The 72089-nt window shown below is 39.7% G+C and overlaps 1 long non-coding RNA gene across 1 annotated transcript; it reads right to left on the minus strand.

The window, feature by feature from the left end:
• Positions 1-20572: 20572 nt before the first annotated feature.
• On the minus strand, positions 20573-29747 carry LOC123386170. The gene is made up of 3 exons (XR_006599888.1): positions 29159-29747; positions 22865-23012; positions 20573-22310 (listed from the first exon to the last, which is right to left on the minus strand). It is a non-coding gene; the product is annotated as an uncharacterized LOC123386170 (long non-coding RNA).
• Between the last annotated feature and the right edge of the window lie 42342 nt (positions 29748-72089).

Raw genomic sequence — 72089 nt, forward strand, 5'->3', positions numbered from 1 at the left:
GAGATCACATATTCTGTGACTAAGTCGGTTCAGAAAGTTGTTTTGGAGACGGCATGCAACCAAAGCTGAGTGCAGTGTTTACTGTAGAGACTACAGGTCTGGTATGCCTGGTACGAAAGCCCTCTTTAAATGAGATAAACAACTCAGAAGAAGAAGGAAGTAAAAACTGGTGAACAGTATCTTTTCCCAAAACTCTCTCTCTCCAAGTCCTCTTCCTCAACATGGGTAGAACTCCCATAGAGCCACGGCACCCTAGGGAGAAAGGATCCTATTGTCAATATGGGGGTGTCTTCATAAATCTCTAAGTATATCCCCAAAGTGGAAAACCTGCCCACTCTACTGACATTTGACCACAGTGCCTTCACACAGGCAATTTTGACAGCTCTCAGGAACCTCCCAAATTTGGTAAATGGTCTGAACGTGCTTCTATACCAAAGGAATTCAAGTCAGCCATCCGGTCTTGATTCTGTTGGACCAACCACTCTGGTCTTCAGATTCATATTTTGTTGCCCCAGGAACAAAAGTCTGAGATAGGCGCTACACTATCTAAGAAAGGGTCTGGTCACATTTGAGACTCCAACATAATGGCAGTGTAAATGTGATAGAAGTTTATTACCTTTTTTTTTTTCTCATAGAAAAGTTTACAAGTGGGAAGTCTGGGTCTGGTGTAGGGTCTCACCAGGTGTCTGGGAATCAGGATGGTTGAAGCTTTCTCTTTAACCATCCCTAAAGCGTGACCTTCAAGGGCATGAGCCAAGATGGAGCTACCATCCTCCCATTCCTGTTTCAGGAAGAAGACAGGGAAATGAGGAACAAGGGATGAATGTCGGGTACACTACAAGGAGGCCTCTCAGAAGCTGACTGATCACAGAGGAAGGGAGGCAGGGAGATATTTTCACTGTTCTAGAAGGTCATGTGCTTTGGCAAAGGAAGTTCTCTCAAAGGAAGAGAAAAAGAGAGGGATGATACCAGGAGAGACCTATAATAGCAGTCTTTCTTCTTGCCACTTAATCTCGCTTATTTCCAGCATTACGAAATTGTCCTGGGAAGATCTAAGCTCTGTTCTCAGTTCTACGATGTACTTAATGAACATGCGCCCTTGGTTAAATCACTTAACCTCTTGGAGATGTAGTTTTCGCATCTCTAAAATGAGGCTAATAATTTCTCCTCTGTCATTCTCAAAGGATTTAATTAGATAAATGTATGTAAAAGGACCCCATGAACTATAAATGACCACCCCCTACAAATATGGGATGATGTTACCGTCATCATCTTTCTATTTGTCCCTGTTATAATAGTCTATCCTCTATTCCTTTCAAAATCCACATATAAATCTACAAGTGATACTTTTTTCCAAGTATATATTTCCTTAACCCCAAAGTACTATCATATTAATAACAGATTTTCAGAAATCATAAAGAAGTAGTAAGAGCATTAAATATTCACATCACTTCTTAAGCTTACCCTAATTTAAGAAATCATGAGGTGGTTAATGGGCATCACTGTTTTAAAATCAAAAATCGGAGATACCTGATAGGAGGTAGAGGGTAGGTTTACTGACTAAAAGCAAACAAATAAATAAGAGCTGAAATGTAATAGTTGGAACATATTGTATTGATGGAGCTTCGGAATTAGATAGGCATGGGTTCCAATCTCAGCTCCTCCATGAATTATCTGTGAAAGCTTGACCAATTTTGTAGACCTAGACTGAACTTCCCTATTTTTGTTAGTGTATCGTGCTAAGTATTCTTATAAAAATCAAGTGAGGTAACCCCTAACACGGTTATCTTGCACATATTAGGCACCAAAAAATGAGTCTAACCAGTGCCCTCCTTTGTTCCCAATAGTAGAAACAAAGAGCATATCATGGGGATCTGAAACTCGCAAGATGATAGCTTATTTACAGTGTTTTGGGCCTTTGCTATGTATTTCACTGTATTCAATCAATTGTGTGAGTTACTTCATTGACCCACACAACTTTATGTAAGGATACTTTCCTCATTTCTATTTTATGGATGTGAAGACTGAAGGTCAGGAAGGTTTACTTGCCAAGGTTATGCAACTGGCAAGTGGTAAAGAGAGAACAGAACCCAGAAGTCAATGTCAAATCCAAATTCTTGGATCTTCATCAATTCGTCAAAACCTAATTCACTGAAAGCCAATTTGGCAAATATAAACTCAACGTATGATCAACTGGCCAACAACTCTCAAACGAAGCAGGTATATATTTAGGGACACAGCTTTGGGGCAGGGTGTAAATCTGCAAGAGAGGGGACAGCCTTAGTTAGCTCATCCATCCCCAAGTAAAATGATGGGCGTCGCGAAAGGCAACCAGGCTAGTCTGAGAAAAGCCTTGGCAGCAGCAAAACTCCAGTGAAATCAAACATCAGGGAACATCTCTAATTTGGTTAATCGGTCACTTTATAAGCTGATCGTTTTCTGAATTAAATTTTAGCTAACTGGCCAGTATCCCAACCTGTCAGCCACCCTGCTGTACTGCCAGTTAACTTCTCTTTAAATGGTGAATGGCAGTCTAATTCCCCCCAACTCAAATACTTATGTGTCTGCTGTTAATGTTCCAAGCATGTTTTTTACCCAGAAGACCTATCAGGGCAAAGGAGTGGAATCAAGAATTGATTCGCTGACAGCCGAGGACCAACACAGGTAAGGGGATATCCTGACACAGGGTCAGGGTTTGGACTAAATAATCGAGGAGCCAGGGCACTCGAGGAAATGGGCAGAAGAAAGGAATGAACAAGTCGTGCCTTCCTTCACTGTACATGAAATAACACCTGTTTGATCTTCCCAACAACTATTGTCATAAGGGCATTTTTGTTCCCATTTTATAATTGCTAAAAGCAAAGCACGCGTGATGTGACCTTCTTTTCTTCAGTGTGATTATCTGGTTTCCTAGGTAAACTCCTCTACCTTTATAAATAGCCTCTCCCTTTATAAGTAGGCAATTTCTAGTTACATAACTATGTAAGTTGCTCAAAGGGAGTAAGAAGAGCGATGCCCACCACTGCTCAATGTTCCATAGCTGTGTGAGCTGGGATTTATGCCCCACACGCTAACTCCACAGTGCATGCTTGTTACTGGTCAATCCACTACTTTCTGTGGCAAAAATGGATTCTTTAGGTGGCCACAGCACGCTTCCTAACGAGACAATTGGCATTTCCTGTTTTGTTTTGGGTTTTTTTTTTGAAATATTTTTACATCACTTTCTCGTCTTCATAAGCCTGAACCTATATTCAAAGTTCTTACTAATGACTGGGAATGATTGTTATTAACACGTATTATTTTTTATGTTTTCATACGGTGATAAACCATGACAATTTTGACATACGCAGGTCTACTTTACCAAGTCTGTAGTTGACCTTTTAGATTTGTCTTTGTTCTGCCTCTTTTGGACTAAGGGAATCACAATTTTCACTTCTCCCTGCTGGTAATACATTGAATGATGGTAATGTTTGCGCCTTTACGCAAAAAAAAAAAAAAAAAAAAAAAAAAAAAAAGTCTTTATAAATGATCTCTTACATCCGCCAAAGTACATGGACATTTGTTGATAAAATTCATGGTCTTTCCAGTAATTATATCCCACAATGTTGAATTTGCTTTAATTCATTTTTTTCAGGTGCCAGATTAGCTTTGAGGGTTTGAGAGGTAGGGAGTCATAAAGGCCAGTTATGGGAAGAGTTGAGTTTTCAAAAGCTAACTTTGTTTTCGGCAATTCTCTTGAGTAAAGTCTTTTTATTAGCTTTAAACAACTAAATCTTAGTGTTAGTAATTGCCAGCCCCCACCCTGTGCCCCGCTCCCAAATCGGCCAATGTTCTCTCTTACACTTTGTCCTCAACTCAAGCGACATCTTTTTCAAGCACGTGTGCAGTCACAGTGTCCGTGTCAGAAACGCTTATTTTACACTGGCGTTCTGCAGCTGAACTTCAGAAGAGCAACTTTCCATGCCAAGCATAATCACCGCATTAGTAAGATCAAGGCCAGGTACATTCAACAAGGTCACTACCAGCTCCGGTGGCTCCCCCAGGACAAGGCTGGCATTAGTGATTAGAGAACAGATGGATCCCCAGTGGGAATAGGAGAATTGGACCAGCTGCTGTAAGAGGCCTTTTATGCAATGGGCAGGCTGATCTTGTGAGTAGAGTCTTGTCACCAGGTTTGCACGCACCTGCCCTTGGGGGAAAGCTGTCGGAATGCTGCAGAGACTCAGGAGAGCACAGCGATTTTGTGAAGAGTCCTGGGTGGCATTATGTGGCTTTCTTTCCGAAGTGTTCTTCAGCAAGTGCTCTTAGCGTGTTTGCACTTATTAAACCTGCTAACAATGATTCGGGCTGCAAATCAAATTCAGCTCCTGTCTTATCTTTGCCAATTTCCTCTGCTCCTGAGTCCTTAATGGGCCAGGTACAAATATGTAAATACCATCCCTTGTGTTGGTAATTAATTTCCTTAAGGTCAAGACTGAGTGATAAGAATGCTACCTTCACTTGATGAATAATTCATTTCTGCAGAAGATCTTTATTCATTCAGACTTCATGGAAGTATAGTCTTAAGTACATGTATCTGTGACTGCATCCCAGTTTGTCCCTAGAAGCTGAGAGACTGGATAATTAACTTAATCTTTCTGAGCTTCTTCTATCTCTCTATCTAAAAGATGGGCCTAATAATGTATATCTCACAAGCTCATAACTTATTAGGAGTGTAAATAAATAAGTACTTATAAAATACTTACAAAAGGTAAGTGTCCAATTCACGTCATTTCTTTCCTCCTTCCCAGCCTTGAGCATGACAGAAAGCTCAGCTAAACCAGGATGTTTCAATCTAACCAGCATGTTGCTTTACAAAAGTGATGGGGAGGGGCACCTGGGTGGTTCAGTCGGTTAAGCTTCCGACTTCGGCTCAGGTCATGATCTCGAGGTTTGTGGGTTCGGGCCCCGCATCAGGCTCTGTGCTGACAGCTCAGAGCCTGGAGCTGTTTCAGATTCTGTGTCTCCCTCTCTCTCTCTGACCCTCCCCTGTTCATGCTCTGTCTCTCTCTGTCTCAAAAATCAATAAACGTTAAAAAAAAAAAAGTGATGGGGAACTCAAATAACCTTGACCTGTAAACAAAGTAAGCAAGTGAGCAAAACCAATGGAACACATAATAGTATGTTTGAGATTTTAGGAATTTGGCATTGATCATGTACTTCACACAGTAAGAAATGCTTTATAGGCATTATCTTGTCTGAGCCTTATCACACTCCAATAAAGTAGACTAATGCCTCTATTATCTCCATTGGACAGTTGGGAAAACTTTCCAGGTTAAGTTGCTTGACCAAAATCATCCAGGTAGTTAAGGGTCAGGTGCAGGTGCATTTACCATGAAGCCAGTAAAGGTTAGGATCCCCCTCTTTCACAACACTCTCACAAAAGTTGGATGAGGCACCAGCAAAGTGATCACATGAAGATACACTATGGTAAAATGTTCAAAAGTATCATATAAACTTTAGGCAACATAAAATATGTGTCTCCTTCTAATCAAATAGCTTCTCAGAATCGTCCCCGAGCTTCCCTAAAATTTCAACCTACCTGTCCTTTCCTGTTTTTCTCCTTAGCGCTTAACACAGTCAAATATATTATATAATTTATTCATTTATCTTGTTTTTGCTAAATCCTTCATTGAAATGGTAAGTACGTAGGGCATTTTTTTTTTTTTTGGTCTTTTTCTATTATATACCATTACCTAGAACAGGGCCTAGAATATAGTAGCAACTCAATAAATATTTGTTAAATAAATGAGTAAATGAGCGAATTGGAATTTCTTTGACTCCAGAGCCTATGCCCTTTACCATAGCACTGTACTGCCTCTCTGAAGAGGACCCTTCATCGTAAACAACTCCCTTCCGCCAGGACTATGCGAACAAAAATCCAACTTGCAGGGCTTTAGATTGCCTCTGCGATAATGATGAATGGGTTACCATTTAATCAGTACCCAAGAATTATGGGACAACATTTGAGACCTGACAGGTATACAGCAATAGACAAAGCCCAATTAAAGGGAAACATGTCTGTGAAAAAGAGGCTAGTAATGGTAAAGTAAAAACTAGAAGTGACACAGTTCTGCAGGCTGAGTGCGTTCCCCAGACTCATGAGAATTCAACTACGTGAACGAATCCATGGAAGACAAACATTCCCTCTGACGTATGCTTCACTGTACCCTGTTCCTTCCATGAAAGAGGTACAGATCATTTAACATAGAAGACCCTTCCTGTAAGTGACTTCCCTGGTTTGTATTTGCAATAAATGCATATCTAACAATACCAAAAGGTAAAAACAATCACTTTCGTGAAGATGAACTATCTCATGCCTGAAGTCGTCTTCGGTAAGGACGTATTATGTTAAGTCACAGGGAGATCGATTTCTGTCTATGCATCAATATCCACCCAACGGTGCATAATTGCAGTGTAATCACTCTAAAAATTAACAATTTTAATTAATTAACTGAATCAGAATATTCTGGTGAACTGAATATTCCATTACATAATTGTTTTCCAGAGCAAAGGAAACAGCTGTATTCCTACTGTTTTCAACTGTTCTCAACGCTTTAGTGCTTTTTTTCTGCCTTACTACATATCGAAGTTGTGAAAACATCTCATTAATAATGAGCTGGAAGGTATTCAGGACTAAAGATAAATGTCTAATCCTGCAGAGACTTGAATGGATATTGCCCCCAGATCCACCCTGGGACTTGTGTTTTGTGGGGAATAAAGCCAAAATTCAAAGTGTTTCACTGTTGGTGTATGCAATCATACAGACTTAGACTTGAATCATTCTGAGATGACTCTGAGACACAGAGAGAGTAAATACTTTTCTCAACATCCCACAGGCAGTTCGGGGCTGAAATAATCTTCAAACTCAGTGTCAAACACAAACCAGGCACACCTCCTCCTCAGAGCCCCTTTGCCCTGGCTACTTTCTGGACTTACTCGCCACTTCTCTGCCTGGATGGGTCTTCTAGCCTTGTCGCGAGAGTGCGATAGCCTCCTATTGGCTTGTGTTGTATGGCCGAGACTCAGTCAACACCATATATCTGATCCCTTCCCATCACCTCTAGACCTAAAAGAAAGCTTAATTATAGATTGTATGTCTGGCATCCGAGGGAGCCAGATGGCAGTGTGGGGCATTGACTCCCCATGGGGCATACTTTGATCCATAAGATAAAGGAGATAGGACAGATCTGGGCAAACAAATCCCCCCTTTTCTCTCTCCGATACACTACATCATGGTTTGTGCATGCAGTCTTGTTGGAGAAGTTCCATCTGCCCAGCAAATGTACCTGCTGAGAGACCTGCTATATATCGCTTCATGGCTTGTCATGACGTGGGAGACAACTTGATAACACATCGCTTTGCGTCACTGGACATTTTCCTTTTGCTCCCCCTTCTTCTCCTTTTAAACCTCACTGTCCTGATTTTACATTTCCCTAATAAGGCGTTGTCCCACTAATTCTTGCCTCGTGTTCTGTTTTCTAGAGACTTTGTGTTAAGGTCACTGCTCATTATACATCACGATATATTTCGAGCAATTTTTTAAGTCCAGAAGTTCTTCAAAAGATGAAAGTCATTAAATCCTTGATCATTTCAAGCAACCTGCTACAAACCTGTTAATAAGGAGAGATCTATGAGATTCTTTCTGTATAGAATACAAGTTTGCAGGGAATGGTTGGCCCCAGTTGTCTGATGGGTCGGTTGGTTCTCTGTCGGCATTGCCAGAACATAGAGGATGAGGTCAAGCTAAGAATGTCATTCTGGGATTGCCAGGATGAAGGACATATTTGGTAAGAAGGTGTAGCTTGTTTTTTGCCTTTAAAAACACATGCATAACTGGCACAAAACTCAAATAATTATTGAACTGTATGGGGACCTGGATGTCTTGATTCTGCTACAAACAAGTTATTTGAAACTGGCAAAGGTATTTAGTATTCCCGGTTTCATTTATGTCATTAAACCCTGTTTTTCTTAAGAGACCCACTTGAGAATACACATTTTTAGAACTGTTCCTTTCTATAGGAGTATGCACCACCCCAAATCTTATTTTAAAAATGCAATAAATTACAAGGATTTTTCTGACTCCTTACAACTTACTCACACATTCCAAGTTACAAACTCCTCATCTAGGTGATGGTGATTATAAATTGGTAGCAAAAAGGCAGAAAGCTGTTACTCAGAAAAGCTCAGACTGAGACAACACATACAAGCTTTGAAGAGTTTCAGCCCCCACTTAATAGAGATGATGCTTTTGGTGAGGAGATGTAAGGCAGGTTAAGTTTTTTAAGGCAACAAATAAACCAGCTACACGAAAGGAGTCTCATAAGGAGAGTGACTTCTAATGTCAAGGATGATTTCCCAGGGCTGGACCTAGTGCTTCTTTTCCCAAGGTTGTGATTGCTTCCTCCCGTCTGCAGGGGGTTACATCTTGTTGACAAGAAAATTGGAAATCAACAGAGGGGAAGATATTAAGGGGCCTTATATGCTTCAATATTTAGTGGCCAAATTTTGTGTTTTTGTGGGGGTTTTTTGTTGTTGTTTTTTTTTTGTATGTTTTATTTTGCCATGAACCATCCACTTTCCTGCTTTGATTTCTATTACAGAGCGTTCTCTCCCATCGCACGTAAGCATGGGAGATGACAATTCCACGTTCAGAAGCTGACTAGTTCAGAACCATTCGCTCTTCTTCCTAGTACAGGTTGGGAGTGGAAATGTGACCTCATCTTGGCTAAGCAGGCAGTTTTCTGAGGGCATTTGAATCCGCACTTCCTGATAAAAAGCACAATGTTCAGAGTCATACACAGGGCAGCAGAGGTAGGAGTGACTGTGGCACCGACCAGCATATTTTAGCTACAAGACGTTGCAATGCTTTCTCATTCCCAGTTCTTTACGTTTTGAGAGTCACTGGATGCTTTCCAGTCCTAAGTCTGGTCTGTCAGGTCCATGAACGCTCAGTAACCTTTCAGTAAATAGCCTTGTTATCTAAGATAGAGTTGGTGGATGAGTGGAACCAAGAGCCCTTAGTAACCCTTTATTTATGAAGTGTGAGGATGTTTATGTCACAAAGATTTGAGTTTCCTCCAGGAAAGTAGAGTTTTATAGACGGGGAAGACCAAAGTGAGACTCATATTTTCAGCCTATCAAGTGCACACACAACAAAGAGTGAAGGACCCAATAATAATTCCTCTTACTCCACCTCTGTATAGATAAATATAGACAATTTCTTCCCAAACCCCATGGATGGCTTCAAGGATAGGATACAATGAGACTTCAATGTATGTCTTACAGTTTGTGATCTCTTTAGAGAACTAGGAAATAATATGATCTTTTAGGTGAGTAAAAGGTAGAGATTTTCAAAGAGTGACATACCTGAGTTTATTTTTGGTGATATTTCTAGATGAAGCAATCATTACCACTAACACTACTAACCATGGTATGTAGGTGAGAAAGTTTCCAGATAAAATATGGGATACCCAGTTAAATTTGAATTTCAAATAAATAACAAATAAAATTTTTAAATATTTCACAGATAATGCAGGGAAGATGCACTAAAAAATTATTCATTATTAATCTGAAATTCAAATTCAACTAAGCATCCTCTATTTTTATTTTCTAAATCTGTCAACTGTAATTTGAGAGTCCATGGGTCCAAGGAAGAAAGTGCAGTTAAGTTAGGGGGAAACTACATTATTGCCTCAGGTAGACAAAAGGGCCTGAAGGGATCATTCATTTTGCAAAATTCTGGAATAATCTGTAAGGTTTCCCCTCTTTGATAAAAATGGAGAAAGGTATATTATAATTGGTTCACAATTAAGCCCAATTGGTTCATTTATAGGAATTATAGAGACACAGGGGAGACCATAATCAAAGGGTAATTAAATAGCATGGTTTTGAAGGAGAATAGAGATAATTGAGTCAGACAAACTTATACATTTTTTATGATAAGAATAAATCAATATATATTCATGAATATTATTTTTAAAATAGATATTTTTTTTAAATTTTTTTAACATTTATTTATTTTTGAGAGACAGATCATGAGTGGAAGAGGGACAGAGAGAGAAGGAGACACAGAATCCGAAGTAGGCTCCAGAGCCCAAGGCGGGGCTCAAACCCATGAACCATGAGATCATGACCTGAGCCTAAGTCAGACACTTAACCAACTGAGCCACCCCGGCACCCCTTAATATAGATATTCTTAAAGGTAAGATTGTTGGATGAAATAGCTTACATTTTTTAATTCTAATAGAGATTACTATGTTGCCAATCTAAATATTTATATATTTATCTGCACTCTACAAGAATGCTTCTATTTTGCTAAAAAATATATGAAAGAAGTCATATTTATTGTATCTTTGATTTGCATTTAGAACATCAGGAATGTGGAAAAGTGAGTTCTTTTGCGCCTGGTCTGATATCTTGAAAAAGGTAGTCAGAACTCAAGGGTCTATGTAACCTCCAGTGGTTGTCCCTACTCTGTGCCTCACTTTTCCCAGGTGGTAGATGTTAGTAATCAGAACACCCGACATTTGTTATGAAGACTAAATAAGCACGTATTTCAAAGCGCGACATAAGTATTGTGTTTGGAACATAAAATGTCTTGTATGAATATATATCTTTCCTTCTCCTCTTCTTCCTTTTACTTCTTCTCTGTTCTGCTTGTGATATACTTCTATTCTAGGAGGTATCTGTTTTTGGCAGTTACTTTACAGACAACTAGGTGTTACATTTTTATAGTTTATAAGGATTTTCATTACCATGAATATCATTAATTATCTTGTGAGATAATATTAACAGTAATCCTCCTCCTCCTCCTCCTCCTCCTCCTCCTCATTGTCATCATTATTTTAAAGATGAAAAATAGGGAGGGGCACCTGGATGGCTCCGTCGGTTAAGCGTCCAACTTCACCGCAGGTCATGATCTCACAGATCGTGAGTTCGAGCCCAATGTCGGGCTCTGTGCTGACAGCTCAGAGCCTGGATAGAGCCCACTTCAGATTCTGTGTCTCCCTCTCTTTCTGTCTCTCCCTCACTCACGCTCTGTCTCTCTCTCCTTCAAAATAAGTAAACATTAAAAAAAAAAATTTTAAGTAAAGATGAAAAATAGAGGCTAGGAGGATTTTGAGTATAGAAATCCAAAAAAGTATACCTCATGCCAAGAATAATAATATATAGGAAATAGAACCTTCTTCCATTGCTTAGTGGCTCCAGTCACACCTTATAACATAAGTTAAGTAGGGTGGACAGTGGAAGCAAGGTAATTTTTAATCATGTATTAAGATTTTCTCAAACTAATCAGTAGGGATTTGGGGCTCTGATCATAAAACTTCCTGAGAAACCACTTTTAGACTTTTGCCAATAATTCCACGAGAAATTATTTCTAAGAGAAAGTGACTGGAATCATTCATTACAGCTTTGAAAAATAAGGTCTTAAATAAAAATTAAAAAAATAAGCAAGCCCTAAATGTAGTGTTGTTAGTAAATAAGAAAAACAAAGACGTTAGTAATTATCACAAGCGAAACACTTGATGAATGCTAGGATTCTACAGGAAGCACTTTACAGGGATTATTGCACATAACCCTCCCAATATCCTGGCAAGGTATGGGTTATTATCATTCCTTTTTTTCTTTTTTTTGACAAAGGAGGCCTCATGGCTAAGGTTGCACAGGTAAGAACCCCAAGAGCTGAAATTTACAATAGCTCTGTCTGTATGCTATCTACATAGAGAAGCATCAAGATAAAATAATTATTTCTTGGAGTATTTCCAGAAACTTGAATGAACACATAAACACTTATGGGATGCTTATTGGATGTCAAGTTGTCAAAACCCCAAGAATGAAGGATGGTGATTTTTTTTTGCCTTTGATTTTACCTGGGAAGAAACTGATGTTCAGCGGCATTTCTAAAAAGCACACAAGCAGCGTGAGGCCAACCCAAATGCACATTTCCACTCTGGTTCTGATATCTTCACATGCCCCACCTGAATATAATTCACATGAGTTCATTCAGTGCTCCCAGTTTCAATGGAAGCCCAAGGCAAAAATCTACAAGAAATATTATTTACATTAAAGCAGCCATATTCTCAAACTGTGTTTTGATCCTTTTATTTCATGAACCTGGAAAGGAGACTGAGTTGTTTTTCTTTTTGTTTTTATGTGGAAAGGAGTTTATATTTGTAAGGACAGTGGTAGGGAAAAGTCTTTGATCAATGAGGGTGGGATGGAGGAGGGCTTGACTTGTAAACTCAGCACTTTTGAGAGTTGTATTCAAACAAGACTCTAAAAATGAGCCTGACTCATGCTGCAAGCAGTCATTCACTTCATCTACGTTGATCATTTCGGTTTTCTTTCTGTCTCTGACTCTAAGTATGTGACCTTAGTCTGGTCACTTCATCTGATGGACTATCAGTCCTTTCATCATTTGAAAGAAAATTCTGTGCTGGTTCTCTAGGGCTCCTTTCTATTTGGAAGGAAAAAATTCTTCTCCTATGATTTTGGTGGATATTCTACTGATGTCTTAACTTATTCCTCAAAATAATCTTTTTCGTGGAAAAATTATATAAATTCAAACAAGAAAAGAATTTGGCTATAATCCCACCGCACAGTATCTTTCTCAAAATATGACTTGTTATAGCCAGCCAACTGAGAAATAAAAAGGAAATAATTTGAAAATAGAGACTACTTGGCTTTAAAGAAATGACCATGAACAGTAAAACCAGCAAAACTGGGAGTTAATCTTTGGACTAGACTTCCTTTTAAAGGGGCAATGTGCAAGTGTTATGGGGGTGAGTTGTGTCCCTCAAGGAAGATATGCTGAAGTCCTAACCGCCAGGGTCTCAGAATGCAGCTTTATTTGGAATAATGGTTTTTAGGAAAGTAATCGAGTGGAAATGAGATTATTAGAGTGGACCCTAATCCAATCTGATTGCTGTTGTTATAAAAAGGCAAGTTGGGACAGAGAGACAGTCACACAGTGGGAAGGCGATGTGAAGACACACAGGGAGAAGATGGCCATGTGGCTGGAATGATGCATGTCCAAGCCAAGAAATACTAAGGCTTGCCAGCAAATGCTCAAAGCTGGAAGAGGCAAGCAAAGATTATCTCCTAGTAACTCTGCTGCTTTGTTACAGCAGCAATAGCAAACTAACACAGCAAATATGCCCCAGTATCGTAACTGCAATATACACTGACAACCCCCGCTTCTCACGGTCAAGGGTATTCATGCTTTCACACACACACACACACACACACACACACACACACACTTTTACTAAATACAAGCAAGTTAAATGATGTTGCTGAATGAACCAGCTTCCTACTTCATTCCGCTCCTCTTGAAATGACTTCTTGTGAGCTCTCCTCTCTTCTGCGTGTTCATCTGTTTGCTACACAGAAATAACAGCTATAAGGTCCACTAAAGATTTCTATAAAACAGCTAACAAAAGCTTCAACTTAAATTCATTCCAGAAAACTGAACACACATAACACATCATAGCAGGCAAAAGGAAAGCACGTTATCGCACATTTCAAGTTGTATTGTTTGTGCAGACTTTGATATAGAAATCTGTTGGGGGACTGATGGAGATGATACAGAGGAAAGAGCATCGTTATAAGGAAGAACCGGTTCTAGGGTCACAGGTCCCTCTGTGATGACCCTCCCATACCGCTGACTTGGTCACTCCTTGATGACACTCCCATTCTGCTTCTCTGGTGGTCCTGCCCTCCCCTTTTGGCTTCACAGAGCATCTAACTTCCTCACTGTCAATATTGTGGATGTGAAAAAGAGCACTGTCTACTGAAGGCAGAATATTCTATGCACCAGACACCGATGGATACAGGGAACGAATGGAAGAAGAGCGAAGGCACTGGTAACCACAATACACAAATATACTCACCAATAAAATATCTGGATGTTCTGGTGAGTGACAACATGTAAAATGACATAATAAACGCACCTATGAACACCTACTTCTTGAATGATCCATAAAGTGTTCCCATCCTTGGTCTTTCTTTCCCTTGACTTCCCAGCTTTCCTATTCCATTTGGATGAAACCCCTTGGAACCCTGCCAAATTCTGCACGCTAGACTGGTAAAAATTAGTGGAAATTTTTTACAGCTGACTATTCAATATTTTGAAGATCAATGTTTATTCCCCTCTATTAACTGATACACACTTTGAGGGCAAAGACTATGAATTGTTCATATTTGTATAACTCCACCCACTCATCCCAGAACATATCAAATTTTATGCTTCACAGTGACTGCCAAGTAAGCGTTTGTGATAGGAACCATCAAGGGGAAAAAATAGGACAAATTAGGCTCATCTCTGTTCTTTGTATTTAGTTGGAGGGTAGACGGGGAACTCACGTCTTAACTATGAAATCATTCCAATCCACAATTCTCTATCAAGTTACTTCTGAGGTGTTTTTCTACTGGAAAAATGGTAGGAACATCGAGGGAATGAAACATTCTGATAACCGTCTCAGTACTAGGCGCATAGACCTCCTCATAAATGTTTGCTTATTAAATAATTGGCCTTCGTTGTAAAAGAAGGGTCTGTGTTGTTTTTCTCCTAAGATCAAGTGGGAAACCTTTCTCTCCACCCCCACTGATTTTTTTTTTCAGTTGACACACAATGTTACATTAGCTTCACGTGTACCACTTAGTGATTCAACAAGTTTCTACATTATGCTGTGCTCACCACAAGGGTAGCTACCATCTGTCAGCATACAACACTATTACAATATCTTTGGCTATATTCTTCATGCCGTGCCTTTCATCACTGTGACTTATTCATTCTATAACTGGAAGCCTTATCTCCTGCCCCCTCTTCACCCACTCCCCACTAATCATTAATTTTGAAAGAGACTTTCAGTATTCAAACATTATCCTCAGTAAATATGGCCTGTGTCTGCTTTCTTTTTAACACTTTAGTGACAAAAATTATTATATATTTCAGCCTCCAGTCTTTAATTCTTTCACCATTTTAAAATCGGAGCACCCTAATTTTCTTAGGGACCATTAACCCAAATTGTCAGTTGGTTTCAAACACCACAATGGGGTTAAACATTTGGAAGCCATGATAGATCCTTGACAGGTGGACATTAGATGGATGGGAAGATGGAAACTTCCATCTTCCAACACAAAACCATCATTAATAATGAGCATATGCAGGAAGGATCTCTCACAGCACATCGTGTTGGAATGATAAATGTGGAATATTAATTTAGGAAATAGCAATGTAGGGTCATTTTTAAACCGAAAACCAAGGTTAGAATCAACTGTGCCATGCCTCTGAAAAGTTGAAAAGGAAGGGGAGAGACTTTGGATATTCTAGTCATGGGCTAACCAGATCACCTGGTTATAGTCTTACCTAAAGCCACCCTCTGCCCAAACACAGTGACGGTATGCAGATATCAATACATTGGTAACCTTGCTAGTCCAAAGAGGGTCAGAAGTTCAAGTAAATAGTCATACAGCTTGCTGAAGGCTCTATTATTGAATTCAATGTAGGGAGACAAATGGGTCTAAATAGGTGTTAGACAAGAGTATGGCTTATGGATGGCTCCCTTGAAGGGAAGAAGGAAGTCAATCACATATGTGTATAGCTGGTTCCTTTCTCCTTGACTAAAAGCGTTAAAGAAGGAACCCTTCCTTAAGATATATCAATCGTCATTTTTTAGGTCAAAATATTTCAGACTTACTAGCTGATTATAGAAATGTAAAATAATAATCTTTCTTAATGACCACATATTTTAATTAATTTCTTTTCGCGGTAGGTAAATTTATTTTTCTGTTCTTATAAAAAACCAGGCATGTCTGATGTATTTGATAAACTTGAGACTGGTCGAATTTCAAGTTGTGCTGGAGCGTGTGCTGTTGCTTACATGGTATATAAATATCCAACATAATGGCTGGTTTTACAAACAAAAATATATTTTTTTCTGTTAAGAAATGACTTACTTAAATACCTCAAAGCTGTTGATTAATCAAAAGTAAGTTAATAGGTTTGTTGCAATAAGGAAAAACACCAACTCGATAAGGTCAAGGGGGGAAAGTATGAGAAGATTTTATGAAAGACCAGACTGGATGATTTTAAGGCAAAACAGAATTTATGACAATAGTTTTGGATTGGTGGACACAGGATTGTGAGTTTTTGAAACAAGTTTTGATAAGTAAAGTATTAGTCTTGATAAGGAAAGTGTTTTAGTTGGTTGGTAGTATTATCTTCCAAGAGCAAATATCTCCCAGGAACTGAGTTATTCTTGCTTGCTGTCAGTACTCAATAATATTTAGAACCAAAAAAAAATATGCCCCATCACAATGTTATCTTGCATAGGAACAGGAAATTATATTTCAGTCCTTTTTTCTCTTTTCTTCTTTCCTTCCTGTTTTCTTTTCCTCCTTCCTTCTGTCCTTCCTTCTCCTCTTTCTTTGTTTCTTTCTTTCTTTCTTTCTTTCTTTCTTTCTTTCTTTCTTCTCCTTCCTTTCATACATCCCCCCTTCCCTTCTTTTCTTCCTTCTCTCCTCATTCATTTTCAAAAACAGATCAAGACTGCCTACATGAAAGTTATCATAGCAAAACTAAACACCATCTGGTGAAATATAAAAGGCACAAAGTAAAAAGAGAAAAGAGGAATTTTATTAAGACGGTCATGGCTGAGAAAGGCTATAGGAATTAGTGTCAGATTTATCCATAAGCAGCCTGAAAGTCCAAGCAAAGAAGTAAATAAGATATCGACAGAGCAAAGAAATATCTATATAAAGACACATATTTACTTCATTAGTAGAAAGAAACAAGTTCTTGGTCCCTAGCTTTGTGAAGCAAAACATGCTAGAGAGAAAGGAGTTTAAATAAACACATACATGTGGAAGACTTCAGCGCGCACTGATATCCTGAAATTTCAGGTAGCCCCGAGGACTCAATTAAAAATAGAAAGTGGAAGGGTGTAAATGTACTATAATAAGACTATTTTTATACGACAATAGAGTAGACCTTTAAGTGGTGACCTAATTCCTTACCCCCCTCCATTCACTGGCCTAAAACTTTATAGAAAACTACGGGTCTCTGGTTTGGAGCTTTTCTGACCAGGGAGTTGGCTCATGCTCCTCGCCTGCAGACCCACCAATGCAGGTATGTCTGTGTGACAGACTGCATTACTGGTCCCAGGCTTTCACCTACTCGTTTATCCATCCTTTTGTAGTTCGCGCATATCTTTACCGTGGCAGAATGTGCTTTCCTTGGCTCCTGACTTTGGATTGGCCATGTGAACTGTTTCAGATAATGAGCTGTCAGTAACACTAAAATGGAGAGAGGTTTGAAATGTATGTGCCAGATTGGGTTTATTTCCTTGCCCTTTTCTGCTTTTGCCGAGGGATCAACTCCCCGTGTCACCAATTAGTTACTGAAACACAGGAGAAACTGACCTTAATCTGCAGCCTGGAGTCCACGCTCAGTGGAACTAAGACCAGATCAGCCAAACCCCAGCTGACTGGTTCAGAGATGCCGAAGTCAAAACTAAATTTTGCTATGTTAACCCATCCCGTTGGAGAGTTTGGTGGGGAGTGGCCACACAGCAGACCACATCGCTAACATGTTCTACGGTCTCCTGAGACATTTCAGAGCTCATTCCCTCATTTGTGTCTCGTGACTGTTCTCCTGTTTCTGGTTTGGTGATAAACAAGTCAGAGCTGTCATATATAACCATCTGAAAACATGGTTCACTCTTGTGATCCGGCCCGGATCAATGAGTTAGTTGTCTCTCTCCTAACTCATATAGTATTCTTGAATATATTCGCCAGAGGCCCATCAAATCTCCACTGAAGTCTACAACACAGGAAAAAGTGAGGGGAAGAATTACCCAAACCTAGCCCTGGAGTTTAGAATATCTGTATATATTCAATATCACACACACACACACACACACACACACACACATATCGTGGCACCATTTTTCTTCTGTCTTAAATAACACTGCTCCAGGATCTGCTTATCTTTCCCTGCATTGGGGTGGAAAAGGCTAAATGCCTCACATACAATAAATACACAGTCAAAGTGGAGGAGAGGAAGAGCGGAGGTGAGATCAGTATGTGGCTGTTTGGGCAGTCACTGACTGAGGGAGACAGCCCCCAGGAGAGAAGATACTTTGCTGTACTTGCTGCTTCTGGATGAAAAAGGAGGTGCCCTTTTCCAGGAGGCACATATCCATCTGTCCCAAATAGCGTCATTGCAAGTGAATTAAGATTGCCCCTCCCTTTCCATAATCACCATCAGGAGTCATGTCTGGTTTTCCCATCATCACCAGCCCCTGAAAGTGACGATTATTTAAATCAATTCCTCCCTGAAATACAAATAATCCCCAGGGAGAAGGTAGTCAAGTGTGTTCCAAGAGATGTGTTGCTGGGTTCTGTCCTCCTCTAGAGACATCCCAGGTAATACTGTCTTCCCCTTGTGCCAAATGTAATACGCAATGAAACAATCAGCTTATTATCTTCCACCTCTGGCAACATTTATTCTAGTTTATTTATCTGGATAAGCTTGACTTTAATTCATTACTAATAGTCTTGGTTTGTATTTTGATTAATGTTTAAGCTCCTTCAAATCTCTTTGGAAAAAGCTGAGAGCTGAAACTTGAATAAACAATGGGATATTCTCAGACTTCAAAGAAACATTACCTTAAGGACTAGCCAGGCTGTGGAATGCTGGGCTTCTTTCTGCCTGGTCCTAATTAGCTTTGGGGTCTGGCAAACCTGTGCAATCCAAATGCATTCAGCAGAGGCCTCTGGCACGCTTTCCCAACTACCCTCACATCTGGGTTCACCACATCCTTGGATCGTCATCTGAAGAAAATATTTCCTTCTGTTCGTGTCCTGCCTGTGGAATATCGGTCCTTCTCCCCCTCCTCCTTACCTATCCTTTGAGTTGTGACAAAAATCAGTTAGCCAGCTAAATCTCTTTCGGCCCAAGTATAAGGCCTTGAGGCTAATGATTGTGACCTTTAAGGGAAGTAAAAGAGAACACCATCAAAACCCTGGGGAAGAGGGAGCTTTGGTTTCCATTCTCTCCACTGGCAGTTCCTCTACAGACCTTCAACAGGGAAAACAGTCCCCAGTTCAAACGAAAGGCATGGAAAATGACTCTCCAGTGCCTCCCCCTGGGCACCACAAGACCTACGGGACTGAAGCTGAACTCCCCACAGTTGGAGAAAAGCAAGACTGCGAAGGAAAAAAAAAGAAAAGTCTGCTAGTGCCTTCATCTTCCTCACCAAGACTTCACTTCTGCTCTGCCCAGGGGTACCGACCATTCCAAGCCTTTGCTGGTGCCTGGCTAAGGCTGCGGTGCCTGGGGTCAGCAGACTATAGCCCAGGGGCCGAATCCCACCCTCGATGTGTTTTTGTAAATGAAGTCTACTGGAACACAGCCACGCCCATTTGTTTATGTCTCATCTATGGCTGCTGTCAAACCAAGTGGCAGGGTTCAGTAGTGGAAACAGACTGGGTAGTCGGAAAAGACTAAAATACCTATTATCTGGATCTTTACAGGAAAAGTTTGCCAATGGAAGAAAGAAAAAGACAAAAGAAAACCAAAGATAAATGTGATGTCAGACGGCGATATAATTTCAGCTCCCATTCATCTGGCCAGAATCCATTTTTTCCCCAGATTTTCAGACATGGAGGAAAATACTCTCAAGAATTATACTCAGAAATCAACAAGGGTCCGACCAATGACAGATATTCCAAACAAGACATGCATTTTCTAAGAAAATTTCTCCACGGAAATTATGTTGCAACACACAGGAGGGCCAAGATACATTATCATGTCCATCACGGTTAAACCCGCATTCTTTTGTTCTTTTTGTTCTTTGTGCAGGTTTCCAGACTAAAATGAAGTCTTCGGCTACTTGGCTGCAAAGGACTCCCGAAAACATCTTACATGAGATTGCGCTCAATGATGTGGGGGTTCTTCTAAACCCTTGCAGAGAAAACACAACTACAAAATGGCCTTGGCAAGTAAGGAAGAAGAAAATCAATCCAGATCCCCCTATGAGATGTGTGTTCTTCAGACAGAATTAAAAATCTGTTGGGTTGCTTGTCCTTACTGCCCGCTTGTAAAGCATATTCAATTATTCATTTTATTCACCTGACTGACCACCTAAAAACTAGGTAGTCAGTGCTTCGGCAATAATTTCATTTCTAAGTGTTCCGCCTGGTTATTTTTCTGTGTGTGCACACTATTAATTAATGACTATGGAGAAGTCCATAAATTTCAGCATTCTGTATCAGTGGTGCCTGAATCTATTACCCATGAAAGCCAGAGTCTACAGTCACTGAGTAGGCACAAAGAGATAAGTATTGATTTTATTTTTGAGTTTTAATTTCTTCTCATTGAGTCTGGAGGAGCGGATTGCACTTGAACAACCCTCACAGAGCAGCGAAGTGCTACGCGAGATGCACACAGCTGTCTCCCCGCGGGGTGAGCTCAGCCTACCAGCTCACGTTTGGGACTCTTTATGTGTGTCACCGATGGGGAATCAATGAGAAGACATTTGGGGCTCTTAAAAAATGCAGCCAAATCCTCTCTGAGCCTCCGCGTCTTATTAAATTGGGACAAGGGTGTTAAAGACCTCCTGGGTTCCAAACTTTTGATGTGGTTGCATCTGGTTGATTCAGACTCCCAGTGTATCACGAAGCGGGCATTAATGAGACAGCAGAAAGTCTCCAACCGGTGAGTGGGGACATCCAGGTGCCAGTGCAGCCTTGGTTTGACTGACGCAACGTGATGGGATGAGGGGAGTATTTGTTGTACTTTTGTGTTCCGTCTGTTTCACAAAGATGAGAAACGCCAGGTCACAAACCTGTCTGGACCCAGATCCATAGAGAGAGGTAGAGAGAACATTCCTCTTCCTTTTGAGAACAACTGAAGACCTTAGCTACTAACTCTACATCCTTGGTGTCAGGTACAGCGAAAACGTTTTTAAGTGAAATGCACAGAAAGCTAACTTGTGTCACGACAGTTGAGGCTTAAGCGATCTGGCATCTTTTCATTTAACAGATATTCCTGTAGTACTTGCAGTATGCTGAGTAGTGTTATATTTTATAAAGAATTAAACCTCATAACTATAATGGGATCCAGGTACTATTATTGCCCGCAGCCTGTTACGGATGAAGAAGTGGGAGTACAGGCTTTTGAGCGCGCAAAGCCATGCAGCCCACAGGTGGCTCCTAGCTCTCTGTATCTAGGCCTCTAACCCTAATGCAGGCCTGTTTCTTGCTTCTTGAGCTGCCTCTCGTGGAACAGAGTCCAGAGCCCTGTTTCCTACTGGAGGACCCCAACTTAAGGGCCCCGTGGGAAAGTGCTGGGTCTGGTCACAGTTTTTAAACTAATCAGCTATGTTGCTTGTGTGGGGAATACGGTTCCCCACACGGGAACTTGCAGAATCACCTAGAGAGTGTTTTTTGTTTCATTTCGTGTGTTTTCAAAATCGATTCCAAAGACATCACCCCAGACCCACTAATTCAAACTCTCTAGGAGTTAAACACGTGGAAATCTGCATTTTCCAGGCTCCCCAGGAGAGTCCGAGGTACCAAGCGTGGCTCTCCCAGAGAGTTGCTGCGTATCTTGTTCCCACCTTCAAATGAATCGGGTTACTGTTGTTCGCCCCCAATCATGGCCTTCTAACTGTATAAAACCTTGACTTTGTCATCTCTAAGGCAAGAGGCTTTTGTCACCTTGTGGCCACGTTTCCTAGAAGGATCAGAAAGACTGGGTTTTGCCCTAGGTGTGGGTTTTAAGGAATGGGTCAATGGTGAGATGACAAGGCATAGAGGGGAGACCACTCTGACGATTCAGGCTCCTGCTCCCAAATCTGAACTGTTAAAAATAAATCAATAGGTGCATCTGTGCCACTCACACTTACGGATAGGAATGAGCCTGGTGGGGGCTCCATTCTGTCAGCCAGCTTGTTTAACCGATTTGTTCACCGAGGGAACCAGAAGGTTGACAGAAAATATCAGCGGGGGTCTATTCTGCCTATACTTCTATCCACAAAAATAACTGAAAGAGTTCTTTGAGACAAAACTTTCTAAAAGCAATGAAATGTTTGCGAGAGCATGGTTACATTTATTACAAATGAGATACCACTGGTACAATTGAGATCATGATGGATGCACAGGAAGGACCACCTGATGGAGTGAATGGAGGTTTGGGGGTCTCCTACTCAGGAAGACTAGCAGGCATCTCTGATCCTTTGTTTTCTTCATCTGCAGACTACCTTAAAACGATAGAAGGAGGTTAATATGCATCGTTCCTTATTTTATTTTAAGAACAGAACCCACCACCTTTTAACTGGGATGATCATGGTCCTCCGTATTCTACATCCCATTCCTGCCTGCTGTCATGGCCCGTCTTGTAAAAATGTGCTCATTTATTCCTTTCAGAATCATTTTTAGGCCAAATAATTGTCCAAGCTTCCTATCGATATTTGTTTATAGTATCCTTTGTATGCTGAAAAAATTATGCCAACAAGGAGGCCATGTGTGATTTTATATATTGATTTTTGGGGTTTCTTTGATTCCCCAGTCAGATAAAGTGGTCATCTGTGTCCTTCTCGCTATCGCCCAGTGCTTTTGCTTTCTTTATTCACACATTGATTCATCTAATACCAATTTTGTTACATCATGGAAGGCCAGGCTATGTCTTTGTTTTATTGGTGTTGATCCTGAAAATTTCAATACACATATACGTGCATATATATATATATATATGTATATATATATGCACACACACACACATGCACACACTACACAGATACACGCAGCTACTTACATGCATGTATATCAGCCAGCTTTGCCTCGGAGAGTCTTTGACCAGCCCAGAGTTGAATCTATCTCAGAGTATCTTATAATTTATTCTTTGAAATTCGTTGTTCATAAAGGTCTTAAACCGTTTGCTCCTTTTTGTGCCCACGAGATAGCTGCGGGCAGAGGGGAATCTTAAAGAATATTGTCTGGTTGTTATTGGCAGAGGCATGACTGAAGGTGACGTTTAGAAAGAAAGAAACAAGATAGAAGTTGAAGTAAGAAATGAGAGAGTGTTGCCCTCCAAGAACATGCCCTTAATGTGATGAGAAAGAACCCCAAATTCAAGAGAGGAGGCACAGAAGGGAAACTTCAAACAGGGGTGCAGCTTGAGTGAGCCTGTCTGATAAATAGAGTCTACATTAATGCCTCAACAGTGGCCTGTGCTTGTGCTGAGGTATGAAGAGTAGATTTAAAAAATTCATATAAGATGCTATTTTTCTAATTATTTATTTTTTTATTTTTTTTTAAGTTTATTTATTTATTTTTAGAGAGAGCAGGGGAGAGGCAGAAAGAGGGAGGGAGAGAGAGAATCCCAAGCAGGCTCTGCACTGATAGCCCCATGTAGGGCTCAAACTCACAAACTGCAAGATCATGACCTGAACCAAAATCAAGAGTCAGCTGCTTAACCAACTGAGCCACCCAGGTGCTGCGAATTTTTTATTTTTTTTAAGATGCTATTTAAAAACTTAGATAGGTATATGCTCTAACTAGAGGTGGAGCAGTGTCATACGAAGAGACGATAAAATCAAGCCTTTCACTGCATATGCTAATAGAACTTATATTCCAATTAAATAGGGCTGGAAATGCATTGTTTGCATGTTTAGGACAATCTTTATTTCTGCTAGACATTTCTGTTGCATTTTCATTGGCCTGGACTACCCTTTAGGAGGCATTTTCAGTTATGAGATTTGAAATAATTAGAACATGGTGCTACAACCCTTACTAGTACATTTGGAATAATAGTGGGTAAACCTCTTCAATTTTTCTTCCTTTGAAGATATGTCAGAACTTATGTCCTGAGATATAGTGGCTTGATTTCAGTAAGATAACATGTATTGTTGGCAGGTGGACTAAAGCATATATATTTTTGTACTAATTATGTTGCTAACCCTCTCCTCTTTACCATGGGAGAATGCAAAGGACTAAGATAGACTCATGAATGTCTGCAAGCATGGAGCCTACTAAAAGGGACAAGCTAGAGGAGCCAAGGGGGGGGGGGACAAGGACAAATTTGAGTACGTCTAGGTTAATGATATATAACCCATGTGGTGTAGACTGAAGGTTGCACGGAAGTTTAGAATTGAGGACTGGAGTGCACTATTTCCACAACAGCTTAAGATGTGAAAATCACCAAGCTGATGTTAGTATCAATCAGGACAATGTCTGTAAAAACATTTCAAACACTGTGAGGCATGATTCACATGGAACACAGAAATAGCTTCTTATCCCCCAGGACACAAGGAATCAGAAGACCTTTATTCAAGACCTGTCTCTGTCTTTTCTCCACTGCACAAACTGATATGAATCTTATTTCTTCTGAAGATCTGTTTCGTTTCCTTCAATATTGGCTTATGACCACTACCGATTAAAGCTCATTGAAAAACCAATGTACATCATATTCTTTTTTTAGTTGCGAGAAAAGAACCTGTTACAGATATTAATGGTATCATCTACGTCATGAGGATATTGGGAGAATTAATGTGAAAAATGGGATAAATAAAATACACCAGAGTCCTTCATGAAATGGAAAGTACTCTTTATCTGTAAAATGGAAATTGACCTCGTTTTTTCCTATTCTTTTCTTTTGATCTTCCTTCTTTCCTCCTTTCCCTTTCTTTCTTTCTTTCTTTCTTTCTTTCTTTCTTTCTTTCTTTCTTTCTCTCTCTTCCTCTCTCTCTCTCTCTCTTTCTTTCTTTCTTCTTCTTCTTCTCCTTCTTTGTTCTTTCATTTGCCAAAATGCTACAAAAAAAAAAAATGTTATTGCTTTTGAGCTTTCCACTGGCCTTTGTTCATTGAGTACAAGGATGCTTAAGGTCTGGGAAATTAGAAGATGCACACATTGTGCAACTGTGAGTTTTATTGTGATGGTTATTTGAGAAGGTCTGAAGATCACCTAAGTATTCCCTTATTAAGCATATATCTCCAATCAGACCTGAAGCACAAGCCAGAATTAAGAAACGGAAATAATTTAGGCTCGAAATGGGCACTCTGGTATTCACACATCTCTCCCAGAACCACTCAGCGTGAACGCATTTCCATTTGAGAGTCAGAGGCTGCCTTCGATTTTAGTCCACTCTCCCATGCCACTCTAAATGAGAAATTGAAATAAACACTATGCCACTTTCACAATTCTGGAAATAGTAGCATTTGGGCAGCAAGTTTCATGTCATTTTCCTATTAATGCCAATTTCCAAGGTAAATCAACCTATAATATTTTTGACAGGTCAGTGGCTAGAGTAATAGAGAAATTTCAATATATCAGTTTTCATTTTATATTTGGGGGGAGAAAAAGCTGAATGTCATTCCAGCAGTTCAAATTTTCTAACAAAACCTACTGATACATGAAACTCTCATGTATTGGGTCTCCGTTCTCAGGGGGAAAATACATTTTAATGTTTTAATTCCATTTATTTATCATTATAATTTCATGTCCTGAGGAATTCTGCTCGATGAACTTTAATTTTTTTTTTCCCTCCATATTTCGTATAACTAGTTTTCAGTTACGGGCTATGCGGTACTGTGCAGGTGTTAAGACAACCACTTAATTGCAGAGTCCCGTGGAGTTGAATTTACATATATTCTTCGTATCAAAGTGAGGAAAATCTTGGTAGAAGAAATTCACCAACAGTCTGGGACAAGCCCTTTTCCAGGTCCTCAGACTAATACGAACTTGGACTTGCAAACTTGGTTCCCCCTCTTGAAAATAAAATACAAATGACTGATACCGCATGACCCCAGAAATCAAACTGAGCAAGAGGAAAAGAAATCTCATAAGAATTAAATGCAAGTTACACGTTTCCTCTCTAGTTCTCTTGGAAAATTATTTTCGGAAAGATGGAGAGAAACAACTAGCAGGAAGGAGACGAAAAATCTTTGGAAGTATTTTTCATACAGAAGAAAGCGAAATACAAATAAACAACAAATAAACAAAGGAAACCCATTCCAGATACACTTTGCACCTCCAAGATTAAGCTACTTTGTATAGAGCAATGTTTCCAGTCTGGGCTTGGAGACAAAGAGGTGTGAAGTCAAATTCCAATTCTGCTACTTACAAGTAACTGGGACATCATCCTTCATCCCACTTACTTCAGGCTCCTAAAAACCGTAAAGTAGGCATAATAGTTGCCACAGGGCTGATATCCACCGCCTGTGAGATTCTGAAGCACTTGAACCATAAATAACATGCATACAGAGTCTATCACAGATCCTGACTCCTGTAAGCGCTTGGGAACTTGTATATCTGTGGGATGTACTGTTGCCTTTTCCCTTGCTGGTAACACAATCTCTCTTCTTTTAGGGATGCCATGTCTCCTCAGTGACCCAGTGGGTCAGCTAAGGATGACATCACCTCCCGGGCATCATGAGTGGAAGTTTGAAGCACGCCTAGCCCATGAGGCGATTCCTAAGTCTATTGTTTGAATAATCAGTAAAGAAGCCCTCTCTTCTTCTGGATCCCAAAGGCCATTAAGCCTAACATTTACACAGGCTACGTGGCTACATCATGGAGAAAGCCTCCCAACCCACCCTCCCAGAGCAAAGAAGAGTAGAGAGGCTGTGCTGAGGAAACCAGTGACCTCACGGGTCCAGCTTTACTGGAAGCCAATCCCACATTTTGAGCTTCCTGGGAACTTGAAACCATAAATTCTCTGCTTGGCTCAAGCTAGCCTGCAGGAGGTCTCTTGTCACTAGTGGTCCATACTGAGTCCTTATCATTTTTTACCCGTAGCCTCGTAGCAAGAAATTCATGTCGGTAGGAATTTCAGAAGGGAAATAATGAGTCCAATCTCTGAGTTACTACTCATCGATGAGAGTAGCCTGGGAGGAGTCTGGCTGGAAGGTCACTTGGATCTGTATACTAGAAATCCTACACTGAAAATGGGCTGCTTCGTGTGCTGCAACCCAGGAAGGAATTTAGTTTAAGAAGGAAACTGAGCAAGTAGAAAGATGGTCATAGTTAGAATAGCTCTAGTCTATGTCCTTATGATCCTAGACTTGAACGCTCCAAAGTGAGACCTACCAAACTGTGTCTCATTTCAGTTCTCTAATTGCCCCTTACAGAACAGTAAGAACACAGACACCTTGTCTAGGAGATTCGTTGTGCTTTTTTCTTCCTTCTTTACACATTATATTATTTTTCAAGGATTCTCCATGAATTATCAACTGTCTCTAAAGGCTCTAAGGTCAGATGATTCTCCCTATATATGACAAATTTGGACCGATTATATATTTTTCACAGAATAGGACATTTTTTCTATCTACTCCCATTTAGTCCTTCAAAAAATTTCATTGTGTTCCTGGTTTAACCTACATCACAAGGTCCCAAGGGTTACTTAATCATGAAAGGAGGTTTTCCCCATGCTCTTAAACTAGATGATTATGTTTACCAGGATAGCCTTTAAAAAGTATTGAAAGTTAGGGGTGCCCGGGAGGGCTCAGTCAGTTAAGTGTCCCACATCGGCTCAGGTCATGATCCCAGTTCGTGGGTTCGAGCCCCACATCAGGCTATATGCTGACAGCTCAGACCCTGAATCCTGCTTCGGATTCTATGTCTCCCTCTCTCTCTGCCCCTTCCCTGCTCATGCTCTGTCTCTGTCTCTCTCTCTCTCAAAAATAAAATAAACATTTTAAAAAAAAGCATTGAAAGTTATAAGTCCATGAAAATCAACCTTTTTAAGAACAATGTATTATTTCCATACCATAATGCTTAATTTTTTATGTAGGCTAACAACTGGGTGAAATGTGACCATACGCAGGGGTGAGCAGATTGTTTTTACCTTAAAAGGAATAAAGAACAGTCAGATGTTGGAATATAAAAGAAGTAACACGTGCAGCATCTTGCAATTTGTGAAATGACTAGTGGCAAAACATTTTGTTGGAATCATTTGAATTTGACATTTACTAATTCTTTACTCTGAAACTGCAGGAGTTAGGGTGGGTAACTCTAACTGCTGTGCTAAACAACCTCAAATCTCAGTGATTTAACTCCCAAAAAAAAGGGAGGGGGGGATTTTCTCAGAAAGGAAGGCTAAGTTTAACCTAAAGCCATTAGTTATCATTTCTCCCAAATCTTTGCAAATGATAAAATTAATTTTGTTAAAAAGAAGACCGTGGGCCTTAAATGGACTCATGTAACGTTAAGGACCCACACCAGCAAACCAAGACTTAATACCTAACCTAACTTCGGTTTCAACCACCTCCCCAACCACAGCACCCCCAAGGAATTTCATCTGAAAGATTAAGTCAAATGGCAGTTCTTGATCAGCACTAGGAAATTCACTGATACACCCCCTCCCTTCCCCTTGGAAAGGTGACCTTGTCTCAAACAATGAATGCTCTGCTAGTAATTTTTTTCTCACTCCCTCTCGGCCTGTAAAACCCTTTCCTTTTCTCCAGCTCGATGCAGCTCCTTACTATTTGCTCGATGGGATGCTGCCAGCTTCATGAATCATTTCATAAAGCCAATTAGACCTTAAATTTTCTCCATTGATTTTTTGTTTTGTCATTTAACCCTCCCCAGCACCAACTATTAGACGAGTGTCTAATTGTTATCATCAGTATTTCCAAAACACAAGATTAAAAAGGGGAGTTTTCCTACGACTTCTTTTATGCTTCAGGGGTGGTAGTGAGGGAATAACGACAGTAACGACACTATTTTGTTCACGCTCTGCCTTTTCAACGGTCGTGGTTTTGACAACAACAACAAACTCTGAAATGTGAACACCTTCCAAACCCGCAGGCTCTTCAAAAGCCTGTGAGCTCAGTTTTGAAGGTTCCATGGCCCTACCTGGAGCGACGATACCTGAAACATTGTACCGACTCTTCCAAGTAGTAACAGAGTTTTTTCTGTATTTGCGTGCTATCCATATTAAAGACAGAGTTCGGCATTCATTGTGTATCTGCCGTTTTTGAAACAGGGTGGAGGGAATGTTTGAAGCTTAGGGATCTGCCTGTCTTGGTTTAACCTAGGTTTAACACCAAGAACGGAGCTGCAAATGGCCCAGGGGGTGAAAGACACAAGGCCTAATTAACTGCCCGATACCTTTCTTGCCCAGGCAAGCTATTTTCATCAATATTGGCAGTCAAGGGCATGGGTCCTGGAGGAAGAACCGGAGATAAAGTCCACCTTTGCTACGTGCTAGTGATGTGATCCCGGCAAAAGAGTGAACTTCTTACTTCTTTTCTTGTCAGTTACAGGAGAATGTTGAAGTCACGTGAGGCGATTATTAGGGGATCGCATAAGGAAAAGCATAAAATGGGTAGCAAAAATAATTGATGACGACTGTGGTTAACCTTACCCCCTTCATGAGGTCCCTTCCCATTGGTAAAATAGGCCTAAACTGCAAGTCCGATTTTTGGAAATCTGCTTTGAGGGTTTGCTTATCCTGGTAGTTATCAGCAAAAGCCACGCCCACATTTGGTATGCGTCTCTTCAGGGCTTGTTATCTCAGGTGTAACTGTAAGAAACCTTCCAGAAGTCCTACTGCCCTCTCCACTCCTTTTTTTTCACATTGACAGAAAGGACTCCAAAGTGCCCGCTATGAGATAGGCAGAAATCAACAAATGAACAAACCAGCAAAACTGTGTTTCAGATTTCCAAGATAATAGTAACTGCAAACCTCCTGGGCCAAAAAGTTCTAAGCAGAAACAAACTGCCAGGCTAAGATCCCTAGGGGCGGTCTGATGCCATTCTATTGTGCAGTTTAGAAGAGCACTAATCTAATAAGTTTATAATTTTGAGTTTTTAAAATTAATTTTTATCATCTGTAAAGATTTGGGAGAAATGATAACTAATGGCTTTAGGTTAAACTTGGCTTTCCTTTCTGGGAAAATTCCCCCTTTCTCTCTCTCTCTTTGGAGTTAAATCCCTGAGATTTGAGGCTGTTTAGCACAGCAGCAGGAGTTACCCACCCTAACTCCTGCAGTTTCAGAGTAAAGGATTAGTAAACGTCAAGTTCAAATGCCTCCAACAGAATGTTTTGCCACTGGTCAACTCAAAGGCTGGCTTTACGAACAATCAAGTCGCTGGTTTCTAGGACACCTTCAGATTGCCTATTTTATGCTGGTGACATAAAGAGCAAAGTGAGCTGTGTTCAAGTTAAGGGAACAGTTGCAGAGCAGCTAACCCTCCCCCCTAACCCCGGTCAGTCAGCATGAGTCGTCAGTGTGAGGCTGCAGTTGTGGACTTGTGCAAAGACCCGCGCTGAAGAAGACGCTATCATCTCAAACACGCGGCTTCCCAGAACCTCCTGGTGTCTGCAACTCATCAGCTGACTCCTTGTTACTTTCCTCAGCCCAGAAGGGACACACATCACTTTCATTCACCGTCCGCTGGCATGAACCAGTCCTGTGGCCCCACCTTGCCTGAACGAGGGGCTGGAAAATATAGTGTCTGTCTCGCAACAACTCCACACGGTGTAAGGGAGCATAAATTTTTATGAGATAGCTAGCTTTTTCTGCCACAGACTGGTAATGCGTTTGGAATGTACAGGAGAAAGTAAGTTTCAAGTGATCGTGAAATTGGCCTGCTTTAATTCTACTGCTGGCTAAAGAGGGAGCAGCAGGTGGCCAGGACCTGCTGTGTGCACACTCGAGGGGGTCAGCTAAAGCTACTAAAGCAGATGCGAGCCTTTCCATTTCTGCTGAAGGTCAATGGGATCTGCTGTCCTCCAGGTGACCGCCAGGGGGTGCTGCATCACAGGCCAGTTTCCTGCTGGGTTTATTCCAGACCGGTGGGTTTCATGTAACTCATAAAAAGGGCCTAGGAACAAAGATTGGGCAACAAGATCTCTTACCAGAGGTTTACACAGCAGTGAACAGGCCATGAACAGAAACTTCCAGGATGACTACAGACAAAAACTATTACTTCCAGAAACTGTTTTCCAGAAACTAGAAGAAAAAACGGCGACGTTTCATATCTCAGGGATACTCACAATCACGTGGGATTGCTTCAAATTGTCCCATAGTTCTTCCTAGAAATGTACTAGAACTGACCATTAAGGTTCTCTATGCTTTGCTTCCCTTCCTAGATAGTGTCATATTATTTTCTCATGTTTTAAATTGTTAATTTTTCTTCTTGATCGGGCAGCCCCAAACATAACCTGTTAGTGGGAAAATAATTGAAGTTAATTAGGTCCATGCATTTATAAATCCAATCATTCATGTGTCATGTGTTTATTGGGTACCAAAAGCCAGGTACTGAGCCAAGCCAGATGGAAGCAACCCCTTCATCACACGCTTCCAAGCTCGAAGTGAAAGAGGGAAAACACAGGTCATGTGAATTGTACACTGTCTCTGAAAGCTTCTGCGTGGAAGTGACACGTCAGATCTCATTCATGTCATTTGCTGTGTCAAGTCACATGGCCCTGCCTGAGTTCTGCAGGCTGAGCAAGTGTAATTTTCCCAGCAGAAGAAGAAGCCCAAGATTGGGCAGATAATAACACAGCTTTTCACAATTGCTGTCTTCCAGCAATTATAGCAAGGTTCCTACCTCTTCTGGTTCCTCTTCCAGAACCTGGCTCCCAGGTGGTTTATTACAGTAACAACAAGTTTTCGACCAAATTCTGCCAAATAACATTTACTAGAGAATAGACCCCCCCACCTGTCAAAATATTTTTCATCCTAAGTTTGAGAAATTCCCGTTCTCTGGCTTCAGACGTTCTGATAAGCAAGTGCCTGGAATGAAACTTTAACTCCAGGACAGAGGCTATGATGTCCTACTAGAGAAAATAGTCAAAAGACCCTCTGTTGTTGGGCCAGGCTATATGGGAAGCCATCGGAACCATGGGGATCTGGATGACCGTGCTGCTCTGAAGGGATGTAGCACTGGGCCACCCGAATCCCTACATTTCGTTTTGATGCGGGGATGATGAACTGCAACAATTATTCTAGTCAAAGCCATGTCTTTTACATCTCTTATCCATCATGAATAAAATTATTTTTTAACAACCCATTAGTAAGCCTCCCTCTGTAGATTTCTCTAACAATATTTGTGGATCCCACAGAAATGAAGATTCATGATGAGGATACTTTAAATGCTAACCAAGCACCTCCAAGGAGAATCAAGGTAACTGAAACACCCACATACATTCTACCTTTTTACGGAAGTGTAAAATCCTATACAGAAATATTTCACCTTTAAATATTCATACATATCTCAGATAAGACAATATCTTCTTATAGAGCTAATAAAATAGTATCCTAACATAATTAGTAACTCCCTAATATATTTCAATACCCAATCAATAGTCAGATTTTTCTAACTGTCCCAAGAATGTCTTTTGTCTCTATTCTGTGCAAATGAAGATACAAGTCAAAACTCTATGTTACATCTCATGTTCCTTCTAATGTTCAACAGTCCCTGTTTTTGTTGTAAACTTGGGGCTCTCTTCTAGCACTGAATTGTTGAAAATGCCAACCAGATCCTAAAGCTGTGGTTAACCTGTTCTTCCTGATACCAGGCGAGTGTTTGGGGGTGATTTCATTTTTGTCCATCCCTTCCGCTGAATTTTCAACTCACCGATTGAGAATTCGAAGAGGAAATTGTTTGAAGTTCTTTTTTCTGAATGAAATTTTTCTGCGGTTATGGTTTATGTACCAAGAAAGCTATAACTTAGGGTTTGGTTGTGTTTCTGGTTTTGGTTTTGGTTTTTGGTTTTGTTTTGTTTTCTTTTCTTTTTTAGTTTTATATTTTTCTGGAATGATTCGTTAATTTTTCTAAGTTCGCCAAAGTTTGCAGCTTTTACCTCAATAGAACAGGAATATTTTAAATCCCGTAACTGGTGCAGTATCGTTTTAAAAAGTCTTTCTTTTTTCCTCATTATTAGGGTGTTAATGTATTAGGAAGAAACAACAAAATCCTGTAAAGGTTTTTTCTAAGAAGTTTAATATTCTTTGTCCAAATTTTAGATTCTCGGAATAAATGCTTTTTACAGATGCAAAACAAAACGAAAACAAAACAAAAACAAAAACAAAAAACAAAAAACAAAACAAAACAAACACTTGGCTTTGATGAAGAGTGCATAATTGTTTTGTGTGTTTTGTATAATGCCCCACCTTCCAAATTGGCCTAAATGCTTCCTCATGGTGTTATTTGGTTTATGTGATAGTTATATATTGCTGCATGACAAATTATCCCAAAACTTAGCATCTGAGACAAGAAACACTTATTACCTTAAGGGTTTGTTTTGTTTTGTTTTGTTTTGTTTTTGCTTGCGATTCAGAGTTATCAGGGTAATCAGTCAAATTATCACCTAAGACTTCAATCATGTCAAGGCTTGGCTGGGCGGGGGGAAGATCCCCTTCCAAGTTCAATCCCATGTTGGGCTCAGGTACTGGGTAACCGACTATTGGCAAGAGATATCCCTCAGTTCCTTGTGTAGGCTTCTTTCCAGGGCAACTCACCACATGGCAGCCTGTTCCATCAGAGCGAGAGGGTGAAAGAACAAACAGTAGCGGGCAAGCAATATGGAAGCTAGATTGTTTTTTGTAGCCTAGACTCAGAGGTGAGAACCCATCACCTTTGTTGATTTCTATTCATTAGAAGTGAGTCACTAAGTCCAGGCCACACTCAAGGGGAGGTGAAACAAGATATAAATACCAAGGAAGTGGGGATATTGGGATCTTGCTTCTGTATCCTCTGTAATTCCTACAAATGATAGAAAAATACAGAAACTTACTTAGATTGGTGATAAATATCTTTGATACAAACACACGAGGGTGATGTTTTATATTTTAGGTTGTATGACACTTGGGATACATATATAATCATCCCACTAGTACCAAAGCTAAGACTAATAGCCAGATAAGGTAATGGTAGCCTGATTCTTCTATGGTAAAATTATGCTTCCCCCCTTCCACCAGAATGTGATTGGTCGATTTTATTTTGGTACCACATAACTGTCCATTCACAAAATAGTTTTAGGATTGTATGTTGGTAACCACAAAGCATATTTTTGTTTTTTTTTAATTCTGTTATTCATTCCGTGTTTCTATCTGGACTTCTATGCAGTAGAGCTTTCCCTCTTGATAAAGGCTATTCAGTTACCCTGAAATATAGCACCTATAAGAAAGGCAAGAAAACTGTCCAGTTCATTTTTAAAAGATTAACTCCAAACTTAGTTTTCAGTACTCAGTTTCCTGAAGTCTGACTGCGCATGTCCAATCAACCCTGCCTCGTGTAAAATCCTCACTGGGTCTGTTTTGTGATAACTGTCTGAGAAAACAATTATGTTTGATCACTTCTCTTATTTGTCTCATGTTGTTATTGAAATTCCCCTAATATCTGTATTCCCTGGTCACTTTTCTTACCAAATCCCATGCAGCCCAGTGTAAGAATGTACTCAGTTTATTAAATGCCACTTTTCTGCCATGGTATCTCCAAGTTGTGTCTTCAACCTTTCAATTATATCATTTATTGGATATTGGATTGATTCTCACATATTTATAACAGCCTAATCCTAGTATTCATTTTCAACTTGCTCTGTTCCCACAGTGTCTCCCGTGAACATATGGACTGACCGACTCATGCTCTTCTGTATGACCTCAAAAGTAATTTAGACACCAATATTCATTAAAGTATGAGTACCAGTGAGACAGAACACCTGCCAAGAAATCATCCCCATAAAACTGCAGGCTGATCTGTTATAACATTGCCCCCAAAGTGGCAATTGCTCCGTTTGTTTTATGAGCTCTTGTCATTTTATTGTTGTTGAAAACCTAAATTATATGCTGCCCCCTCTTTTTTTTTTTTTAAATTTTTTTTCAACATTTATTTATTTATTTTTGGGACAGAGAGAGACAGAGCATGAACGGGGGAGGGGCAGAGAGAGAGGGAGACACAGAATCGGAAACAGGCTCCGGGCTCTGAGCCATCAGCCCAGAGCCCGACGCGGGGCTCGAACTCACGGACCGCGAGATCGTGACCTGGCTGAAGTCGGATGCTTAACCAACTGCGCCACCCAGGCGCCCCTATGCTGCCCCCTCTTAAACCAACATGACATTTGAGACAAACTGTGGTAGACAGGCAGCATCTGAGTGTGATAAAATTATCACAGATTCTCTCCAAGTTGGTGAATCTCTATTATTGATGCCCTGGATAATAAGGACAGAAATTCCAGAGGACTGGGATTTCCAGGGGATCCCTACCACATCACACTCCACTCCACTGTGCACATAGCACAGTTCCGTTAAACAGCGTAGCTAAAACGTGGATTAGCTATCTCATTAAGTCTTTGATTGTTAGGAGACTCAGAGACCTGCCAATAAAATGAAAAAGCCAATACCTTGTTTTTGCACTAAAATTCTATAGCTCTGCGAATCCTGGCTGAAGCAGTCCTACCCACATACGTGTTTTCATGCAGCATGTGGCCATTATGCTTAGTCAGTCCTGAAGGTCGTATATCCTCGACATAGTCCAGTGAAATTCTGCCTGGTGAATAAACAAGTATGCCTATGGTTTCATACTTCCGTCCATATTCCAGAATGGCTTTCATTTCTGCCTTGAGTGACACCAGAATGGTAGTGTTTTACATTTGTCTTAATTTTCCCTCGTTGCAGGTGGCCCTGCCAAAGTGGAGAATGGGGTTATGAGGGACTATTGTCTTTCAGTGATTCTAACCCACTGATTTTCAGCTACCCAAACTACCATCAAAGGCATCACCTTCAATATTCCCTGGAAGAATTTTATACTTCTTCCCATTATACGTGTTCGGATCACATCCCTATGATCCATTTACTGATCAGGAAATCTCTAGATGAGACATTTCTGCATCTGATTCTGATATTTAAAACAACAACAACAACTTTATCTTCTTCATATCCTTGCTCAGTTTTCTCCCCAAGGAGGCCTTTTCGGACCACTATATCGCAAATCTCCATCCCCAACCCATCATCGCTAACACTTAACACTTAAGGACCATGCCTTTCACATGAATCTATGTGTGGGTATTGTCTGTCTTTCTTAGTAGAAAGTAACTTCCATGGGGGTAAGGGACTCTTGTCTTCCTCTGCCCCTGCATTGTGCCTGACCAGTTCAGCAGGGATCATTTGTTAGATAAATAAAAAAGGATTGAACCAATAAACACGGATGTATGATATTACATTTTTACCAAAATGGGCTAGGGTTTTAACATATCTGCTTCCAAAATTTCCTTAAAACAAACATAGTGTGGTTTCCATTTTATTTCCTCTAGCATTTCTCTTTCTTTTCTTTTTAATTTTTTTAATGTTTACTTATTTTTGAGGGAGAGAGAGAGAGAGAGACAGAGTGCAAGCGGAGGAGAGGCAGAAAGAGGGAGACACAGAATCCAAACGAAGCAGGCTCCAGGCTCTGAGCTGTCAGCACAGAGCCCGGTGCAGGACTAGAACCCAGGAACCTTGAGAACATGACCTGAGTTGAAGTTGGATGTTTAACCTACTGAGCCGCCCAGGTGCCCCAGTAATTTTTACTTTTGATTTGTTAATGGTCCTGGTCATTCCATTTATAATACAAAAGCGACCTCTTGATTGTTTGATTGTCTTGAAGCAGGGCTAACATCCCAAACAGAGCAAACCTTACGATTACAAAATGTATGAAATTTAGCTGCCAAATTAATATCAGAAGCATGTGGTACTTTGCTCCCTGACTGAAAAGTACCAAATGATTACTTGGGTTTATGGGATGAGACTTGTTTTTCACAAGGAACTAATTGGTAGGGTGACACCTTGCAGAGCACAGGCTCTTAGGTTCCTCTCTAACATGCAGGGGTTTTTCTCTGGGATAAACACACAACGATACTGGCTCTTGTGCTTGTACAAACACCTGGGTTATTAATGCTGTGTGTGGTTTGTCTGTGATGGAGATGGAAGGAATTAGGCGACCAATGTCACTAACGTGGATCTGGGTCACTACAGCACCCAGGAGATGTTTATGTACGCAGCTTAAAGCCTGCTACATGAGCAGCCACAGGAAAAGCAACCAGCCCGAAGTACCCACACACACGGGAATAGATCCGCACATATGTTTTGCTTAGACCCATTCATCACACATAACGGAGAATTTCCCAACGGGTCACAGAGCTGGTCAATAAGCACTATTAGTATCACAACTATTCTCTAAGTCAGTAGTATCTAAATTATTCCAAGAAGACCGAGTCAGTTTCATCCATTCAATAATAACACCCATTTATCCTTGGCTTGTTTATCTTCCCTATGTGAAAATTGCCTGGTCTCAGTTGTACATATTATCCCTACTTCTGCCTCCGACCATATTTCAGTTTCCTTGGCAAACCATTTTGTGCGTGTGTGTGTATGTGCGTGCGTGTGTGTGTATGAATTTGCACACCATGTGCCAACAGAGTTAGAGTTCCTCGGGGGGTTCTTGCTGCAAGGGACAGTATTTAAGATAACAAAAATCACCTTCCTACTTTCCTGGGCCAGTTAATTTTTTTAATTCTTCAGAATTAAAATTAATCAGAAGATTAATTCTTCAAAATACCTTATCTGTGGCTGGGAAACATTCCATTGGAGTACACCAGCTGGAGACAAAATCACTTTTTTTGGCAACTTTATAGGTCTTTTGGCCATGAGCGAAATCTTCATTCTATACATGTCGGGTGAGTGTTCTTTTGACCCACTGCTATGGGTCATTATTTGCAGCAGCATATGGTACCCCTTTGATGGCTTCTTATTTGAATCTCTAACATGGAATTGAAGCATGTTGCCCATTTCCTGTTAAATTCTGGGCCCAGGTGTTTTCTTAACTCTCTTTTAATAGTCTAGCCTACCTTTCCAACATCAGACCTACTTCGCACGGAACGTGAAAAACCCACTGACTGTCCCTGTTACTCAACCATTCCAGTCTAATTTTTGTCCTATGGTAAGTTCCCATGCTGAATTTCAATGTTGGATGTTCCATATCTGGTACACAATTTTTCCAACTGTTCTGATTTGTATTTTGATCAACCACAGTCAAGGAACAAGCACAGCTCCCTTCTCTCAGCATGAGTCAGTGACCCTGTGAAAACAAATTTTGCTGCTTTTGATAGAGGTCCTATATAATCTGCCCACCCCTATTGCCCAAGAATCAAGCGTCTAGGAACTTGGCCTTCAGATTTATTCAGTTGGCACACTGGACTCTTCATAATTGCAACTTTAAAAGTTCATGTTCAGGGGCACCTGGGTGGCTCAGTTGGTTAAGCATCTGACTTGGGCTCAGGTCACGATCTCACAGTTCATGGTCCCGAGCCCCAGGTCAGGCTCTGTGCTGACAGCTCAGAGCCTGGAGCCTGCTTCGCATTCTGTGTCTCCCTCTCTCTCTGCTCCTCCCCCCAATATCTCTCTCTCTCAAAAATAAATAAACATTAAAAAACTAAAAATAATAATAATAATAACAATGCCTGAAAGACCACATGTATCCCATCTTCTTCTTCACACATGTGTGAAAGGGTCTTATGATGCACTGTCTTCAATTATTCCAGGCAATTTTAAATAGGTTTTTTATGCCTCCAGCAAGTGTACCCTCTCCATTTGTTCTTTTCGAAGTTCTTCCTTCACAATTTTGATAGACCACATGCTCCAACTGGTATTGAAGAATTACTCAGTGCCTTAGTTCTTGCTCCAAAACTGTGTTCCCATCACTTACAAACTTTTTCTGAATACTTGACTATATAGACAGTCTGTTAGCCACCATCCAAAATCTGGAAAACTAGGAACTCTTGAGAAATGAATATCTGTGGTTGTTACCACCATCCAAAGTGCCTGGAATCCAAGGATATTGTACTAACTGGCCTAGTTCTTTCTTTACTTATGACTTTCTAGTAGTAGGGTAAAAGCAGGGGCCCCTTAATTAAGCTCCTTACTGCTGGAAGGATGCCGCATTCTGTAAGCTGGAGTTTTTGTGTTGTCTTTGTAAAATATCCCAGGGATGGCTGAATTAATAAGCAACGTTCTTCAAAGCTTTACTTTACGGCATAAAGTACACTGCTTAAATAGGAGAGGGCCCTGCAGGTTTCTTGGTTGCCTCTTAGTACAATGTTGACCACGGCTTAGTTTGACTCCTTCTTGGAGGTACAATTCCATTTCAGTTGATTGAGAAAACGCCTGAGCAACTTTTTTAAATAGCCCAGAGTTTTAACAAACCCATATGGCTACTAGAAGTTCTATTCATGTGGCCATAGGCACATGTTCTATTAGGTCTTGATTTCGGTGATGCTCAGTTATTTGGGAAACAGTCATTTACATAGTAGTGTTTAATTGGCTCGTTTCACCTGGAATCTATATCTAAATCCCATTGATGGCCATACTGGATCATGTAGAGACCACTTGTAAACCCAAAGGCAAAGTCTCTAATGACTAACACCTCTAAAGTGAATTCAAGATCTGAGAAACTGATAACCAAGGGCACGGTCTCTTACATCATTATTTTTATTTAGTTGGACTCACTTCCCTGCCTAAATAAAATAACTTACGAATTTTTTTTATATTACCTTGTAAATTGGTGCAAGTGATATCCCCAAACAGGGAATGTGTTTCTTCCTATAGCTGAATACTCCTGACTACGATTATTTTTGGTTTCCTTTCTCCTCCCCTTCTTCCTTATGTTCCTGTTTCTCCTTCTCACATCAAAACTTAGTGGCTCAGAAGAACAACAGTCATTTATTTTTCCTCTCTGTCGCTGTGCATCAGGAACTCAGGAATGGCTTGACTGGGAGGTTCTGGCTTGCTGCCACTAATCACATGTTGGCTGCACTCATTTGAAGACTTTACCGGGACTGGAGGACTCCCTTCCAATGTGCTCCCTCACGTGGCTGGAACATTGATATCCGCAAGCCGGGCCATTTTTTATACACCCCTTCCTCAGTGCTCCTTGAGTGTCTTCTTAACGTGGTAGCTGGCTTCTCTTGGAGCAAGGAATCTCAGAGATCAATGCCTTTATGACCTGTCCTTGGGAGCCACACCCCTGTTCTCCTATTGCACTGTATTGGTCACACAGGCAAGAACTGATTCAATATGGAAGGGGAGCAGACAGGAACCTAAGCACAAATAGGTTGTCAAGGGTCATTTTGGAGGCTAGCTATCACACCTTTTTGTAACTTTTCACTTAAAAAAAGAATGTGATCAGTATAAAAGGTTTCATAAATGTCCAGGAAGATCGCAATGAGCCTTACATTTTATCGATGTAATCGGACTGTGGATGTAACCCAGAGTATTCAGGCAAAAGTGTATTGTGTTTCTTGTCAAGCAAAAGCACATTACCTCTGAAATTCCTTAGCAGTATTCTGGTGAAAAACATTATGAAAATGGAGTTCTTCCCCTGGAGATAGTAGTTGATGTAAGCTTGACCAATCTATCTAATGAGAACAAGTAGAAAACCTGGAGATAAATAAAAATAAAATATAAAACCAATAAATATGCAAGCATGTATGCTATCTAAGTGCACGCACATTTATATACACATATGCATCAAGCCTCAAATTATAGCATTTTATATAAAATATTTTACAATCAAAATAGCCAGACATAAAAGATCAAAGAATGTAACCAAAACAACAACAACAACAAAAGGAACAGTAGAAAATATAAACAGAAATACTGCTGAAAAAGATAATGATGTTTCAGTCATGAACCTTATATTTACATCTATTTATTTTTATGCTGAATATTTAAGTTACTAATTTGTATCACTCTACATAAATGATATTTTCAAAGTAACATTACTATCATTATTACTAACACAATGATTACTGAAGACATTTTAGGTTTTCTTTTCAGCTCTGTTTTCCTTATATCATATCCCACTAGGTATATAAAATCCTCTATAAAGTCACTTGCAACAGCTCTCTCTCTGCCATACCTACTGGGAGAACAAAAACAATTCTTGAACAAGTCTAAATGGACATACAGTTATTGTGATGGTCCCTAGAAAACCTGTGGAGCGAATTCAATCATCAATGAAGAGCTAAGTCGCTTTGGACATAAAAAGATGAAGCTCTAGGTTGACAAATGTTAAGGGAAATATAAAGAACTATCTACAGTTTGCATGATCTGTAGTCACGTATAAAACGTGATCAAGGATATTATACTGGGCTTCTATTACAAGATGAAGTAAGAGTGCTATCAGTTTCCCATTAATGTCACTATTCTGGAGAGAAAGAAACACTTTAAAAGTCAAAGTATCTTATGTGGAAAATATATCTACAGAGTTCAGACAAAGCCAGATGTTGCTTTTTCATTATCTCAATCCCAGAAAATTAGTTAATTCTTAAAGGACACAACAATAAATGTGTATCAAATTCATCTTCCTTGATTCAGCCAGACATGACAAAAATCCACTCATGACTCTTTAAAAACTCTTTAAAATTGTTCCAGCTGCTAAAACAGTAAGATGCTGGATGATACTCAATACCAATTTGTGATTTTTTAAAAATTAGAATAAACTGCATCTGCTCATGGAAAGAATTCTCAGTTTCTGGTTGAACAACCAATTCTATACATAATTAGATTCACTTTTTTACTTTGCATTCAATTTTTAGAGGAAGATTTTTCTTCAACTTGGGTTTCACTTATTTTACAGTTATGTAAAACATTTATATTGTACTGGTTGGCCTCATCTTTTCCTTACTTAGGGCTTTTCAATCTTACAGCTAAAAGTGGGACCCTCCCAATTAAGCTCCTTACCAGTGGTAAAGACACTGCCTTTTGTAAGCCAGAGTTTATGCGTCCCCTTTGCAAATATACTCACATACATTCACGCATACCCATACTCATAAACAAGTACATACACACACACATAAATAATCTTCATAATCCTCCAAAATTTTTGGCAACTCAATTTTTTTAGTTAATGTCAGATATCTTGGAAATATTTTCGTACCATAAATTGAGATCATCATCATTCTTTTTTTTTCCTTTTCCAGTCAAATTTATTGGGGCCTCGTTTTTTTTTTAAAAGATAAAATACTTAGGAATAAATTGAATAACAAGTCTAAGACTACATCTAAAACTATAAACCATTGTTAAAATGATTAAAGATCTAAATGAATGGAAAGACATCTCAGATTCATAAATTGGAAGACTTAATATGTTAAAATGGCAATACTCTCCAAACTGATCTACAGATTCAGCATGACCTCTATGAAACCTACCGGCCATAGTTTACATAGAGTACAATTCACCCGTCTTAAGTGCGAAGTTTGATGAAATTTGACAATTAAACCCTGCAACAATTAAACCTTAGTACATTTTCATCAACTCCAAAACTACCTCGTTTCCCTTTGCCGTTAATTCATATGCTCCCAGTCATCTGATTTGTGACAATATAGATTAGTTTTATCTATCCTAAGGTTTCATGTAAATGACATCAAACAGTATGAACTAGTTTATTTTTTGCTCAGCCGTATGTTTTTCAGGTTCATCTCTTCTGTTGCTTGTATCAGTAATGCATTTCCAGTTTAGTGGTGGTTAGCATTCCATTGGATGGATATATCCAATTTGTTTATCCGTTCACCTGCTGAGGGACAGTCAGATCATTTCTAGTTTGGGTATAGTTTGTATGCTGTAGAAATTCATGTTCAAGTATTTGTGTAATTGTGCACTTTCATTTCTCTAATGTAAATACCTGGAAATGGAATTGCTGAGTTGTACGAGAGGTGTATGTTCAAATTGGTAAGAAACTTCCAAAATGTTTTCCAAAGAGGTTTTATTATTTTACGTTCCCACCAGCAACGATGTTCCAATTGTGCCACACATCCCTGGCAACACTCGGTATTGCTTGTCTTTTTACTTTTGGCTGTGATAATTTTTTTTTTAATTTCAGTTCCATGATGATTGATAATGTCAAATCTATTTTCATGTGCTTTTGGGGAATTCTTCTATCTCCTTTTACACAGCGCTTACTCAAATATTTTGCCCATTTCTAAAATTGTTGCTTTAAGATAAATCTTCAAATTAGATAGGATAAGCTATTAAATTTTGTAGATCTTTAAAAAAAATTATCTTGCTGATGTAGGTTCTTTGCATTCTATATACTCCACATAAAATAATGAATCAATTTTTAAATCTCTACTAAAAAGAAAAAAAAAGTCTGCTGGAATTTCGACTTAGTTATGGATCAGTTGGAGAAAAATTGACATCTTAACCATATTTACTCCTCCAGTTCATATACCTGGTATGTGTCTCCATTTATTTAGACCTTTAATTACTCACAGCAAATTGTATAGTTTGCATTGTACACGTTTTGCACACACTTTTGTAAACTTGTTATTTCTCTTCCTCTTTATGTTTTTGAAGATTTCTACTTCTTCTCTACTTATGAACCATAGGATGTGAGTTACAGGCTTTGAAGAAAGCAGTAAACAGCCTCTTTAGCCTGTTGCAAAATCATATCCATAATCAATTTGTTTTTTATCCAACTCAAAAATATCCCCCCAAATATTCACTTGACTATATGCATGCAGATTATGGGATGCCACTTCAAATTCTAATGAACTACCTAGTTCTTTCCAACTTAACCTTAGTTCTCACTGTACTTCATTTTGACTGTTTATGTTACCGTTTTACCAAAACATCTGATTTTATTTTTCCACATCATTATACAACTTTAAAGAACTTTGTATTTACCAAAAAAATCATCCTGTGAGTCCCAATATCATTAAATACTATTTCTGACAGCCAATATTTTGAATCTCGGTGCATGATTCGAATTTTCTATGGTCAATTTTCTGGGTATGTCCTAACTAGTTTGAAGGGCTTCAGCTACCTAAGTAGAATTCAGCAAATCAGTATATTCCAGGAGCTTGATTTATCCTGGGATATCTGGTGCTAATCATGGCTCCATTTCTCTGATTTGATGTGTGTATGGGGGGGGGGTGGTTAATGGGGTTATGTAATAATACTGTTATCTTCTGAGGTGTCCTGTTCAAGAAATTTTCTCTCTGAATCTAGGATTACTTTCTGTCCTTTATGTATTTTTCAATACCTTGTTTTCCACTAATTCTTCATGACTTTTCCTTTTTTTTAATGCTTATTAATTTTTAAAAGACAGAGACAGAGACAGAGTTGGGGAGGGGCAGGGAGAGAGAGGGACAAGGAATCCGAAGCAGGCTTCAGGCTCTGAGCTGTCAGCACAGAGCCCGACGCGGGGCTCAAACCCAGGAGCCATGAGATCATGACCTGAGCCGAAGTCAGAGGCTTCACCAACTGAGCCACCCAGGCGCCCCCTTCCTGACTTTTCCTGAGTCAACCTATACCCCTATTTCTTTTGTTGAATGACTCAAGCTAACCTGGTTTCCCTAAGCAATCTAATTGCCTGTCTTGTCTTGCAATCTGGATTGCATCTGTACCCCTTAATATGTTCATTAGGCTCTCATCTCAAACTGAGACACTGCCAGAAACAATGTGGGTTTAATTCCACCCCCACAGGAGTGATTTTTCCCAAATATTCTCCCATTATTCAAGTTCTAAGAAGAGTTTCTTCCTCTTGACCCACCCCTGCGATCCTGGCTTGCTTCTTTAGCATTTTCCTGACTTTTGCAAGATTTCTCTACCCCTTGGCTATTGAAGCGCTTGTTGAACTGTGGGAAAGCCCTTTCAATCTGGTCTGCAAGTATCCACTTCATTAGTGGGGTTTCTAGTTTGCTAGTGAGCTCTATAAATAACCTGTCTGGTCTCATCCTTCTCTCTCATCCTGGAGACTGGATAATGTATTCATTTACCATCATCTTTCTTGTGTATCCTGAGCAAGGAATGCTTTTCCTTTCCTTTTTGTCCCCAGACTATATTCTTGCCCTGTGGCTTAGAACTCAAGTCTGGCCTGAGACTTTTCTTCCTCACTCTACAGTGTCACTTCTCTGTATCATGTGGTATCGCCTGACTAATTTCTGTATTCTCCGTGGACAGTGTTCTCTTGGACAGTTGACATGGTCAAAAACCCAGGGCAATGGGTCTTCTGGCTGGGGATTAAAAGGATATTATCCTTCTAACAGCTTATCACCGGCATTTTTAGAGAAGCTATTTTCTCCTCATATATTTTCCTCCCTTTCTATATTTGAAAACATGGCAGCACTTTTTTTCTATCTTTTTTTCTCACAGTTAAGCAAAGGTGTACTTTTAGCAGTCAAGGCGATTAATACCCCCTAAATGTCAGACCAGCTGGCTGCTTCCCACTATTCTTTTAGCTTGTCTACCTTGAAATACAATGGATCTGGTTTCAAACATCCCAGCATTTCCTCTTAGGCAGCACACACATTTAGGCAGAGATGTAATGAGACGCACATTGTCCCAACCTCCATATCCAGTATTTCTTCCCCAGAGACTCAGAGTTAACTATTCTGGAAGACACCTACCCATTTGTATGTTTCAAAAGTCCCATACAGAGGTAGGGCCGCCTAGGTGGTTCACTAGGTTGAGCATCCAACTCTTGATTTCGGCCGAGGTCATGATCTCAGAGTTGTGGGATCAAGTTTCACACTGAGCATGGACCCTGTTTAAGATTCTCTCTATCTATCTCTCTCTTTCTCTTAAAAAAAAAAGCCATAAATGTAGTTATACTTGGAAGTCTGAATGGAGGACTTTGAAACCTTCAGAGTTCAGTGAATGGTAGGTCTTGCATGGACGCATATCTCTGCCATGAGCCCAGCACCGTTTCTAGCCAACTACACATGTACATACTTCTCATCTCTCATAATTCGTACACTGATATACAAACACTTTGGTGGAGATTTTGATGACCAATATTTAAACAGTTTGATTATTCTTGGTGGCATGGATTTTGTGCACTGTTCTCCAAACGCTAATGACTTAAGGCACCAAGTGTCTATGCCATATATTCATGGCACTGTTTATCTCCAAGTATTTTTATTTACGTATTTTTAAATGTTTATTTGTTTATTTTTGAGAAAGAGAGAGACTGTGAGTCGGGGAGGGGCACAGAGAGAATCCCAAGCATGCTCCGCACTCTCAGCACGGAGGCTGACACAGGGCTCCACCCCACGAACCATGAGATCATGACCCGAGCTGAAATCAGGAGTCCCATGCTTACCTGACTGAGCCACCCAGGCATCCTTCTCCAAGTATTTTTAAAGTAAAGGACTCTCCATATGATATGACAAGAGAAAGATGGTGAACACCACCACCACTCCATCCTGGAGAAGAGCAAAGAAGGTGCCTACAATATTCCTGTAATTGTTTATCTTTCATCCGTAATGACGGAGAATAGGAGACCTCCGTGTCTACTCTCTGCTGCAATCTATTCCTGCTGTAACTTTCACACACTGCAGAACTGCATAGTTGATTGAACATAATTTTTGTCAAGGCTGCTCTTTTCATGTACCCTTATCTCCGCTTTCATACTAATGTGCTGTTTTTAAATATTTGTACCTGTGTCCTTTCTTTAAAATACATTTCTATAATTGAATTTAACATACACACATCAGAGATTCCTAGTCTGCAAAGGCTTTTACTGAGAGGTCACTTTAGGTGACGGAGTTTTTAAAGAAAAAAACCACAGGTACCAGAAATAATGTATAACTTCATACAAAATGTCATTTAGAATGATATAACCTCTGCCCCTTATCCAACGCAATGCATTTAAAAATATATTTAACTTCCAGGATAAGTTTTAAAATAGTTTAATATTTTATACTTCTGATCTAAGGGTGTAGTGACACTTAAATTATATCTAATAGCAGAAAACTAGGGTGATTCTTTAGAATTCTTTAGAAGAATGCATGCCTTCAAATGTGTTGTAATTGTCCATAAATTTCAAAGATTTTTGAAGAAATGATAACCCCCTGTGCCCTGTAGAAACCACTGACTCAGATCCCTCACTGATTATAAGATATTTTAGGGAAAAAGGAAAACCTGGGGCAATTGAAATACTGAGTTCTAGTATCAGATAGACATAAGCAAGACACATATTAGTGGTCACACCCACCAGCCAGGGACCACCACGAGGAGACAATCTGTGTCACACAAACTTGGTTTTATGACTTGTAACAAAAGAGTCTAAATAATCAGGGAAACCTTGGGGTATGGCATTAGAAATAAGAGGGGTTTGTTGAGAATTTTGGTCCAGGTAGCTTTGGGGGAAGGTGAGGAGGTTCAAGGAAGAACTGTTTGGCTCAATTTGGGTCAGATGTACAAGTTTAGTAGAACATGGGGTAGGCTGACCAATGCCCCCTCCCCAAAGACATCTAGGCACTGATCCCTGGAACCTGTGAATGTGCTCATATATTTAAAAATAAATAAATAAACAAAGGTCTTTGCAGATGTGATTAAGTTAAGGACCTTGAGATGGAAACAATATCCTGCATTATCCAGCTGGGGCCTGATGCGATCATGAGCGTAGCAGGAAGGGTGAAGCGGAGGGAGATTGGACCACAAATGTGAGAAAAGAAGGCAGTGTGAATAGGGGGGCAGAGATTGGAGTAATTCAGCCACCAGCCAGGGAAGAGACAGAAGCTGGAAGAGACAAGGAAGAGTTCTTCTTTAGGGCTTTCAGAAATACCATGGCCCTGCCAACACCTTGATTTCAAATTTCTGGCCTTGAAAAATAAGAGAGAATAAATTTCTGTTGTCTTTTTCAGCCACCCAGTTTGTGGCGCTTTGTTACCAACCCGCCATAGGATGCTCACGATACAGGTGTCTTGATCATTAACATCTAGGATGCAGTAGCCGTGTGACTAAAGCTGCAATGTGTAAGCACAGCAGTGACCCCTGCTAGCTAGGACAGGAGGTGTTTGGACACTTGTGTGCGTTGCGTAAGGTTTATGTTTGGTCTCTGCTTAGACGTGATTATGGAGGGGTTTGGTTTTTGTCTCTCTCCACCATGGTCTCACACTGGCCTTGTCTAAGAGGAGTTCTGCGAAATTGTTTATATTCAACAGAACGCCAGGACTTAGCGGCTGATGCAGGTGAGTTCCCACTGACAGCTGTCAAGACTGTGTTTCTCTTGCTCATTATTAATTTGATGAGTGATGTTGGTCATGCTATTTAGCCCCTCTGGACAGCGCTATTCACTTCAATCATTCATTCAGCAAATGTTTATTGAACGTATGTAGCAGGAATTCTTCAAGATTCTGGGGATAAGTCTTTAAGCCAAACTGATGAAAATCCTAACCCTCATTGAAGTCGCAAAGAGGCAAACAAATAAATAAAATATATAACTATATTAATGGGTGCTAAGTGTTATAGAAAAAAAGTAAAGTGATTAAGGGGTAAGAATGTGTTGGAAGGATTACTATTTTAGCTAAGGCAGTGAGAGAAAGGCTCGTTGATAGGTGATATTTGAAAAGGAACCCAAAATAATTGTTGAAGGAGGCTGGGGGAAACCATTCCAGATAGAGGGAATGCAAAGGCTTTGGGAGATGCTTATTATTTTCCAGGAAGAAGACTGGAGTAGAGAGAGGGCAAGGGAGTGGTAGCAGGAGATGAAATCATGAACTTGGTTATGTGGGGAGGAGAATGGGATAGGGTGTTGGCAGGAGAAAAGTCACAGGGGGAGAGGTTGAACAGAACAGTGACATTTATCCCACCTTTGAAAAAGATCATTCTGCCTTACAGGAGAAGGAGATAGTATTTGAGAAAGAATAATAGAATCTCACCATTTATAACCCCTAATAACCCAAGTCGTCAGTGTGTACAAACCCCCTAGGTGAAAGGCTGATATGGAGCCGGACGTACGTGCCATGTCAAAGTATCATTCCTTCCTCATCACAAAGGGGCAAACTCAGTTTTCCTGTGGATGGATCTGGCCGCCATCACCATAACCCAGGGACCAAGAGCAGTGCTGATCACCATGGAGAAGCCAGACCTGTGCCCATAGATACGATGTGATGGGATGTAAAAACAAAACAAAACAAAACACCAACTTTGAGGTGTTCTTGCCCAAAACATTAGACCCAAACACCGGTAAACCAATAGTCCTAGATGCTAGTTTATAGAAAATTCAGGGAAACTATGTAAATGACATCACAAACAACGAATTAGACAAATTTAAAAGATATAAGACAATTGTTGTGTAAGATAACTTATTCTGATCATTTCAATAGATCAATGCCATTTATAAAAACATAGGAACTGCTATAGATTACCAAGGTCCTGACACATTAAAAAAAAAGCACAAAGGATCCCTCTGGATGTAGGTATACAGTTTAGAATAGTGGTTCTCCTATTTTAATGAATATCAGAATCACTGAGAGGACTTGTTAAAAATGTCAAGTTTCAAGTTATCGTCATAGATACTCTGATTCAGTAACGACCCATGGAGTTGATATTTAAAGAGTGTGTCTTTGGTTTCCACTTTGAGAAACACTGGAAGGTATATTTGTATTTAGAACGAGTGCTCTGCTGGATATTTCCCACACAGCCTCTCAGGGTCATGTAAGAGATTTGGTGGGAATCTGGTGTTTATGGTAGAGACAAGGCCACCTTCAGCAGAAGACCTGCCCTCTACCAGGCTGTGCATTCACCACAGTCCTTCTCCTGCCAGAACCATCCATGGGACATTCAAAAGACACTGATGTATGGGCCCTTCTTCACACCAGTGAGATCTGAGTCTCTGGGAATTGGTGTTTAAAGAAAAAAATCTCTTCCAGTTATCCTAATGTGTGGTTAAGGTCGAGGACCAGCTAAAATGCAGGGTTATGGGACAGCTGAGTGGCTTGGTCTTTTAAGCATCCGATTCTTGATTTTGGCTCAAGTCGTGATCTCATGGTTCATGGGTTTGAGCCCCATGTCAGATTCCACAGTGACAGCACAGAGACTGCTTGGGATTCTCTCTCTCCCTCTTTCTCTTTCCCTTCCCTTCTCCTCTCCCTCTCTCTCAAAATAAATAAATAAACATTTTGAAAAAGTAAAAATAATAAAATGCAGGGTTATGCTGTGTATATGGACATGATATAAGAGTAGACCCTGAATTTTAATGAGAATTCATAGAGTTACACCAGTTACACCATTTCAACAAGCACGCCTCATATTTAAAAATGAATGCCCTATTTGCTTTTTAACGTGTATTTATTTTTGAGAAAGAGAGAGACAGAGCATGAAGGGGGGAGGGTCAGAGACAGAGGGAGACACAGAATCCGAAACAGGCTCCAGGCTCTGAGCTGTCAGCACAGAGCCCTACGGCCGGGCTCGAACTCACGGACCGCGAGATCATGACCTGAGCCGAAGTCGGCCGCTTAACCGACTGAGCCACCCCTTTGCTTTTTAAACAAACACCAAGAAAGACTTTTTTTTTTTAATTTGAGAGAGAGAGAGAGAGTGAGCATGAATGGGGGATGGGAAGAGGGAGACGCAGAGAGAGAATCCCAAGCAGGCTTCACACAGCCCAGAGCCCAACGCGGGGCATGAGATCAGCACCTGAGTCAAAATCAAGAGTCGGTCACTTAACCAACTAAGCCATGCAGGTGCCCCAAGAAAGCAATTTTTAAAAGCCGTTATTAGAAGTGTGAGGAAAAACCAGGGAAGGATTAAAAGTTAACTTGAGTTTGCCAAACTGCTGAACAGAACTAACTGGCACTGACGTTACCTTTTCTTTTCATAAAAGAAGATGGTGTGGATTGTCCCAACCCCTGCAGAGAATTGACATGTGTGCTCGGTAGTGGGGACAATACAAAGCCAGAGTCACTCGGTGATCCTTTCCAGGATTAGTTAAGTGTAGAGCATTAACGCGTCTGTAACAAGCGGTTTATACGAACAATTGTAGCACGGTGGGTAGGAAAGCTATTAAAAACTGAGAACACGAAGGGGGAAACCTGAGCTAAGCGTGTCAACCTGAGGCATGTGGTGGGATGGAGGGTGGGGTCAGCAGGAAAATGCGGTCCAAAGAAAGAAAGGAAAAAACTGGCATCTGCCATCAAGGACAATGGATACCACCCAGGTTGACCTTGAAATGACTATACAACACTCCACACCGGAACAATATACAGCCTTCTTTTCAATAAAATTCGAATGGAGAAGACACAACATGCATTTCTCGATAAGCCACAGCTTGTGCAGTCTTCTCTAGGGAGTTGCTGGCAACACTGACTGGATTATAACTCGGGCTATTTTCGTCTTTGGAGAGGCAAGGTGGCCTAGAGAAGAGTCCTGATTCAGATGGCCTGCATCCAAGCCCTGGCTCTGCTGCTGACTCTCCAGAGGCCCGGAATGTGTCACTTAATTTTCACTTTTTTCTTTAACTTGCCAGATGAAATGAATAAAGTCTATACAAAATTATTCTATGGGGATTAAATGGAAGGGCGTGATTAAAGGGGTTTGTAAGTCGTAAAATTTTAGTAGTGATTATTATGGCTATCTACGAGGACATCTCTCCATTTCCTGGAATTCTAGCAACTGGAGAGATAAACAGTATAGCACAGGTGCTTAATAAATATTTACTGAATGTGCAAAGCAAGAATGATGGAATATGCAGAAGAAAGGGGAAGGAAGGGAGGGAGGGAAGAAGGAAAGAAGTACGGGGGGGGGGAAGGATGGAAGGAAACAGAGAAACTATTTAAAACAATTTGAATCTCTTGTTTGAATAAAGACTCATCCATCAAAAGTTATTGAGCCTTTCTCTTTGCTGTACACAGATCTTGGTACTATGATTGAAAAGGATGAAAGGATGGGTGCCTGGGTGGCTCAGTTGGTTGAGTGACTGACTTCGACTCAGGTCATGATTTCATGGTCCGTTGAGTTTGAGCCCGGCGTCGGGCTCCGTGCTGACAGCTCAGAGCCTGGAGCCTGCTTCAGATTCTGTGTCTCCCTCTCTCTCTGCCCCTCCCCTGCTCACTCTCTGTCTCTGTCTCTCTCTCTCTCTCTCAAAGAATAAATAAACATTATTTTTTTAATAAAAAAAAGAAAAGGATGAAAGGAGAGGATCAAAAGAACCACAGACACCACCCAGTGAAATCTCAATTTTATAATGCAGAGGGCATTTAGTGATTTCATTTTCTGTTGACATACTATGAGATTATAGGGTCATTTCAATATCCTTGCACAAGCATAGTGGAATTAGTGTGTGCAGAAATGGGACGGTGATGCCAGCGCCTTGAGTCCTCGCCATTTCCAAAATAAATCACCCTTAGAAAGGCAGAAATCCACTTCTCCTTTCCACTAGGATTCTCTAGAGTTGTCCGTCTCAAAAGGCTCAAAATAAGTGGTCAGAGATTACAACACCATGAATTTCTAGAAACACGATTAAAAAAATTCTTCAAATCTCAGGACAAACAAGATGAAATACATAAAATACCCACGCCCCCTGAAGAACAACAAATATTGCTTCTGGGAAGAAAATATTTGGGTGAGTCTCAAGGATAAAATGCACAAACAATTTAGAGCAAATCTGGTGCACAACCCACTGAGGTATAATGCCCTGTTTTCATGTTGCATGGGGCATTTTCTCTCTCCTCGAGCCCTTTCTCCCTGAAATCTTCCATGACTGATGCTATTAAATGACCTCCCAGGCACACTATTCTTTAACAAGGTCCTGTTTGAACTTCAACAGCCAGACCCCTTGGGTGAAGGGCAAAGATGACCCACGAAACATTCAACTCAATTCTATAAGAAATAATACGATCACGCAATGGGGTTATGGGATATGTAAACTGATTGATGGACTCAAAACTCTTGCTCTGGCCTAGCAGACAGGGTTTTAATATTGGAAAGAACACAGGATATGAGGTCCAAAAGCCCAAACTCGGGCGGTTGTGTCTTCTGCTGTTTAATGATCTAATTAGTCTAAGCAAAGACCTCTTCTGTATCTCAACTTTCTCAACTGTCAATGGAATATACTTTTGACTACTCCCTACTCACATTACAGAGTTACTGTAATGCTAAAGAAGAAAAAATACAGCTAACAGGTCTTAAATTATTATAAGCATTGTGGATTCCTTATTACTGTATTTATTACAGTTTTACATATGATTTTCTTTCTCAGCTTCCATTAGTCCTCTCGGTTTCTTGGGGACAACAAGAGAATTGCTCCTGGTGCTTCGGGAATCTTGGTGAGCCTGCACTGATTCTGGTGTTACCACTCCTCCCTGTCACTGGTTTACGGCCACAAAGGTGAATTATGCCATGTGGTATTTGTAGATTGCATTTCAATTGTCGAAGGACTTCTGTTTAACTTCGCTTTGCTTAAGTCTGTTTCATACATCTTGGAGTTCCTTATCCAACTGATATGCTATGCCCACTTTTTTCTATTTGCTATATTTCAATGGCCTTTCCCTATTTCAGTATCTCTTTCTCTCTTGGCTCCTGTTGTCATCTCTGAATTGAACATTTTACATAGAATCCTCAAAATACAAAAGGAAGGACATGCTCAATCACGGATTGAGTGGCTTTAAATTGTCAGACACTTGACGGAATGTACTGGGATTACTTCTGGCTTCCATAAAGACATGGGTACTTTCAACTACTCCCTCTCAGTTTTCCCTTTAGAAGAGGTAGAAAGTGAAAATGGAACGATATTTGAGCTACGTTTACAAAATAATAAAATTTTACTTTAAAAGGACAGAGGAAAACATTGCAGGAGCCTATAGAACATTGATTCCACACACACAAAAAAATCCTTCGATCAATAGCAATGCAGATCCTAAACCAACCTTGAAAATACTTTGGGGAAAAGTCATTAGTAAGTCTTTACAATATTTTTTTTAGCTCAGAAAATCGGCATTCCAATTACAATATCTTTTGGTAACAAGTACACAAACACATTTTCACAGAATACCAATATTCACCCCCTCCGTGGTCTCTGACACTGCGAGTGGAATTATAAACTAGTGAAGTCTTTTAGGAGCTAATTTGGCAGTATGTATCAAAATTACAACTATAGTTAGCTTATGACCCAGCAATGCTCCTTTCCATGTGCCCAAAGATATGTATATAGAAAGGTTCTCTGTATAATTTGTTGAAGAAGCAAAATGAAAAGGGAAAATACATACTCGCCAGTAAATAACTTATCACACAAACATTTTATGGCACACTCCAGGGGCCTAGATATACTGACAGGAACAGATCTTCAAGATACACTGTTCAGTTACCCAAGTAAGTCTGACAATAATTGTATAATATGATCTTAATTAAGTTGTATACCTATGTGCGCGAGCACACACACACACACACACACACACACACACACACACACTGGGAAACTGACAGCATACGGAATCATTGGCAATGATGGGGTGGAGGATGGGAAAAGATAAGGGGAATTTTTATGTTTTGTTCACTTGTCTGTATTTTGTATTCACTCCTCTGTATTTTGAATCATGCACAATGAGAGAGTATGCCTATATCACATATGTAATAAGACACAAATACTTTTAAAATAAGTGTTCCGTCATTCTGGAATATGACAAGGAAAGAAAAATGAATACTAGGAATATTTTAAGTTCCCTTATCTGATTCCCTTATATGCATTTTGGTTTATTTTAGTTTTTCAATGTACAATACAGAAAGTATAACTCTGGTCATATGTAGACTTGTAATGCAAATGTCTCAGGGATGCTAATATTTGTTCATTCAATAAATATTTTTGAAGTGGAACATCTGAATAAATAGTTGAGTGGATGAAAGCTAAATATCTGTACTTCCAAGTGTCTACCAGCTTACTAAGAAGTTTACATCCTTACAGATTCATCCACAATCTCCAAATCCAAAATTCTTGGAATCACTAAGAGGATACTTGGACAACCTAAATGGCCCCCAGCCCCTTTGCCCTGTGTTCTCTTTGATAAAAATCTCACTGAGTCTCATTGAATGTGAACCACTTCCCCTGTTTGTGGCTCTCTCGTAGACCACAAGGGAGTGGAGGGGTATCCGCGCATGTCATTGGCAGAACCCATAACTGTGGCACTGTCCACACTGTGCCTGCTGGCTCCTCCACAGAAGCAGGGCCCCCCTGGGCAGCCACAGATGGAAGCTTCACACAGCTGCCTTCTGCCCTGCCCACAGGTTGCCTGTACCCTTGCCTCTGCCATGTTCTTCCAGGTTTCTAGTACCCTCGGACTTGCAGATGTATCCGGACCTTCTTGAAGTTGGGGAGGGTATACATCATCTGTTTTCTTGGCTGCCACTGCTTCAAGTTTCTCACTACCTACTTCTGGATTTTAGAACTTTCCAGGCACTCAGGAAATCATTCCATTCTTCTACTCGACTCCTTGTATAAATGAACGGGGGCTTTCTTGGAGTTTTCTGGCTAAAAGCTTACGTTAACTTGGCATCACAGCTTTGAGGTCCATTTAACTTTAGAAATCCATGAGTCTATTGTAACTGTGGCTGACCAGTTCTCCAGGGACCACGTAAAACCAATTTGAATATTACAGATTCCAATTAATCTCAGGTTTATATAGTTACTGTCTTTCCAAGTCTTATTTTCTGTTCTTAAATTGTAATATTGTCACCTGATGGTGATGATGATGATGATGATGATGATGATGATGGTGGTGATGGTGAAGATGGTTTCTAAGGTCTATTGAGCCCTTCCATAGCTCCATCCCTGTGCTCCTACTTTAAAAAATTGTATCATTAATCTCCGCAACAACCGACTCAGGCAGATACTGTCAGTGGAACCATCTTACTGTTGAGAAACAGAGTCTTGGTCTGATTAAACAATGGTCTGAGCCAGAACCTGCGCCCTCAACCACAGTTCCATACATCTTAAGAAGGCTCTCAGCTGAAATGGAAGAACATAAGTGAGAATTGATTTTGCCCTTTGAAGTTTTTAAGAACAAAGCCATCAAATCACACAAGATGGCATATAATGGCTCATTTGTATCATGCCAACATGTGTAAACCAATTGTACTTCAGCTGCAGAAAAGTATGTCCACATGCTATCTTTAAACACCAAGAGGCTATTAATTTTTCTTTTCAGGAAAAAACAAAAAAGCCAGAGCAGAAAGTGAAGCAAAAGGAAAATGTATGTTAAGTCTTCCCTGAGGCTGGAATCGGTAGGTAATGACTCTCTACGCCCCTGAGAAAATAATAGGAAAGGAAATAAATGTACTCCTAGCTGTTCAAAGAGTTGCAATCTCAGAAGCTTGCTAAATATAAGCAGTAGGCTGTCTTCTACCAGATCTTGGTGAGGGTTTAATTACACAACTTGCAAAGCATCATTAATGCTAGCCAGGGGGGAGCTCGCTAACTGAGAGAGACCCCGGCAGTTCACTTCCACCACAGATTTCAAATTTTTTTTTCATTTTTTCTTTATCAAGTTGGGACTCTAATGGAACCTTCCCAGGCACTCGTCTCTTAGTAACTCTTTGAACTTACAACACCGGAGAGAAATGGCATTGACTGAACTTTCACGATGGCTGACTCCAGCACCAATTAATCAGGTCCCTCGAAAAGAAAATTGGAACAGGTAGAGCTGGAGACTGGCTTCCAGATGCCAGAGTTGGAATCATTATTCTGAAGTAGACTCCTCCTGCAGTTATAAACCAGTAAAGAGGTTTTTTTTTTTTTCCTACACCAAACAGAAGGCTAAGATAATAATCCTTATTTATCTATTTAATGGGGATGTTGAAAGGTTTAGTTAGATGCTGTTTGTAAAGTGTTTGGGAGACGAAAACCACTATATAAGTGCTAAATATGATTATTATCCGACCTAGCACTTTTATGTGAACATTTTGTTCTGGTTTCTTCCTCTAAGAAGTCTATTTCAGGGCAGCTTAACACCTCCACACAGAGCTTTCAGAAAGGTTTCCATGCTGAGTGTGTTGTGAAGCCGAAAGTCCCTGATCATTCCAGACAAAAATTAAGCCCCAGATATAAATCACAGACATTTGAAGGCATCCTCAAAATGCTTCATAATTCATAACAGAGGTCTCATTAATCTGAAAAGTACGGTGTAAAATCAATGGAAAAGTCAAACAGAAAAATGACTAATGTCACGACTTTGTCAGAAGAATCACACAATCCCACATTAGCCATGCCATCTAACACTGGAGGAAGGTCCCTCCCAGGAAGGAACATGAAAAATTAAAGTCACTTGGGCATGAAACTGTCCACCCAGAAGTTTTCCCTCTACAGTTGCTAAAAAGCTTCAAAATAGTCCCAATTTTTCTGACTCAATCCTCATTTCATACTTTGAATGAGTCACAAAATCCTTCCAACAGCCAGAAAATATTTTTGTTTGGAAAAGTGTAATTAAAGAGACTCCCCTTTGTTTGGAAATCTTTTGTGTTGGGTATGCAACCTGTCCCATAAAGACTAATGTTTCATCTTTTGAACAGTGTAACCTGTAAAATGTATTGGTGGGGACAACGTGAGACAATTGAAGAGTGCCCCAGTTGGCGTCCTCTGCTCTAATTGCTTTAAGTGAGTTAGAAAGTCTGAGAAAAACCACCATCGCTCCCATTGCAATCAGCATCCGCTGCTGTGCAATCAAGCTCAAACGTTTTGCAGGTGTTTTAGGGACTTTACTGGGGAATTTTTGACATTTCTGGATAACGTGTCAAACTAGGTCAGGATCGAAGGAGATAAAAATGAAAGAGAGTAAACCCCTAGCAGTTGGCTAATATTGCATCCAATTAAACCAATGACAGATGTTCACTAGAAACTCTGGGGGTGGAAAGATACACACAAATAAAAGAAAATAAAAATAGCCGTCATAATTAAAAAAGAATTTAGTTGGTTTGTGTGGGTGGGGGTGCATGTGTGCTGGTGCATGAGTGGGTGTGAGGATTAACAAGGTTTCTAACAAGACCCTTTCACGTTGTTTTTGAAGAAAATATCATCCCGTCACCATCTGTATGAAAAGTATCTGTGTTTATGATACTTTATTTTCTGCAACTAAATGCACTTGGGCCAGTTTTATTACGTAGAAGTGATCAGCATTTTAGGGTGGGATTTAAGTTGGTACAAAATTTCCAGAGGGGATTCATTAGAAACAGCTACAATGGCAAAAGGGAAACAGAAGCCAGGGTTATTCATTCTGGCCATCATCCAATTGCTCTCTAGAGTTCTTGCTATAAAAAGATAAGATATTATTGCGGATGAAATTATTCCCACTCCCAGGTCCTCATCCAATTTTCTATGGTGTATGCCGAACCATCCACTTTCTTAATAAGAACTATGGTGAAGGAGCAAAATATTAAATCCCTAGCAGCCCGAATTCCAGTTCTCAACAATCACGAGATATCACTCTGCCCTAGAAACATTTGGCTCTCACTTACTTCCTGCTAGTTGTTCAGCATCAGGAAAAATTATCCAAAGCTTGGAAACAGACAAAAGGGTGGTTGCATGCCCCTTAATCACACACACTGGAATATGCTTTAACAGCACACCCAAGATTATTTATGTCTCTGAGGGATTTGCTTTTCTGTTTACTTACTATTGATTAGGTCCTAGAGTCTGAAGTTGCATGCTAACTTATTGATTTTTATCTACAGAGATGCAAATAATTTGGTCAGGCAGAGAAGACATTCCTAAATGATATAGTTTTATTGCTCTGCAGGGCATTAGGCGGTTTTGCCTTTAATTTCGCAAACACCTTCAGTCTACTTTTCCTGATAGACTTTCATATACCCTGACTCTCAAAGGTTTCTTGAATCAATTTTTCTATTGTGCTGATTCACTCAATAATAACTCAGACAAATACGTGTTGGCATATATTTACTAGATATTTATGTGAAATTCGGGTTTTTAGGTCTTTGAAAATTATACATTGACAATTTTGGAGGATGTTCCACTGACATGCCCAGATGAACTCAACTACCAATTAAAATACATTTTCTGAGAAGTGCACCTCATGGGCTCTTCTAACCTGGGGAGATACCGTCTCAGTTGCAGAAGTGAATCCCAGTCCTAACCTCCTGCAGATGCTATGTGTATGCAATGGAAAGTTGCATGCTTTCCACGTGTCCGTGTGTCTGTCGTGAAGAAGATTCCGTACTTCTCCTCGGATCAAGGGGAAATGTTTTCTTATGTCCTAAGAGCATTGGTAAATTAAGTTTAAAAGTTCTCCCAAGATAAAGACGGTGTGCTCTGGATAAGTGTTTGCACGAATCTAATACTCCCAGCATCTCAAGAATATAAGGATGCTGAAGTTAGAACACCTTAACGTGCCAGACTTTCAAGAAAAAGTCTTCTTATAGAAAATAAAAGCTCAGAGCATCTTTGAAAAGAATTTCAGTTCACCTAATTAAGATGAATCTTTGGATTGGTTTGAAATATCAGTTTAAAAACAGCTGTAAGTGCTATCCCTTATCAGCATGATATACAACACAAGCATGCATTTTGTCTTTTTATAAATTTTTTTTATAACTTTATAAGGTTGGGTTTGTTTTACCATCAAAAGACTACAAGTATGAGTGTCTCTGAGTTCTCATCTTTACTTATTGCTCGGATAAGATAAAAGTATTTCCATTCAATATTTAAAATAAAGAAAATAGAAAATTATGTGTTTAAATCATAATCTTGACGAGTATTTTTTACATTTACAGTACTTACATATTTTTAAGTTTATTTATTTTGAGAGAGAGAGAGAGAGGGGGCATGCATTCAGGGGAGAGGCAAAGAGAAAGACGGGGAGATCTGAGCAGGCTCTGCACTGTCAGCACAGAGCCTGATGCTGGACTCGAACCCACGAACCATGAACCATGAGATGATGACCTGAGCCGCAATCAAGAGTCAGAGGCTTAACCCATCTGAACCCCCCAGTCACCCCAACAGTACTTATATTTTAATTCATATCTGATTAAACATCATCCCTTAGATCCTTAGGTAACTGAAACCCTTAATCCAATGTTAAATTGAGGTAATTAATATATAATCTTTGAATATCAGGATAGTGTTTACATATTAAATAAGATGCAATACTGAAATGCTGCCACTATCACGACTGTGTATACAAGATGTGGATGTATTTTTGTTTTTGAAGGATGAAGAGAGTAGTTTTGTCTTGAAGTATCAGATTGTTCCAATACAAAATTATCATAAAGGGCAAAATAAGCATTGACAGTAAGCAAGTTGCAAAAAAGTTTGAGTGCAGTGAATCTTACCTGTTTTGATTTGCAATAATTGCAAATGACCATGGAAAAAAGAATGAAATCTGTCAACATTTTGCAGAGCTGACTCATTTTGATGGGCTTGTTTGTAGCTTGTTAATCTTTTACTGCCAAATATTATATTAATGCAAACTAGAATTCTTTTCTCTATGTTAAAATGACAAATGATCTTGCAGTATTTAGTAATCTCAAAGACATAGTAAATAATAGTCTTTACCTTCTCTGTCAATTCTGTATCTTACTTTCTGTGCTATGGCAAACTTTTATGTCTATAATCTGAAAAAAGAAAAGTTCTTTGCTACTCAAAGAGTTAAGTTTCCTTCTAATTGTTTTATATTCTATGTTTACTTAAAGTATTGCACACTCACTTTGATCAGCTGGAAATCAACCTGATCCTAGCCTACTCAAAAGACCAAATATTTTTTTTTGATAAGTCCATTGATTCTGCCTCATCAAAATCAGACTCTATATTTAATAACTACGTATACATTAATATCTTTCACATGTTAAGCTAGATTGCAGTGGGTAAGCACACAGATTTCTTCTTTCACTCTATATAAAGAGAGATGCTAAAAGTAATTTGACTTGGTTGATGTATTCATATTTCATTATTACTCCAACAATTATCCTAAGAATTTCATAGGAAGAGTTTTTCAAACCAAAGAATTATGGAGATAAAATATGATGATTATAAGTATTTCAGAGATAATAAATTGCATAGATTTGTCAATCCCCTTGCCATCCTCGGCATGTTTTTATCTTCAAAAGAGACACAGATCAGATTCTTACAACCCAATGGAGAATTTCACTCTCTTCTGTTCTCATATTATTGGTTACTGCAATAAATTAACCATGGCCATTGGGCCTTTCATCGGCAGATGCTTGAAAGTTCTGTTATAAGTTATGGGCTGGAAATTGGGTTTTTAACAAAGGACGGTCTTAGTGCCTCCATGAAAAAGGACTCTATCAGGTGCTTTTAACTATTGGTATTTCAAGAATCCAACCCCAGGGAAGAGGCTTTGAAGATTGAGCTGGAATCACTTAGATAACCCTGAGATTGTCCGAGTTAATTCTAAATTGATTCCCAATTTCCAAAAGCCTCTGTCATTCATGGACAACAACTGCTGACCCCAAATCCAAAAGATCAAAACTTGATTCACATAGTATAAAATGAGTGGGTGAGGGAAATCTCACTGGAGTTATTTGTTTTAGAATACTTTGGTATTGGTTTTGTGTTCTATTTCCCTATGGGTAAAAGAAGCTCTTTGAATGTCTCTAGTCCTTAACTTGCAAATAGCATATTCCTCCCTCTGGCCCCTAAATTTAAAAACAAACAAATAGGGCTGCCTGGGTGACTCAGTTGATTGAGTATCTGACTCGTGATTTCGGCTCAAGTCATGATCCAGGGTTGTGGGATCGAGCCCTGCGTCAAGTTCTGTGCTGAGTGTGGAGCCTGCTTAGGACTCTCTCTCTCTCTCTCTCTCTCTCTCTCTCTCTCTCTCTCTCTCTCTCTCCCCCTCTGTCCCTCTCTCCCTTTTGTGCTCCTCTCTCTCTCTTCCTAAAACAAAAGGAAAACATACAAACAAACATGCACACAAATACTATTCTAAGTCTCATTACTTTTCTTGGCAATGCAGTTATTTACCAAAATTTGACCTCCTTGTTAACCATTGGACAAAACTGATTCAATAATCAAGGCTATATGTGCAGTAACATAGTTGGGAATAAATCTCATGATAATGGGGTATGACAAACCCATCATTGAGGCACAGGAATTGTACTTCCTATGTAGAACGGAGGCCCACAAAGTTCTCCCAGGAATCTGGGACAATATCTGCTCTGTGTTTTATAGGGTCTGATATAGACAGGCGGAACCTAATTCGATATGGCAGACTTTGAGCCAGGAGTAATTCTTCCAAATTTATAGGAACGGCAGTATAAATGGATGTTTTAGGTTTGCATTTGCTTTCTTTGACACGCTATATAAGGACCAGCAAGAACGATTAAAAGAAAGAAAAAAAAAAGCTTCAAGAATAATAGATGTTATTGAAAATGAAATCTGAGACTCCTTATGAATTTTCCAGTCAGAAGTTAATTCTCTGCCTTTAGTTCTTGTTCAACCCTGTGAGCCTCTGAATTAGGTGATTGACAAGGAGGCTGACTTATAATGGTCCTCAGTAAATTGGTCCACCAAAACCAGAATGAGGTCACATTTTTTGTAATCAAAAATAATCTTTCAAAATTATTTATGATCACCAGAGGGACTATTGAAAAATTATCCCAAATTTGAAAATAGGCAAAAATAACGGCTGCATATTCTTTTTGTTGTTGTTGTTTAATTTTTTTAATGTTTATTTATTTCTGAGACAGAGAGAGACAGAGCATGAGTGGGGGAAGGGCAGAGAGAGAGGGAGACACAGAATCCGAAGCAGGCTCCAGGCTCTGAGCTGTCAGCACAGAGCCCTACGAGGGGCTCGAACTCACAAACCGTGAGATCATGACCTGGGCTGAAGTCGGTCACTCAACCCACTGAGTCACCCAGGCACCCCTGGCTGCATATTCTTTTAATGTCATATTGCATCATTGTTCAATAGGCACTTCCAATTTGGATTTAATTCTCTAGTGGATTTTACCTGTATTTAATTTTCAATTTACTGTTGATTACGATCTGGACTCCATGAGGTTGCATGTTAACTTGTAGTTTTCATCTTGTAGAGAGCCAGGTGCCATCAGTCCTGTACAGAAGGTAACCCCACACACCGTGCCCTCCAAGACTTAATCAGTTGTGTCCCTAACTTGGCCAACTATTTCCACATACCTTTCGTGACCCAATGTATAAATCCCTACTCCTCAAATGCTCTCCAGACTTGCCATTCCTCTGGTTCTCTCATTGATGAGTTAAAATCTTCACGTATGTTCCTGCTAAATGAAGTTCATAAGAATCATTTTATATGAGTCATTGTATATAGACACGGTCCGTGCTTTCTAACTTTTTGAAAATTATACTTGACATAAGCCAGTCTCTATTAATTGGGGAATAAATTGAACAAGCTAAGGTAAGCATCATTTCTCAAACAATTCATTTGAGCTTCTCATTTCCTGAGACATCCACAGGTTTTGGCTCTAGTTTAGCTAAAATTAAAAAAAATACTAATGGTAATACTCTGGCAAATAACTCTTGTAAGATGGTTTTAAATCATGATTTATCTCCAATATATTATGTTCTTTAACTCACTAAAATATGTGCATGCTTGTTGATTCTGTATAAAAATGAAATAAGGGAAATAACAAAGAAATACAAGGGCAAATCATTGTCTTAGATGTTATATCAATGTAATTGCTATAGAATTATTAGTGGGTTTTGTGATCGACTCAATAAAATTTATTATTCAGCCCAATACTCTTGTCAAGATACAGTGTCAAGGTCCCGTCTCCTCACACGAGAAGCAATAATAACTTAAACGGCCAAAATGAGACAAATCCTTCATTTGTCACACTTAGGTGAAAGGAATTCCAGTTGATGTATGTCAGGACTATGCTGATCAGTTCAGGTTTGAAAGAACAAGCAAAACCAGAACAAAGAGCCAACCCATTCTCTTCCGCTGCAGGGAATAATGTCATTCAGCAGGAGGTATAAATATAGCGGAATGGCTTGGCTAGTTTACACGGGGATTACTAGTGGTCTTTTAGGGTACCCACATATAAATATGACTGAAAGAAAACCTTGACTTAGAACCAGATGTTTTACTAGATGTAGGCTCAGTGATGGATATATAATTTTTGCATATGTACCTTTATATGTCCAGCTTCAAAAAAAAATCTCCTAGCATCTCCTTTCATTAAATATTTGAAGATAACAAAGGCGACAGGAGATGGAAAAGGGCTCTAGGGAGAGAAGAGTGTGTGTGGCGGTGGGGAAGAGGACTTTGGCAAGCACCTGCCAGTCACTCTAGATTCAGCAAAGTGGCCTCCTGAAGGTTGTCCGTTGTCTACCTCATTTTAGATTCAAACACAAAACAACCACTAACTGTCTGTGTATTATATTTGACTCCCATTCATCCCTTCATGAGGCCTGACCATGGACTGAAGAGCTTAACTTCCCTATTAGTAAAGGCAAACTACGAATTAAAGCCAAGTGACCACTCAGGTTGATAAGACATCCCATTGAACCAACGCATGATACAGCATTTATTGCAGAATGAAGACTGTACCACAGTGTAGAAAATAATTGACATCTCTCTGGAGCTAAACATGTATAGAACAATGTGTGTGTCATCACATTTAATATAATACAATAAAATTACTTTACTTTTGCTGCGATTGTATTGTTTTTAACTAAGTCTGATACTAGACCTGCTGTTGTTACTGCTAATCCTGTTCCCACAATTATGACTCCAACTACAGAAAGTCCTCGATTTTCATACCATAATAGAGCCCTCAGACATGTCAGATCACGGAAATGGAAGTTATAGGGAAGAAAATAAATTTACTCAAATGCATGATGCACCTGCAGCCACGACTCACTTTGTAGGTATAGCCATTGATGCTATTTTCCACCACTCATATACAGTCTTTAACTCTCATTCTCCCTCAAATTTAAGTCACATCCGTTCACCTCAAGTCTGGTATGTGTCCAGTTGAGGTTAACGAGGCCCCATCATAGGCCACCTAATACTTTTACCTACATCTCAGTTATATTATGTTGGAGACCAATTCTTATCTTCACTTTCTTATTTCAAAGACATAATTGTTAAAAAAAATGTTAAATCAAAACACAATAAAATGTTCACATAATTTTACAAACCCTACAGTGTAAAAAGATGACAAAATGTCCCCATTGACACCTGGATGGCAGGCAGTGTCACCGTGGAATAGCTTGAAATAATTGGTTGGTTTTCTGGTATAAGAGAGTCTGGTTTGGGTTTTTGAAAAGGAGTTTAGAGGTACCCATATATTATCTACAGAAGTGAAAATTATTTGAAAGTCAAAGATATGAAAATCAAAGACTACCTCATTTGCAGATAGGAAACCATTTTAGAAAGTTTCTAATCACGTGGTTTCCAGACTGTGATTGATCGCCTGGACCATTTTTATGAAAACGTGGGAAAGGAATTGGATTGCCAACTTTTTATTTTCCCAAAAAAAAAGCATCAGACACACACACACACACACACACACACACACACACACACACTTACTGTTATTTCCTAAAAGAAAGGACATTTTAATTCCATAACTATTAGAAATAGTAACATTCAGGAAAAAATGTAACCCATAAATAAAAACACATTTATAATAAACTGAATTGTGTCTCAAAAAGATATGTTCAGATCCTAAACCCAGAGCCTCAGAAAGTGACCTCATTTGGAATAAGGGTCTTTTTTTTCTTTCTTTTTAAAAAAAATTTTTTTTAATGTTTATTTATTTTTGAGACACAGAGAGTGAGAGACAGAACATGAGTGGGTAAGGGGCAGAGAGAGGGAAACACAGAATCTAAAGCAGGCTTCAGGCTCTGAGCTGTCAGCACAGAGCCCAACGCAGGGCTCGAACTCACAAATTGTGCGATCATGACCTGAGCGAAGTTGGGCGCTTAACACACTGAGCCACCCAGGTGCCCCTGGAATAAGGGTCTTTTCAAATGTCATTAAGGTAAGGATCTGGAGACTAGTCCTGGATTCAAGTAGACCCTAAATGCAATAACAGGTCCTTAGAAGTGACCAAAAAAAAAAAAAAAAAAAAGCCAAACAACAGGGGGAAAAGACCAATGAAGATGAGGCAGAGATTGGAGTGATGAAGCCAGAAGACAAGAAAGGCCAGGGATTGTGGGCAACCACCAGAAGTTTCTAGAAAGAGATAGCAAGGATTCTCCCCTCAGGACCTTGGAGGGAACAGGGCCCTGCCCATACTCTGACTTCCAACTCTTTACCTCCAGAACTCTAGGACAAATTGTTGTTGCTTCAAGCCACCAAATTTGTGGCAATTTGTTGTGATAGCCTCAGGAAATGAATACAACTTTTAACTGCAAAACGGGCAAAGAGACATACACTGACTATTGTCCTCTTTTTTTTTTTTTTTAAATTGTAACAGTCATCCATCTTGTGATGCGTTGAGAATCGAGAATCGTTGTTCCAATGACCTTCCATACACCCCACTTCAGCACGGCGTCCAGAGAAGGAGACAGAAAAGGTTTGCAAGTTACAAAATCTTGCATGGACGTCTTCCAGGTAACTGTATGCGGATCAAGGGGAAATCTTGGAAACCTCCCCTTACACAATGCTTGGGGAGGGCAAGCAGCTGATGGGAGCTTTAACCCATTCGCCTCAGGAGCATAGGAGGAAGAATGGCCTTTCTTTGTTCCAGAGATGAGCTTTCTCCATAACTGTTGTGAGTTAACTCTGTGACTGTTTTAGAACCTGGTGAGGTTGTCAAGCTTAGGACGGAGTAAACTTGCCTTCTGTAACTTCAAGCCTTTTCACAGCAAGCCGGGTATCAGGAAGCAGCCCTGAATTTGGTCCTGTTCCTTGTTAGGGGAGCTGAGGGACTATTTCATGTAGATTAAGGATAACAAAAGACTGGTTTTCAAAGAGCTATCAAACTGGGGTTAACAGAGGTGGCCTGGCAGCTGTAGAAGTCTCTTCTAATTGGAAAAAGACAACCCGGGGGAGGTTTCATGCTAGCACATACACAAATTTATTTTGAGTGCTCTCTCTCTCTCTCACTCACTTTCCACCCCCCCAACTCCCCGCCCCCATCTGTTTCTCCTCTCTGTCCTTCAGATTTCTTTTTGGCTACTTCTTTACTAGAAAGATTTAGGAAGTTGTATTTCTGATGATAACACAGAGAAGGCAAATAACGTTTGCTTTCTAATTAATTTCTAAATAAATGGAAGGATTGTGTAGTTCAGGCAAAGGCTTTAGCTAAATGTTGACCAGAGATTATGAAGGTATCTAGAAGGTATCAATTCTAAAACAAAACACTAAACAAAATTCTAAAACAAAATACTCAGAGGAAATGGGACATACTGACTAAGACAGCAGGCTCTGGACGTAACTTGCCTGGATTCCAACCCTGACCCTTCATGTCCAGCTGTGTGACCTTTGGCAAGTTGCAAAACTCTCTGAGCCTCATCTGTGAACTGAGCACAGCAATGGTAGTCACCTCTAAAGCTGACATGAGCATTAAATCAATTATACCCAGTAATGTGCTTAAAATGGTGCCAGGCGCATAGTAGGTGCTCAACAAATGTTAACTCTTTCTTAGCTCTGAACGGAGCCTTGGGACTTGGTTCAGCAGTGATTATTATAGCTTAGATTTAGAAAATGAAACTTCCAGTGGAACCAGGAGATTTATATTTTAAAAACCAGGTGTAATTGGGTATATTCTTTCATGTGGTTAATAGGATTTATTAACCCCTTATGTTTGTTTTTAAAATAATTATACAAATAAAAATTGTGTTACAGAAAAGAAAGCATAGTGTACAGCCACTCTTTTTCTTATCTTTCGCGTGGACCCACTCCAATGGAAATCCAATCTCAGATCATAAAATATGATCAGAACGCTAGCACAGAACAGGTATCTCAGAGAGAATAAGTCCTTTCTTTTGGGCATCAAAACCCCCAAAACATGATGGGAAAAATTTTAACAATAGATTATGATGTGCCTGTGTGTCCGAGTAAAAAGTTAAGGTTAAATTGATAATCCTTCCCATGCCAAGCATCTACACCATTTCTGCCCCAAGAGTCTATGACTGTTTGCAATGCAGCTTGCTTGGCTTGAAGTTGGTTTAAAGCCCTGATTCCCGTGGCCTGCCAGCCTGATCCATGGGATACGGATGGCTTTCCCCATGCACGATCCTGCAGGGACATCTGGCACAATTTCAAAGCTTAAAGATCCTCTTGGGCCAAGTCATCACCGTCACGGTTCTGTCATTTTTGCCAGAATCTCTCTTCTTTTGTGTTTGCAATTATCCCATTTCAGCTTCCCTTAGACAGCAGGCTTTTTATGGAGATGTGATCCTATTCTGGTTGGTGCATTTTTGTTACCATATAAACAGAGCTCCAGCTGGTGAATGGGGAATTCTCTAGGACTTCCTTATAAGTGACCTGTTTTTAAAAAAAAAGGGGGGGTGCTGGGTGGCAGGGATGAAACCATGTGCAAGTTGAAATAGATATTGATGGTGTTAGACCTCTATAAAAGGTATTGAGGGAGTACTGAGGATCCGTAGTACTTTTAGTCTGACTTGCCATTTTATGCAACTTTTACAAACTGCGACAAGTTCTGTCTCAACACATTTCTTCTAACTGAGCCCTGTTAAACCTCAGATTCTGGAAAAGCATTAGAATATACTGTGATTTCTATCTAGTGTGGTATACGTTCTTGAATCTGCCACAAACATTGCAGAGTTACTTCTTGGGGATGTTTATTTTGGCAATCACTGACCAATGGGCCCTAGGCTGGTTGTGTAACAAAAGTCAGTGCTAGTTTTAAATGCTGAGGAACTGAACAATGGTATCTCTCCAAGTGTTGGCCTAGGATTCCACTTGTTATCAGACCTGTTTAGCAGCCGGTGGCTGTGGTTGGTCAGCACACCAGAGATCAAGGGGCCAAATCCACCCTACTGCTTCCCTTGGTAAAGAAAATTTTTGGAAATAACAGCCAGGCCTATTCATTTACATGTAGTCTATGGCTGCTTTCGCATTACAATGGCAGGGTTGAGTTGTTGCAACAGAAACCTGTAGCCCACAAAACCGAATATATTTACCATCTGACCCTTTAGGGGAAAAGCTTGCCCAATTCCTCGTCCCCAGCAACATGATTCAAAATGCAGTAGCAAAGGATCTTCAAAGTGTGCAGGTGCTCTGAAAGTTTTCAGAAGATTGCTGTCCAAACTGTCATGGACTTCCCTAAAGGCTAACTTGAGAAAGCCTCAAAATTCACATTAGCCCTTCCAGTGAAGGAAGCCAGGAGGGGGAAAAAGGAGGGGGGAAGGAAGGGAAGAAGGGAGGGAAGGAGGGATGGGAGGAAGGTAGGAAGGAGAAAGAAAGGGAAACAACAACAACAAAAAAGCATCGCTTTCCCCTAAAAGGGACATAGTGAAAGCTTTAATAGTGAATCAAGACATTACAAAATTCCTCCAGCCTTTTCCGGCCTTATAGCATTACTGTTAGAGGCAAAACTTCTTCTCACATGGGCATTTTGGACTCCGAATATTCTGAACTAAGATAAATAGATAGTAAAATAAGATTGTGGGAGTAGTGACAATTTTTATTTCACAGCTTGAATTCTCCCATCTCCCTTCCCACCAGAAACAAAAACAAAACAAAACCCACCAAAACCACTGTTGTGAAATAATGCATCTCTCTTGAGGCAAACCCCTTGAGAACAAAGCACAAATCGTTGATGGGAAATATTGAGCTTTAAAATAAATATTTTCATTTATTTAAGCATAAACATATGTGGGTTTACCTTAAAGCTACTGAAGCTTAAGCATCAAGGATCTTCGCTGGCAAGGAGCCTTTGCAAGGTCCTGGAAATGTGTTCGCAGAGTCATGTGTTTCTGTAAAAATTATTAAATTAATCTGGTAAAATCATTTATCACGTCTATACAAACTTGCCTTCTTCTTATGTGGATTAGTGTTCGATGGGCTGTGAACATTTTTAGGATCTATCCAAGGACAGTTGAGCTGGGGATGGGGTCCAGCATTAGGGGGAAGTATTTATGTGGTTTGCAACCACATCCATATACAGTTACATTTTTGCCAGCAGTCTGGTGGCAGAATGGATTCTGGGAGATCTTTGCCCATCCTCTGTACGGATTCATGTCATCCAGGGGTACATGTAAGATCATGATGTGAACTTGCCCTTAAGGACGTGGAAATATGTGGGCGGAAAAGAAGGAGTAAGGACTGAACTCTACAGAGCCAAGTTGGTCTAAAGAAAATTCTTCCAATCATCAGACGTGAAAGATTATAAACCAAAGAGTCAGTTCTTACCCACAAATGGTTACTATGCAAGTTCTCACCTTTCAAGAAAATTTAGCGTAAAATAATCAAAGCTGCAAGTTTTTTTTTCTTTTTTCAAAATTTTTAATGTTTATCATTGAGAGAGAGAGAGAGAGAGCACTAGCGGGGAAAGGGTAGAAAACGAGGGAGACAGAATCCAAAGCAGGCTCCAGGCTCTGAGCCCAACGCATGTCATGAACTCTGAGCGCGAGATCATGACCTGAGCCAAAGTCCAATGCTTAACCGCCCAAGCCACCCAGGGACCCTTTTTTTTCCTTTTAATGAGAGTCTAAGAAATAAAATTTATCAGGAAACCTGCATTTATTAATCTCAATCTTAAAACAGGACTCAATACGCACGTGTCTATAAGTAAACTCACATACCTTTTTACATCCCAATTATTGCGTGAAAAAGTTAAATTTTGACCAATGACAGTAAAGACTGAATTATCTTTCTGTTTTCTTTGTAGAGCAAATACCACAATTTTTTTCCTATGAAGAAGTCATCAAACAGTTTACAGATAATTTAGAAAAAGTAATTATAGAGGCAGGACAGGCAGTTAATTAAGAAAAATACCATGACACATATCTGGATTTTGTGATCTTTGTGCTGTCATCTTTTTAAAGTTTGTGATTTGTTATGACTTCTTTTCTCAGGCTAAATACTTTCACGCTCACTCTCAGTTATAGCTATATTTGTTGTATCATTTTTCTTTCAAAAGCCACCCATAAAGTTTGTATAAACTTTAGGGTCTTATAAAACATGGATCTACCCTAAGCGTAAGCAATGCTTTTCAACTATTTCAATCTTCATCATTAGAACTTGTCATTAGCTGTAAACAAAATTTCCTTCAAACATCCAGAGTAATAGAAGTGTATAAAGCTGACTATTTTAAATGTAACCAGAATGCCTTGAAGGACTAACTGCAAAATATTTTTAAATACTCTATATAAAATCTGTAGGTGAGAAATTATCAATATTTTGTTCATATTTGCTGTGCATTGCTAAAATAGGTAAAATGTATTTTATCAGTTGTATTGTAAAATATTTCTTCCAAATACAGTCCATCTTTATTTTATTTTATAAAATGTTTCATATATATTTACCTCCTCACACAAGGTAAAATTATATGCAAACTTTCGGACCAATCAATGTTTAGCATCATATAAATTCTATTAAATGCATATTTATCAATATGGTCTTTAAAACATATATTCTTATTTTTATATTTAATTTATATTTAATCATTTTCTGAAGCTAAACATAAGAATTCAACACATGAATACACAGAGTAACCAAAAATATACTTTTTTCCTACTTGCTAGTTTCTAAATAATCTCCTTTGATTATACACTTTATTGTATTATTCTTATTTAATGGTAACTAACAAATTAGTTTATCTTGTTTCATGGCTTTATACAAATTATAAATAAATTTTATTAAATCTTCAGTATTTTATCCTATTTTTAATACTTCATTTATCAGTTGATTTTCTGTGCTTTCAAAAAATAACTTCTTGGGGCACCGGGGTGGCCCAGTTTAAGCGTCCCACTCAACTTTTGGTTTCCGCTCAGGTCACGATCTCACGGTTTGCGGGTTTGAGCCCTGTGGACTCTGCCTAAAAGTGTGGAGTCTGCATGGGATTCTCTGTTTCTCTCCGCCCCTGCCCTGCTTGCGTGCCCTCATGCTCTCTCTCTGTGTCTCCCTCTCTCTCTCTCTCTCAAAATAAATAAATAAGTAAAATTAGAAAAAATAAAAATATATAAAATAAATAATAACACTTCTTAACAAATATTTTAATGTGCTTACTTGAAATAAAAAATGAAGGAAGACTTTTTCACACAGAATGTAGGTAATTTTTTTCAAACTGGACTGGCTAACCATTTGGTTAAAAACAGACATCTGATGTGCCTGGCTGACTCAGTCAGTAGAGCATGTGACTCTTGATCTCGATGTTGTAAATTATAAAAACCAATCTAATAAATAAAGTATCAAAAATAA

This window comes from Felis catus, chromosome B3 (assembly GCF_018350175.1).
Source record: "Felis catus isolate Fca126 chromosome B3, F.catus_Fca126_mat1.0, whole genome shotgun sequence".
Lineage (NCBI taxonomy): Eukaryota > Metazoa > Chordata > Mammalia > Carnivora > Felidae > Felis > Felis catus.